The following is a 72089-nucleotide window of genomic DNA, read 5'->3' as shown; positions in this document are numbered from 1 at the left end:
TTCATCAGCAAGTAAATTTTAAGCAATGACTATATGACTTTTTCTGCACTAGACACTGGGAACATAGTCTTGAGTAAAGCAGAAAAGAAGTCTAGACATCTGAGAAACATAACCTGGATGTTCACAGGTTCATTCTGATTAAAGAAACATTGCTGCCATATCCACTTAATTCCTGAGAGCATCAAGAGAATAAAAGAACACAACTGAAATAATGACAATATCAGAGAGGATCTAAAGTTAAAAGGCAATTCATGTGAGGTTATGTTGGGGAGAGGGAGAGAGAGAGACAGTTTTCACAAATATTTTACATGATCAACAGCTGGCATGGGTGCTTCTGTTAATACTGAAATATACAAATGAGAAAATGACCCAAAGCTGAGTTTCTAAGGTACTAACTCTAAAACAATACCTCCCCAAGTCTCTGATGGTGGAGACAAAGGAAAGCAGAATGTATTGGGCTTTTATTTTAGCTCCTAAGTGCTATTAAAATGTTTATTTTTTGAAGACTCTAAAGCAAAAATGAGAAAAAAATCTATTCATTTTTCTCATTTCCATGGCTTTCAATATTTTTTTTTATTTTAATGTTATGTTCTTTTCTTTTTGACAGAATTTTTATATACATAAATAGTTTAAAGAAATCTCTCAGTGCCATACCAAAATAGATTTTTTTCTTTGATGATAATCCTCCAAGAAAAAAATGGGCTATGATTTTAAAAATTGATGGTAAAGATAAAGTGAAAGCAAAAAGCAAAAGATAACCTAAGTTGAATGACAGAAACATATTGTATTTAGAGCTATATGTTATCCTGGAATTTATACCAAAGCATGAAGGGTGATACATTTGAGAAAAAAGGACAAGATATTTGTGGGGCAATAGAATCTTGGATTATCTTATTGACAGTATGACAACTGAAACCAAACTCAAATTTGTAGACACTTACAAAGGCTTATGTGCATTATGTCTACCTCTTTGATGCACAATTCCTTTTTAACTCACTGACCAACCACACACATACTCACACATGCCAAGTTTGTACAGACTACTATGTGAAGCTGATTATCATATTATACTTTTCTTTTGAATTCTTCACATCTGATGACATGTAGTATCCACTTATTAGATGTGAAAAAATCACTAGATCAATGATGCTAAACCTTGCTTGTATACTGAAATCTCTTGGTGAAGTCTTAAAAACACTCTGTCTAGGATACAGTGCTAGATATTCCAGTCAGTGGCGCAGTCCAGCCACCAGGATGTTAAGAAGTTCCCAGGAAGCCAGATGCAGTGTTGCATGCCTATAATCCCAGTGGCTCAGGAGGCTGAGGCAGGAGGATCAAGAGTTCAAAGCCAGCCTCAGCAAAAGTGATGTGCTAAGCAACTCAGTGAGACCCTGTCTCTTAAATAAAATACAAAATAGGGCTGGTTATGTGGCTCAGTGGTTGAGTGCTCCTGAGTTCAATCCCCAGTATTCCCCAAATAAAAAGTTCCCAGGTGATACTGAAGTAATAAAGTTGCAAACTATCTGGGAACCAGGTTATAGCTTAGTCCAGAACTTCTTAAGTTTTAATATTCATATGAATCACCTGGACAAAACTGAAAATACAGATTCTGATTCACTGGGTGGGAAATGAGGTTCTGAATTTCTTACAAGCCCCTAAATGATGCAGCTATTGGTTGCTTAGGGTGATTATTGTTCCTCTATTCGTAGAAAATCACAACATATACATTGGTAAGACTCAATCCAGCATATAGGTAAGGATACCCTTAGCAAGAAACAGAAGCTCTAACTGCCCCAGGGATTTCAAGGTTCCTAGCTGCTCAAGGGCCTACCCAGTCACTCCAAGATCAAAGTGAATAATGTCTTGGCTCATCTGTGAACCCATTTCACTAAATACCAATGATAAACTAGTTGTATATTTTTGTATTAAGCCTATAATTTCAAGACAAATGTCCAATTATTATAAACTAGACAAATGCCAGAATTATGTACATAGGAAAAAGGTAAACCATATGTACACTACCAAAGGGAAAACAGGTTATCAGCAGGTAGGTCTGTCCATAAATAAGGAATATTTAAGAGCTAAAAAGGAAAGTCAATATTTTAAAAAGGAGAAAAGGCAAAGGTCAAAAGAAATTTGAAATCATTAATGAATTAAGATACGTGCTCCTTAAGCTGACTGCCTAATATCACTTTAGAATCATTTTGTGATTCTCCATTTGCAAACCTATCTTATTAAAATACCCAGTTATGTAGAGACCAGTATAATAGGAATAATCAGGACTTGACCATTTCATTAATTTCTACAATTATCTTCTTAAACTTAGCTGACATATATTAATTCGTGTTAAAATTGATAAAATTTGTTGCACTGAAAATTTCACTGAATGAGTTACCGTCATTTTGTTGACAATTTCTAATAGTATCAAATAGTGTTGCTCACTCTTGTCACATAGAAGAAACTTTTCATTGTAGGATTCTATTTTCTTCATTATTATCATTTAAAGAATGAGTTGCAATCCTCCAGAAATTTGAGTACATCCATGCGCACATTTTATTTCTCAGTACGACTTCCTCTAAGATATTTTATGGCATGTTTACATCTCTCTTTGAGCTCTAGAGATGTAAGTGGATGTACTACTGTTTATAGCATATATAACAATGAAATTCTTTTTATTAATTTCTAAAGCTCATTTTTTAAAATGTATTTAAACATGTTAGGGAAGGAAAATATAGTTAACTATATAGTTGACTATATAGTTAACTTTCTTCTGCTTAATTGCATATAAATCTTATGCTTAATTTATTTTTATGAAAGGTAAAATTAAATTATTGCTGCCACCAACAGGGTGTTTAAATTTCCATTTGAATAAAATGCACATGAAAGGTTAGGGGATAAAAATTTAAATAAATAGTGGCTGATTCTAGCAGTTGCTCAGCATACCACAAATGTTATGCTTATAAAATCTTCTGCATAGAAATATAGCTATAGAGAAGTATTGTATTTTCTGTGCATACCCAATTCTAATTCTATGGAATTAATTTGATCGGTGGAAGTTTTGCATCCCCAGAGTCCCATGGGGCATTTTTATCAAAAATAAAATCATATAATTTTGTCTTTATTTTTATTATTTTCTGTCTCACAATAAGTAAAAGAATTAGTATATTCAGAATGAAAAAGAATATTAAAGAGCTCAGCTCCCATGTTTTACACATGTGGAAACTGAAACTCAATAATTCTAAGTGGTTGACCCACGATTATATAGCTCAATAATAACATAACCACGACTAGAATCAAGTTCCTTCATTAATTGTTTAGTGCTCTCTGTAACACGAATTAATATATGTCAGCTAAGTTTAAGAAGATAATTGTAGAAATTAATGAAATGGTCAAGCAGACATGCTCTATGTCTAAGCTGTTCCCTGAGATAGTACAAATAGATTGCTGCCATTCTTTATCAGGAATCACACAAAAAGAGTCTTAAGCTTAGTAGTAAACTAAGAAGTGAATATTTGTAAGCTTATTTGACAAGAATTTCAAAATCCCTAAATGAGAATCATGGGTAACTTTTCTGGCATGAAATTATCCACTGGAATCATCTGTAAAATTGAAAAGCCTAAAGAGGGCTATCTGATGGGTGAGTGAAACAGATGTTGACCTAGGCTTTAATGAAAACATTTTCCTATTCTAGCTGATGATTCATGTGGTAAGAGTTCTCTTTTTCTGATTTCTCTGCCTTTCATTTAATTACTGCAAAGATCACCGATGAATGGGTTAACATCATTTTTTGACAATTTCTAATAGTATGAAATTGTGTTGCTCACATCTTGTCACATACGAGAAACTTTTCACTGTACAACTCTATTTTCTTCATTATTATCATTTAAAAATGAGTTGCAATCCTCCAGAAATTTGAGTATATCCATGTGCATATTTTATCTCAGTATCACTTCCTCTAAGATATTTTATGGCAGGTTTATGCTTTAAATTAAAATTTGTGTAATGGAATTTAGGAGGATATGTTTTTAGACTGGAATGTGGTAAAATTGTTCTTTAAAATTATCTCTACTAAAAAGCAAGTATACCCCCAATATTATCATGATGTTTCTTTTTCATAAAAAAGCAATCTGAAAATATTAAAGATAAATGACACATTTTAAGCCAACTGTTTCCTTACTGTACTTCATTTACATGTGAAAATTCAACACAAGTCAAAGTTCAAAGGATAATTGCAGAGTGACCAAAATTCCAGAATCAGCATTTCTTTGAACTATATAAGTATTTTAATGTATAAAAGATTCTATTTTCCTGATATTTTTCCAGATAGTAAGGTTAAAGTTGGATTCTGTTATTTGGGTTATTTTGTAAAATTGAATAGCAACAGCAACCATAAAATGTGTCATTCACTCAAACTTTTCATCTCATACCCTTGCATACTTTTGAGATGCCTAAGAGCTTCCCTGTTCAGGTTCTTAACAAGTTGAAAAATAAAACAAAGGAGAGGATGGTAAAGAACCAAAATATCACTTTTATTATTGATAGAGTATAATGAAAAATATATATTTAGTTCATCTAATGAGACAAACTATTAATAACAAACTTCAGAATTAGCCACTCTAACTCACTGAGTCACTGCAGCACTGAACTGGATAAGGCTACCCTCCCTACAGGAACAGAACACAATATGTCTCCCTTCAAGAAGTCCTATTCTCAAAATAAAAATATGGAACTAAGCCAATCCTGCTAGTTGTTTACCAGATAATTCACTCTAATTTGTCTCAGGCATAGTGATTAAAAGAGCATAGACCTAAGACCAAAAAAAAAAAAAACTACACCAGAAAATTCTAGAACTCATAAATGAATTCAGCAAAATGGGAGATATAAAATTAACACCTAAAATCAATTGCATTCCTATACATCAGTGATGAATCTAATGAAAGAGAAATTAGGAAAACTACTCCATTCAAGACCCCAAATGATAAATAAGAAAATAATAAAATATTTGGGAATCAATCTAACAAAAGAGGTGAGAGACTTCTGCAATGAAAACTACAGAACACTAAAGAAAGAAATTGAATAAGACCTTAGAAAATGGAAAGTTCTCCCATGTTCTTGGATAGGCAGAATTAATATTGTTAAAATGGCCATACTACCAAACACATTATACAGATTTAATGCAATTCATGTTTAAATCCCAATGATATCTTTCATAGAAATAGAAAAAGCAGTCATGAAATTCATTCAGAAAAAAATTAGAGATCCAGAATAGCCAAACCAATCCTTAGCAAGAAAAGGGAAGCAGGAGGCATCACAATACCAGAGCTTAAACTATACTTCGGAGTTACAGCAAGAGAAATGGCATGGTATTGGCACCAAAACAGTCACTGGCACCAAAACAGACACATATACCAATGGTACACAATAGAAGACACAGAGACAAAACCACATGAATACAGTTATCTCATACCAGAAAACAGTTCCAAAAACATAAATTGGAGAAAAGATGGCCTCTTCAACAAATGTTGATGGGAAAATTGGAAATCCATGCTTAGAAAAATGAAATTAAAACTCCTGTCTGTCACCATGCACAAAAATTAACTCAAATTTGGTCAAGGACTCAGGCATTAGATCATAGACCCTGCACCAAACTGAAGAAAATGTAGGCCCAAATCCATATCATGTTGGCTTAGTAATTGACTTCTTTAACAACACTCCTAACTCAAGAAGCAAAATTTTTAAAAACTCAGCAAATGGGATGGAATCAAACTCAAAACCTTCTTCCCATCAAAGGAAACAATCAAGAATGTGAAAAGAGAGCCTATAGAATGGGAAAAATTTTTTTTTGCCACCTACGCTTCAGATAGAGCATTAATCTCCAGGATATATAAAGAACTCAAAAAACTTAACATACACCCTCCCCCCTACACACACACAGACACACAAATAACCCAATTAATAAATGGGCAAAGAACTGAACAGGCATTTCACAGAAGAAATATGATAGGTCAACAAATATAAAAAAAATGTTCAACATGTTTAGGAGTTAGAGAAATATGAATTAAAACTACTCCAAGATTTCATCTCACTCCAGTCACAGTGGCAAATATCAAGAATGGGAGTAACAATAAATGCTGGTGAGTTTGTGAGGGAACAGGTACACTCATACATTGCTGGTGGGACTGCAAATTGGTGCAACCATTACTAGAAAGAAATATAGAGATTCCTCATAAACTTGGAATGGGACCACGATTTAACCCAGTTATCCCACTCCTTGGTTTATACCCAAAGGACTTAAAATTGGTATACAACAGTGACACAGTCACATCAATGTTTATAGCAGCTCAATTCACAATAGTTAAACTATGGAACCAAACTAGGGGCCCTTCAAAAGGTGAATGGATAAAGAAAATGTGATATGAAGACAAAATGTAATAGTACTCAGTCATAAAGAAAATGGAATTATAGCATTTGCAGGTAAATGGATGAAACTGAAGAATATCATGCTAAGTGAAATAAGCCATTCCTCCCCAAATAAAGGCTGAATGTTTTCTCTGATAAGCAGATGCCAATTCACAATAAGGGCAGGATATGCAAGAATAGAAGTATTTTGGGTTAGACAAAGGAGAATGAAGGGAAGGGAGTGGGAATGGGAATAGGAAGATAGTAGAAATAATCAGACATTACTATCCTATGTACATATATGATAGCACAACCAATGTAATTCTACATCATGTAAAACCAGAAGAATGAGAAGTTATGTCAAAATACATTCTACTGTCATGTATAACTAATAAGAACAAGTAAAAGTAAGTTATTTTCAAAAGAATAAAAAAGAGTGCAGAGTTGCCATGAGGGTGTTTTTAATATTCTCTCCTCATGGAATCCAGAGAAATTGGGAAAAGGCATCAGTCTTTATTGTGCAAACTACCCAACATTTGAACCAAGTCTTTTTAACAATGCTTTGCACATCCTTATTTACATTTCACTGTTATCATCCTATTTTACCAGGTCTCTGTTTTCACTATCAATTTGTCACTGGGACAAGTAGGGATCTGCTTATCTCTGGTTCAAATGGGTAAGAAGATAAACAAAACTTAATGGAGAGCTTTGAATAGCTAAACCCATTGATACTCTCCCCGTCCATTCTTTTAAAAAAAAAATACAGTCAGAATTGGGCACAATGACCCATGCCTGTAATCCTAGGAATTTGGGAGGCTGAGACAGGAGGATCACAAGTTTTAAGATAGCTTCAGCAACTTAGCAAGACACTGTCTCAAAATAAAAAGGGTTGGCAAAAGCCAAATGTTCTCTCTGATATGTGGATGCTAACACAATAAAGTAGGAGCTGGAGAATAGAAGTTCATTGGATTAGACAAAGGGGAATGAAGGGAAGGGAAGAGGATGGGAATAGGAAAGACAGTAGACTGAATTTGACATAATATTCCTATGTTTATATATGAGTACATTACTGGTGAAAATATATGACATCATGTACAACCACAAGAATGGAATCCTAGTTAAAGTAAGTTTTATTCCATGTATGTATGTAGAAATGCAATCTATTGTTATGTCTTGAAAAATTAAAAAGATTTGGGGATGTCAGTCAATGACAGAGCACCTCTGGGTTCATTCCCTAGTACCACACACACACACACACACACATACACACACACACACAAAGTCAGGGAATAGAATTGTAAATGTCATGAAAGCACACTGATGTGAGAAATGTAACATTTTTGTGATAAAAAGAAGCAGTTACATCCAGCAAGAGCCAGAACAGATAAGTGGGCATGTCTTTACAGTAGCACAAACATTTTATAACTCTAGAATTTACTACATGTGTAAAAAATATCTTGCCTGTGTCCCAGCATTGCTTAACTGCTATGACATGTGTTACACAATGTGGTCAATAAAAATTGTATGATTTTTCAGCCAAAAACACCTATAGCAGCAACAAACAAGTATAGACAAAAAGATACAGAATGGATATAAATATGTTGGTATATTTTCCACATATAAATGAATCAAATACAATAAATTGATCCTATATATCTCCTTTGCATCCATAAATATACTATCTTAGAGGTAAAAATCTTATGTTTTTGAACAACTGTAATTATTAAGAACATCTATGTAACAAAAGCTTTGCACTTTCAGAAGCAGACCCATAGTAATGATACTTTATTGATTTGAGTAAAATGTTTAATCTTACAGAGATGAAGAGACAGGGAAGAGAAAATTAAGCAGTAGTTCAACTTTTCAAAGCTCTATTTTTCTGTCATCAAGCTGCAATTATCTTTCAACAGTCCTTACCCTTCTGTGCCAGGGGACCTTTGAGAAACATTACCTTACAATCCACAGTTTCATGGTCATTTGCTATGTGGTAATCCACTCTTGATCTGGGAAAATAGATGTCTTGATATAGTGTCAGTAAGAAGGCTTTGTACATTGGTTATTTTGCATACAACTAACTTATTATTAAAGCCTCGAGAGGAAAAAAAATCAACATGGTCATAAAAATGTTAATGTGCTTTTCTAGGCTCTGAGAATATTTGAATGCTTTCTACCTCAAAATATTTCTCTAAGAGACCAGAGGTAGTCCACAGATCTGTACCATAATTGAGAAAAAAGGCTATTCTTCATGGTTATCACTATCAATTCCCTAAGACACAAGACAAAAGCAGATGACTTTGCTGCCTGGAAAGCAGTGACTAGGATGAATACACAGATGATCATTGTTTTCCCAGCCTATGTGAGGAGAGGGTACAGTGGGGATATATTCATTGTTTGAAATCCTGATTCAAAACTTTTCAAGAAGATAAATTAGAAGAAGAAAACAGTAATCATAACAGATATTACCAGAATAATATTTTCTATAATCGTAAGCAGAAAACTTAAGGGCTTTTTGGAAAAGTTTATTTGACTGATATTTGTTTCTTGACATTTTAATCTCACTCCGCCTTATAAATAAGAAAGTCAGGAAATTAGAGTTTGTCAAAGAGAAGTGAGTCTCCCCTCAAACATTCCTTCTCCAACTTGAATTTCTTACAGAATGTAACTCATTTAGTTGGCATATATCCCATTTTAACTTACATATATCTAACAGAATCTTCACAACTGCCGCGTGAAGTAAACAAAAAATTGTTCTTTTAACTCACTGATTTATTAAGTGATAAAGATGCTTCTACTGTATTACTTCTAGGTTTTACTTCTGGAAGTGTCACATATTATAATGGAATTGCACTGTAAAACCATTTGGACAGCCCCCAAATTTGCCCTATATATGTATTCTTTTAGATCTTTCTGTTCTTTTCTTTCATAAAACCATTAATAAAAAGAAATCCATAGTTAAATTGATATTCATTAAATGATTGTTTATTTTTTATGGTCTGTTACATTTTTATTAATGATTATTTGGAAGCTTATGTATTCTTAAAAGATTGTTCAAGACCCCATTCTGAATAGTTCTTTTATTGCTACAATATCTTCTTATTAAGGAATCTCTACATTTTGCTGACTCGCTTACTCTCAGTCCTAAACTTTGGATCTTTCAACATTCTCCAAATTGGATTGGTTTGCTAATGGTTACCTTACACTCCAGTAAACAAATGTGATATAATTTTAGTTTACATAAGTCTGTCCTCATTAAGTTTATGCAAGGAATGTACATTAAGTTACTGGGTTAAAAGATGCTAGCAATGGAGTCAAGCCAAAAAACATTAATGAAATCTAACTTAGCTTGACTTCACAATAACTCAGGCTACTTTTGTAGTTGCTTAACAAAATGGAGAGAATATTATTGAAGGAGCTTCTTAAATATATTTGGTTAAATATATCAAACAACTTGTTATAATCAATAAAAATGAATATAACTTTCTTTGTAAAATAACTACAAGAATATTTCCTGGTTATTTGCTTCTTATTCAAATTACTGCTCTCAAGAATAATCAGGTATTAAACTAGGCACTTAGATTTTCATCAAGCCCTCTTAACAACCCTAGAAGATAGGTATCAATGTCTTTGTATAACAAATGAAGAGAACAAAGTTCAAAGATAAGTGAATTATTCATGTATATAGGGTATGTAGCCAATTCAGTATTGCAATCCAACCCAGGCCTATTTGGTCACAAAACACATGCACCTTCCCACTCTACAATTTTGTTTCTTAGTTGGAAAGAAATTGTTATTGATATGGAAGAAAGAGTAACAAATATTAAGTAGACCAAATCCACAATTTTTCTTATAATTGACCTTACATTTCTATTTCTGGATGTGCTTTGGGGTAACATGAATACCTTTTATGCACCAATTAAGTTTATTTTCATTCCTGCTTCAGTTAGCAATGGGCCACTTGTACAACATCAGCTCTTTGCAACAGAAAAGAATTGGGTTTCATAAGGGGAGTACAGTTTTTCATCATTTACACATTAATTCATTAGAAAATATTGAGCTAATTCTATGGGTCCTGTGTTAGAATCTGAGGATAGAGAAGAAGAAGGAAAGGAAAGGAAAGGAAAGGAAAGGAAAGGAAAGGAAAGGAAAGGAAAGGAAAGGAAAGGAAAGGAAAGGAAAGGAAAGGAAAGGAAGAGGAAAAATTTTAAAAAATTAAAACTTACACAAAATAGCGTTTACCTTTCAAGAGCTATTTGCATTAAGACATGTCATGTGAGGAAGGAACAGGCAAAGGAAAGCTGTTTACACACAAGATACTTCTTTTTCTTTCTGGCTCCCAGAGAAGAATGGTACCTCTGGGAATTGGTACCATAAGATGTAGGGAACCAACTAAAACGGTCACCCCAGTTCACCTCAATTCAAGCTTCCAGAGGAGTAATGTCCCAAGACTCAGTGCCTGAAGGAATGGTAATATAAAACCATAGGAGGTCTTAACATTCTGACATGTGTTTCCAAAACTAGATGAAATGATCCCTTTCTAATAGTGCCATCATATAAGGAAATAGATTGCGTGCTATTTTTAGAAGTTTTAAGAGGTTGAATACTTAATTATTTAATTTAACTTATTTTTCGCTCATATCAATTTTTCCAAACATAAAAGAAAAAGAGAGCTATTTCAAAAGTCATAGCACAAAAGGGAGTAGGCTCTCTTGTAGCTATTATGTCATACCATAAGCAAAATTATGAAGTGATACTTTAAGCTAAGGCAACTTTGCATCAGTATTCCTCATAAATGAGGTGGTTTGGTATTAATAGTTATATCTAGCTGCCTGTATCTACAGCATGAGTATATTTTGTTGAGATTCTTGCAATTAAATGGCATCGTTGCTAACAATGTGGGCAAAAAATCAAATTTAAAAAAATATGCAGACCATTACACCTTATTGATTCCATATTTCTGTGAAATAGCCTGAACCATATCCACAAAGCTGGCTACTTAAACAATTACAAGTGAATAACAAATTTTTGAAGAAATAGGATATAGAATGTGGAAGGGGGGAAATCTGACTCCTTACGTTCAAAATTATGAAGGAAAGAAAATGTGTTCTACTGAAATAGATGACTAAATAAAATATTGTCTGCCTGTACATTTTAGCTTGTAAGTCATTTCTTCAAATGTCAAAACTGCCAAGGTCATCTTTGATATTGCATGATTATACATGAATGTAAATGTGTATGTGTGTTCATTTGATACATAATCTTATGTTTTCAAAAGAACATCATGTCCCAAATTTCTGATATTCCATGCAAAGCTCTAAATAATACAATCCTGGGTACAAAGTTAAATGATCTTTGGTGCAAAGGATTACATTACTGACTAGTAGTACTACTAATTTCTGAAAGAAAATGTACATGTTCTCAAATTTTAGAATGTTTATCTAGATAATTTTTGCCTTATCTAGCTAGGAAAATAATAAGATTTCAATACAGACTTCACTGTAATTCTGAATATCCCTTACTTAGGTAATTTTCCATAATTTTTTCCTTGTTCTCTGGCGGCTAATTCAACTTCCTTAGCTTATAGTGCCACCTATTGGTAAATAAGAAATATTGCAGAATCTAAAACTTGGAAACAAAGAAATATGCTCACCTCACTTCAGCAGTCAAGTTTTGATAGACAGCAGAGTGGAATCTATGCTTTTCCCCTTAGAATTATCTGTTCCTAGCAAAAAAAAAAAGCTCTATTGGACCATTTTCACTATTCTTTCATTCAGAATATTTTATGAAGGTGCTCTTGGTAGCAGTTATTTAGTAACACCATTTCCCTAGATCTGGGAAACTATAGTAAAAATAAAAATGGATACTTTGTGCTTCTATATTAGAGCTTTTTGATTTAGAGGGAGAAGGAGGCAAAACTTCTTTATGTCTTCTCATGAAAAGAATGCTTCCTTAGGGTAACCGTGTCCTTCCCAAGGAAACAGAAAGTCAGTACATATTTTTTTAAAGAGCTACATTTGATAAGTTTTATCATATAGTTGCAGTAAAGCTGAAAGATTGGAAGGAGGGGATATTAGTTGGTTATTTCAAATATTTTGTTTTAAAAGTCTCTACAGTCCTGATCTCTGTAGCAGAGATTTTTACTCTCCATCTTATTGTAAGGCTGGGATTCACTCCCAAGCATCTGGATAATTTCAGTAGGGATCTCTAAGGGTTTGCTTCCTCTAACTAGCATTGTGAGATGTGGTATTGAATAGGAATATGTAAGAGAACTATACCTTAATCATGAATGGGGAAAGGGGATTTCATTGATTGCCCTTTGTTGATTCCAAAGCAGTGAATAAATCCTGGATTGCCTGTTCTGAGAGAGAAAAGAGAGTTATCTGCATTAGAATTCTTTATATTTGTGCTAAACATTACATCTGAATTGAAAATAAGTTGGGAATGAGAACACACTGAAAATAGACAGAAATTGAGCTTTAGGAATATCCCACATAATTACATTTCTTTATGATGGATTAATAATGAAATACTGTAAAATAAGAAATTATTAAGTCCTTTAAAATATAGCTATGCTATAAATGTGTATAAATAAGTTCTCTTCTTCTCTAGTGTTGAACCCAATTATTACATTCAAAAAAGAAATCTTGGAGATAAACAAAAGAAATTATATGATGTGGTCTTTGGAGGGCTGAAAGCATAGGATGATGTTATAACTTTCTGACACTGTTAAACTTGTCACTGGGTACATGTGCTTACCATTTAGCAAAAGGAGTACATTTTAAAAGAATTCCCTTTCATTTTATATATCTAAAAGTAAGACAAACATCCTTGAATTTTTTAGAAACAGACTTTCCCTGAGTGTTTATGAATCAGATGGTCTCCAAAGGCCCAGTAAACAGAGTTTCTATGGGTTTACTTAAGCACAGAAACATTGTTTAAAGAACAGACAATCCAGGAAATACACCAAGACCATAACTCAGCATAGTATCCCACCACCCCTGCATAAGAAAAAGAATCAATCCCCTATTTAAATAGGATCTCTATAATTATGAGACAGAATGATATGGACCCCTGAAAAGGTTAAGAGTTGAATATAATATATTTGTAGGAAGTTTTATTTAAAGTTATTCTCATTAAGTTTCACTGAACATTTTCCCAAAGGAATTGAATGAAAACTCCTCCTGCATTAGGAAAAATCAGATTTTAACTCTATTAATTGTCCCTAAAAATGAGATTTCTTTCATTCATTTTGAAGAGGTGAATGTTACTAAAGAGGAGAAACTGTTTTCTTAGACCTTAACAGACTCTGGCAGTCTGTTAAGTGAGGCAACAATGGTAGCTAGCATTTACTTACTGTATTCCAAGTACTGTATTTAAAGCATTTGATGTTAATAGTAAAGGTAAGATACTATTATCGTTGTCATCTAATATTCCCCAGGATCATTCCTCCTACAAACTGGTGAGCAGATATTCTAACCCAGGATGATCTGATAAGAAATCAATATGTGACACTTCTTCATTATATGAAGGCAAACAAGAGGTACTATGGATAAATAATTTTAGAGAGGCCATCAAGGCTTCCCAGAAAGGTTGATCATCTAAGAAGAGACTTGAAAAACAAAAATGAATTACTCAAGTGAAGCAGGAATAACAGTGTTCCAGTCTAAGGGAAACATATAAGGCATAATAAAGAAAAAATAAGTTTTTCTTAAGAATCGTGAATAATTCAACATGAATAAAGCATAGTTGTGAGAGGGAGAAGGAGGATAAATCACCATGAAAATATTCTGAGACCATGGAAAACATTATTGGCCAAGTTCAAATTTTAAATTTATCAATGAGAGACCCATTTTAACCAGGGATGTGACATGATCAGATTTGCATTTGGAAAAGTCCATTCTGGATAAAGAGGACAAAGTATATTGCAGAGGGACAAGACTAGAAATAAGAACAGTTAGGAGGTTGCTTCAATTATCCATGAAAGAAATGATGGTGACCAGAACTAAAAGAGTTGCCGAGGATATGGAGAAGAAAATAGATCTGAGAGATATTGGGGGAGTAAAAAAAATGACAGAACATAGAAACTAAATGTTTGAAGTGAAGAAGAGAGAGAAGTCAAGTATGACTTTCAGGTATCTGGTTTGGACCTCTAGTATATAGGAAAATTGAGACTGAAATATTTTAGAACTTATAGACTTATATATACCTGATATAATAATATCTGATGAAATTTATTGTTCTTTGCAAAAGATTTCATTGGGAAACTAAAAAGTCTTTATAGATCCAGAATATTGAAATATCTCTTTCATTTGATTAATATCCACAGGATGCACTGAACTCATATTGCATTAGGCAGTGAGAAAATACAATAAAAGAAGTATAAGCTATGACAACTCCCCATCTAACAATTTGTTGGGAAGACAATAGAAACAAACCTCAAAATGCATGATAATAGAGAAGTGAGCATAAAAACATAAATATATGGCAAAATCAACTAATACATTTATAATATATTAGCATATTAGTTTATAGATACACTCACACACACACACATATATATATATATATGTGTGTATATATAAAAAATCTAGATAAGATAGTTGATGTAGTTTTAATCCAACGAAAGTTTACTGTAGCTTTAGTCAACTGTCCAGAGCAGATGTTCTCAACAGGTTTACCAGAATTACTGAATGTTTCAGTCTTAGAGTTACTTCCCTTTCCCTGGCAGAGCAAGTCAAGCGGTTGTTTTTGAGATAGTGGTGGTGTGAGAAACTACAGAGAAATCTAACTTTCTATATGTCCCAAAGTTGAAGAGAACCAAATATTGGTGAATAGTATCCAAGCCATAACAATATGATAAAGAAGAGGTCAATATAAGAAAGTATGTCTTAGCACTTGTGAATGAGTATGGTGTGTTTGAGGAACAGAGAATGACTTTCTTGAAACCCAGTGTCATATTGGGAAATAACGGAAGCTAGAATTAGCTAACATCTTATCCATTCAAAAATAATGCAGAACAATGCTGAAGTGGACATGGAGAACCTAAACACAGAGCTGGCCTCACTCACAAGCTCCAAGAGTTGCATATTGTACCCTTCCCAAACCAAATATGTGTGTCCATACACACGTATGCATTTCATTGAGTTGAAGACACAAAGCTACCATTACAAGTTTGCTTCATTATTCTTTGGACAATTAATCACTTAACAAATACTTATTTTACCCTTCTATGTACCACTCATTCTACTTATACTATGCTAATGACACCATGACAAATAAGTAAACAAAGAAACAAAAATACAGTCCTTTCCATTTGTAATATACCTTTATCCTCTGACAGTTATAATTATTGGCAATCACTCTGGGTAATTTAGGTCAAAGGAAATTTTTTGAAAGGAGAACAGGATCTCACAGAATCAAGAAGAGTCTAGAAACTCAGTTTTGGAAAGAAATGGGGAAAATACTCAAATATTGAAAATTTGGAAACAAACTGTAGAAACAATCTAGTCAAGGTCTCACCACAGTTAAGAGTGAATGAATGTTACCTTTTATTAAAAAAAAACCACAAATGCTTATAAATTATAAATACATAACATGGAATAGCTGTAAAGAACACAAATTTTAGATTCATTTGTTACCTTCTATTGAAAATTCAAATTTCCAGAAAGAAATTTCTGACTTGCCTAGCTTGGGGGGGTAATATGACTGCCCTTTAGTCAAAAAAAGAAAGAAAGAAAGAAAGAAAGAAAGAAAGAAAGAAAGAAAGAAAGAAAGAAAGAAAAGAAAAGAAAAAAAGAAAGCAGGGGCCCAATTAAGAATAGTAACAGATTGTATCCAATAAGGAAGAGATGATTCCTCAAAAGGAAATCAGGGTGCATTGAGGAAGAATGAACGGATGCTAGGTATCTAAAAATGAACTTTCCAATTTGTTAAATTTAAGATCTGTAAGTGGCAATTTTTTTTTCCATCAATACATCCTTAACAAAGAAAGTCAATGCTTATCCCCAGGAATCTAATGAGAATAGCGTAAAAAAGCCTATATGACTCACATACACATACATACATACCCCACTCTAATCTTTGAAATTCATACAAATTTTTAATTTTCAACATTTACGCACCAAATAATGGTGCTGCGACATTCACAAAACAAATTCTCCTCAAATTCAAGAATCAAATAGACCACAACACAATAATTATGGGAGACTTCAACACACCTCTCTCACCATTGGACAGATCCTCCAAACAAAAGTTAAATAAAGAAACTATAGAACTCAATACCACAATAAATAACCTAGACTTAACTGAATTATATAGAATATATCAGCCATCATCAAATGGATATACTTTCTTCTCAGCAGCACATGGATCTTTCTCAAAAATAGACCATATATTATGCCATAGGGCAACCCTCAGTAAATATAAAGGGGTGGAGATAATACCATGCATTTTATCTGATCATAATGGAATGAAACTGGAAATCAATAATGAAAGATGGAAGGAAAAATCCTACATCACATGGAAAATGAACAATATGTTACTGAATGATCAATGGGTTACAGAAGACATCAAGGAGAAAATCAAAAAATTCTTAGAGATAAATGAAAATACTGACACAACATATCGGAATCTATGGGACACAATGAAAGCAGTTTTAAGAGGAAAGTTCATCGCCTGGGGGTCATTCCTCAAAAAAAGAAGAAACCAACAAATAAATGAGCTCACACTTCATCTCAAAGCCCTAGAAAAGGAAGAACAAAACAACAGCAAATGTAGCAGAAGGCAAGAAATAATTAAAATCAGAGCGGAAATCAATGAAATTGAAACAAAAGAAACTATTGAAAAAATTAACAAAACTAAAAGTTGGTTCTTCGAAAAAATAAATAAGATTGACAGACCTTTAGCCATGGTAACGAAGAGAAGAAGAGAGAGAACTCAAATTACTAACATACGGGATGAAAAAGGCAATATCACAACAGATGCTACAGAAATACAGAAGACAATTAGAAATTATTTTGAAAACCTATATTCCAATAAAATAGAAGATAGTGAAGACATCGATAAATTTCTTAAGTCATATGATTTTCCTAAACTGAGTCAGGAGGATACACACAATCTGAACAGACCAATATCAATGGATGAAATTGAAGAAGCCATCAAAAGACTACCAACCAAGAAAAGCCCAGGACCGGATGGGTATACAGCGGAGTTTTACAAAACCTTTAAAGAAGAATTAATACCAATACTTTTCAAGTTATTTCAGGAAATAGAAAAAGAGGGAGCTCTTCAAAATTCATTCTATGAGGCCAACATCACCCTGATCCCGAAACCAGACAAAGACACCTCAAAGAAAGAAAACTACAGACCAATATCTCTAATGAACCTAGATGCAAAAATCCTCAATAAAATTCTGGCGAATCGAATACAAAAACACATCAAAAAAATAGTGCACCATGATCAAGTAGGATTCATCCCTGGGATGCAAGGATGGTTCAACATACGGAAATCAATAAATGTTATTCACCACATCAATAGACTTAAAGATAAGAACCATATGATCATCTCGATAGATGCAGAGAAAGCATTCGATAAAGTACAGCATGCCTTTATGTTCAAAACATTAGAAAAACTAGGGATAACAGGATCTTACCTTGACATTGTAAAAGCTATCTATGCCAAGCCTCAGGCTAGCATCATTCTGAATGGACAAAAGTTGAAGGCATTCCCTCTAAAATCCGGAACAAGACAGGGATGCCCTCTATCTCCACTTCTATTCAATATAGTTCTTGAAACACTGGCCAGAGCAATTAGACAGACGAAAGAAATTAAAGGCATAAAAATAGGAAAAGAAGAACTTAAATTATCACTATTTGCAGATGACATGATTCTATACCTAGAAGACCCAAAAGGGTCTACAAAGAAACTACTAGAACTAATAAATGAATTCAGCAAAGTGGCAGGATATAAAATCAACATGCATAAATCAAAGGCATTTCTGTATATCAGCGACAAAACTTCTGAAATGGAAATGAGGAAAAACACTCCATTCACAATATCCTCAAAAAAAATAAAATACTTGGGAATCAACCTAACAAAAGAGGTGAAAGATCTATACAATGAAAACTACAGAACCCTAAAGAGAGAAGTAGAAGAAGATCTCAGAAGATGGAAAAATATACCCTGTTCATGGGTAGGCAGAACTAACATCATCAAAATGGCGATATTACCAAAAGTTCTCTATAGATTTAATGCAATGCCAATCAAAATCCCAACGGCATTTCTTGTAGAAATAGATAAAGCAATCATGAAATTCATATGGAAAAATAAAAGACCCAGAATAGCAAAACCAATTCTAAGCAGAAAGTGTGAATCAGGCGGTATAGCGATACCAGATTTCAAACTATATTACAGAGCAATAGTGACAAAAACAGCATGGTACTGGTACCAAAACAGGCGGGTGGATCAATGGTATAAAATAGAGGACACAGAGACTAATCCACAAAGCTACAACTATCTTATATTTGATAAAGGGGCTATAAGCATGCAATGGAGGAAGGATAGCATCTTCAACAAATGGTGTTGGGAAAACTGGAAATCCATATGCAACAAAATGAAACTGAATCCCTTTCTCTCGCCATGCACAAAAGTTAACTCAAAATGGGTCAAGGAGCTTGATATCAAATCAGAAACTCTGTGCCTGATAGAAGATAAAGTTGGCTCCGATCTACAGATTGTGGGGTCGGGCTCCAAATTCCTTAATAGAACACCCATAGCACAAGAGTTAACAACTAGAATCAACAAATGGGACTTAATTAAACTTAAAAGTTTTTTCTCAGCAAAAGAAACAATAAGAGAGGTAAATAGGGAGCCTACATCCTGGGAACAAATTTTTACGCCTCACACTTCAGATAGAGCCCTAATATCCAGAGTATACAAAGAACTCAAAAAATTAGACAATAAGATAACAAATAACCCAATTAACAAATGGGCCAAGGACCTGAACAGACACTTCTCAAAGGAGGATATACAATCAATCAACAAGTACATGAAAAAATGCTCACCATCTCTAGCAGTCAGAGAAATGCAAATCAAAACCACCCTAAGATACCATCTCACTCCAGTAAGATTGGCAGCCACTATGAAGTCAAACAACAACAAGTGCTGGCGAGGATGTGGAGAAAAGGGTACACTTGTACATTGCTGGTGGGACTGCAAATTGTTGCGGCCAATTTGGAAAGCAGTTTGGAGATTCCTGGGAAAGCTGGGAATGGAACCACCATTTGACCCTGCTATTGCCCTTCTCGGACTATTCCCTGAAGACCTTAAAAGAGCATGCTACAGGGACACTGCCACATCTATGTTCATAGCAGCACAATTCACAATAGCTAGACTGTGGAACCAACCCAGATGCCCTTCAATAGATGAATGGATAAAAAAATGTGGCATCTATACACAATGGAGTACTATGCAGCAATAAAAAATGACAAAATCATAGAATTTTCAGGGAAAAGGATGGCACTAGAGCAGATTATGCTTAGTGAAGCTAGCCAATCCCTAAAAAAAACAAATACCAAATGTCTTCTTTGATATAATGAGAGCAACTATAAACAGAGCAGGGAGGAAGAGTAGGAAGAAAAGATTAACATTAAACAGAGACTTGAGATGGGAGGGAAAGGGAGAGAAAAGGGAAATTGCATGGAAATGAAGGGAGACCCTCATTGCTAAACAAAATTACATATAAGAGGTGTGAGGGGAATGGGAAAATAAACAAAGAGAGAAATGAATTACAGTAGATGGGGTAGAGAGAGAAGTTGGGAGGGGAGGGAGGGGAGGGGGGATAGTAGGGGATAGGAAAGGTAGCAGAATACAAAAATTACTATTAGGGCACTATGTAAAATTGTGGATGTGTAACTGACGTGATTCTGCAATCTGCATTTGGGGTAAAATTGGGGGTTCATAACCCACTTCAATCTAATGTATGAAATATAATATGTCAAGAGCTTTGTAATGTTGTGAACAACCAATAAAAAAAATAAAATAAATAAAAAAAAATAAAAAAAATAAAAATTAAAAATTCTATCTAATATAAAATTATTTGTTTAGATAATTATTAGGGTGTTAGTCTCTTCTTTCAATCATCTCATAATGATAAGAGTAACATTTAAGGTTGTCTATCAGTGGTAATGTACACAAAATTCTTGAGGAGAGTTACTAAATTCTTAAATCTTATTTCAATATATTTATGGAAAAATACACTTGAAAATATCTCTTTAAATTCACAAAAATAAATCAGAAAAATAACAATTCTGCTGAGTAGTGCTAATCTTAACTTGGCAATAAGAATCACCATAATAGTGAAAAGTGTGAATGGAAATGACATTGTGACAGTTGAGCACTCCAATATTTTGAATTCTAAAGAATTTATAAGAAAATGTCTCTTTCTCAGTCCAAATAAGTGCTTTTGAGTGAAGGGGGGGTAATGAAGCTATAAATAGTCTTATTTCTCCAGGAAAATACTTTGTGACTGTGTCTACGTGATGCCAATGCATGATTAATTTGATGATTTCAATAAGATTAAAGGAATTGCATGATTTAGTGAAAAAATGTGTTGGAATGACAATTTGGTTTAGTGGGGCTGTGTGGTTGCCTTTTAACCTTCAAATGCATATACAGATGAAACCTCAGTCATTCATCTCCTCTGAATTTATCTTTCAGTGTGTTCCCACTGTAATCCATGTCAACAACAACACCAATCACAACACGAGGCTATGAAACAATGTTAAATAATTATCACTATGATATTTTCTTTTCTGATACATTATAATAATAAAAACTAAAGTTGAAAAAAAAACTAGTACACTTTAGACAAAAATAAAGCCATATTTCAAAAAGATATATATCATATCACCTGAGATTTATGTTTTTAGCTACTCTTTCCAATAAAGATATTTGAAGCTGAAAAAAGTTATTCAACCAAACCAAAACAACATCATACATTAGGTGAAGGGACCAATTACATTTTTATTTTTGTAAAAAGTAGAAAATACCTATATTTCCCTAAATAAAACATCTACCAAAATTGGATGCAGTCATCCATTTTCTTAAATAAATAAGAGAGAAAACTATAATTAATATTATACAGACCAGTACACATTATCTGATTCTTTTGTTTATCAAAAGAAACATATTGATAAAGAGCATGAATTAAACATCACAAAGCAGTAGCTGAGTTTTGTAGCACTGTGGAAGATAAAAAAAGCAGCCACATGAAAGCAAAGAAAGAAAAACAAGCATAATAGGAAAGTTAGGTCAATGGGTCAGAACCTGTCAGCCACACCTGTTACAAATTACAATTTACAATGTATTTTTATCCAAATAGTGTGAAAGAGGACTCCTGCTATCTGAGAGATGAAGTCAGTAATCCTATTCTGCAGAAAGGCTATGATATTTAGTGTAAAACTCCCTAGCCACATTTTTTAAATAAGTAAATGCCATGCTAAATAAATGAACTAAGCAGATAATCACATTATTTCAAGAAAAATCATTTACTTTATGTATTCTTATCTATACATTCAGAGTTTGCATGCATGTGAAAGCTTTGTTCCTTCAATTTTGTAACCAACCAAACGTTGATTATAGAGCACCTTATACTGTGGCTTATATTGAGCTTTAAGTTGCATATATTTTCTTAAATTTTTCTTTGCAGCATTAATAAACATTTCTTTTTAAAAAATTATTTATTTATTTTACTTAGGTATATATGACAGAAGAATGCATTTTGATTCATTGTACACAATTGCAGCACAACTTTTAATTTCTCTGGTTGTACACAATGTAGTGTTGTTCCAAATGTGCGGTCATACATGTACCTAGGGTAATGATGTCCATCTCATTGCACCATCTTTCCCATCAATTAACATTTCTTGACCACTAAGTGTAACACAGAACCTGTCACTGTGTGGGAATACCAGCATTAATGATACTGGTGTATTCTTCAAGTATAATAATAATTGATCTTCTCCTTTTCAGATCCCAGAATCTGCAGCCAAATATTCTAAGGAGAGGATGAATGTGGGGTCACTGTATATGAATTTAATTGCTCAAAGAAACTCCTTTGAAATTAGCCTTCCTCTCTTCATTTTTTAATTTATTTTTTAGTTGTAGTTATATACACAATCTTTATTTCATTTTTATGTGGTGCTGAGGATCAAACCCAGTGCCTCATGTGTTCCAGGCGAGCATACTACCACAGAGCCAAAACCACAGGCCCTTACCTTCGTTTTTTACAGAAATTTTTATTGAGAGCCCACTCAATCCAAAACACTGTGCTATGCATTATTAGGGACTATTTACTGAAAAAAAATAACCTGGTGTTTTGGTAGTATGCAAGTCTTGTCTCTTCTTCATTTCACTAAAATATAGAAAAATCAGAAATATAAGTCATATTCCACAAGAAATTATTCATTACCAATATAGAATTCAAATGGAACTGAAGTGGGCCTCAAAGTATCTCATCTGATAGAATACCCTGATAAAAGTGTATCTCAGGGTTGTGCTACAACTGATATAAAACTGCAGAGCATCTCTTCTTATCTGCTCAGATTTCTGTCCTTTCTCTTACATTGTGGAAAATTACTAAAGTTGACTGATTCAATATCTGGTTTTCTTCTTAGATAAGTAATTGAGTACCAAAACCTCATTTCCCTTAATATCATGGCAAAGAAGTGGTTACTTCCAGCTAAATGGATGATAGAAGAAAGCAGAACCATTCTTTTTCTTGTTATTTCCTGGTCTGTGCCAAACTAAAATGAAATATATGGAATGGTTTTTACTATATGGAAGAAATTCCTATTCATCTATATTTCAAGTCCCAAGAGCTTGTAGTTTACTCCATCAAAATCTGCTAACTTATGAACTAGTTCTTTTATCCATTAGTGAGTATGCTTTACTGAGTTCTGGAGTACTCTAGTAAACCCACAATTAAAGGAATTACAGCAAGCAGTATAGAAGAAGTTGTTTCTAATAACCCAATTTCATTTTTTTTAATTATTTTATTGTTGGTTGTTCAAAACAGAATTACAGCAAGCAGTATAGAAGAAGTTGTTTCTAATAACCCAATTTCATTTTTTTTAATTATTTTATTGTTGGTTGTTCAAAACAGAATTACAGCAAGCAGTATAGAAGAAGTTGTTTCTAATAACCCAATTTCATTTTTTTTAATTATTTTATTGTTGGTTGTTCAAAACATTACATAGTTCTTAATATACCGTATTTCACAGATTGATTCAAGTGGGTTATGAACTCCCATTTTTACCCCGTATACAGATTGCTGTGTCACATCAGTTACATTTCCATTGATTTACAAATTGCCTTTCTAGTGACAAACATTGCAAACTTTTTATTAAAATTTTAAATTTTATAATTTAAAATAAACACAAAAATACTAAAACTGGAAAAAAATAACCCAATTTCAGTGATAAATCCCGAATTACAGTTTGTGATTTTCAAATAACAGTCTCACAAATTTATTTCTAATAACCATATCACTCATGTTGAATAAAAAAATGAAAAAAATAAGAAAAACCATAGTCTGTCTATAACACATACTGACAAGGCTACCAACATTATTTGAGTTCCTAGTGTGGGCCCAGTGCTTTACAACTCCAATTTAAGGTGAAAAAGTGAAACAAGAGTCAAATATATATTGATTTACTAAAGCTTCCATAACAAAGTACCTCAAACTGGATGGTTTAAGCAACAAAAATTTATTCTCTCACAATTCTGGAGGCAAGAAGTTTTAACATCAAGGTTTCAGTAGGATTGGTTTATTCTACAACATTTTCCCATAGCTTGCAGATGGATATCCTTTCTTGGTATTCATATGATCTTCCCTCTATATTTGTGTGGGTCTGTATTTCCTCTTCTTAAGAGGATACTAACTACACTGGGTTGGGGTCTACCATAATAACCTCCATTTAACTTTATTGCCACTTTAAAGACGTTAGTTCCAAATACAGTCACATTCTAAAGGACTGGGAGTTAGGAACTCAACATATTAATTGGGATGAAGAGGTCGTGATTCAGCCCCCAAGAGTCAAATAATCCACCCAGGATCACACAACTGGTATATGGGAAAGCTTGAACTTAAGGATTGACTTTCTAGCCTTTGCTATCTTTCCATTTAGCAAATCAGTGATTTATGAATAAACACAATCTTCATGTGAATTTACAGTAGCCAGTTGTTCTGTTTTTTTCAAAATAAGTGACAATAGTTGCTCTTTAAAATATATGAATTGAATTTTCTACTCCCCTAGAGGAATTATATCTCCCATATATCAGTTTTTACAAAATAATACACAGGCAGTATGCTGAAGAGCCACTTTGGTTGGAGATGTGAATCAGTACATTCTGTGTGAAATTAATAACTTTGGTTTTCATTTGTTTAAGTTGAATGCAATTTTCAGAAGATGGTAGCTGAATTATGTTTACCTACTTTGTAATTCTCTGTATGATTCAAACATTCAGAACAACAAACACCAACAAAATATCCTAACTTTGAAAGATTACGAATATAGCACAAATATAATTATGTATCATTGTAGCAAAACATTCTTGATCATCTTCTTAAGATAAATATTCAAAACATTAAATGACAGTAAAGGGTAACTAAAAACTACCAGGCTACAACACTCAGTAATAAATTTTTGTATTTCAAGAGCATGAGAAGAAGATCACCATTAAACAGGGTCGAGAGGGGGGAGGGAAAGAGAGCGAGAAGGGAAATTGTATGGTAAAGGAAGAAGACCCTCATTGTTATACAAAATTACATATAAGAGGAAGTGAGGGGAAATGGGAAACAAACAAGAGAGAGAAATGAATTACAGTAGATATGTTAGAGAGAGAAGATGGGAAGAGAGGGGAGGGGAGGAGAGGGGGATAGTAGAGGATAGGAAGGGCAGCAGAATACAACAGACACTAGTATGGCAATATGTAAAAAAGTGGATGTGGAACCGATGTGAATCTGCAATATGTATATGGGGTAAAAATGGGAGTTCATAATCTGCTTGAATTAAATGTATGAAATATGATATGTCAAGAGCTTTGTAATGTTTTGAACAACTAATAAAAAATAGAAGTAAAAAAAAGAAATATAAGTATGTTCTATAAAACATTGCTTTATTGAGTTTTCTTTTTTAATTTTCTTTCCTACAATATCCTGTTAGTTTATTTTTAAGGCTTTTCTCACATCCCTGAGTTAATAAAGCATCTCTGAAATAACTAAATATTCAAGATCAGCAATATTGTTTCTATTTGCATGTCACTGTCTTATTTCCAGGATTTATTTGGGAGAAAATAATTATTTAGTGTCTTTGTCTGATGCAACAGAATAGAACTTTACAAGAACCTCTGTTGCACACACATTCTATGGGTTTTGAAAAGTAGAAAGGTTAAACAGCAAAGAGGAAGGTCAAGCCATCAAAGAGAAAGTCCATATTTTATGAAATTACTTGATCTACTTATCACTTTCCTTGAGGTCTGATAGACATTCTGGTATTAAATTAACTCCTTCAACTAGATTTATATGCTCTAGACATGTTTATTTGACCTACTCTTGGAGATCATTTTTATATAAGGCCTTCATTGTTTAACAATCTGATGACTCCTAAAGGTCTTAAGTAATGATGAAGAGCAGAAATAAATATGAAACATTACACATGCAGGGATGAGTTAAACTCATGTGTGGAGCTGGGGTTTTCCAGGAATGGTGATAATGTTTCAAAAGGTTTCACTTGTTGCTTTATAACTGCTGAATCTCATAGTTTTCTAGGTTTACCCGAGAGGTATATCATCTGTACTTCACCCCAGACACATAGTTCTGTAGGTTTTCCTTTTTGGCATATTAGATTTGTCTTATTACATTTTTTAGTCTGCAGCCAAGCTCAGTAGAAATACCAGGTGTTTCAAAGTAGATAGCAAAATAAAATTCTAATGAAATTAGACTTTAGAATAATAGATATAAAAGCTTTACAAACAGAACACAGTGAATAGATGTTAAACTGAGTATAGACAATTTTTCCTAATATAGCCTATCAGTCAAATCTAGAACGCCTCCTGAAGAATACCTAATAAGGTGTTGCATCTCTCCCTGTATCTTATTAACTATTTGCCTTATTCATTGACTATATTAAAGGTTTCTCAAGTTTTGTTGGATAATATATTTTTGCAGTCTTCTTTTTTTTATTTATGTTTTATTTGAGGATGGACCCGATTTTATTGATTGATTGATTGATTGATTGATTGATTTTGAGAGAGAGAGAGAATTTTTTAATATTTATTTTTTTATTTTTTGGTAGACACAACATCTTTATTTTATTTTATGTGGTGCTGAGGATCAAACCCAGTGCCCCGCGCATGCCAGGCAAGCACGTTACCGCTTGAGCCACATCCCCAGCCCCTATTTTATTTATTTTTATGTGGTGCTGAGGATAAACCCAGGGCCTTGCCCGTGCAATGTGAGCACTCTACCAATGAGCCATAACCCCAGCTCTCTTGCAGTCTTCTTGAGTGGTGTTAAACAGTTTTACCTAAAAATATAAAAAGGTCAATATTCTTGTCTGAGAAATGGGTGAGACCTCCATATCATCCCCTAAGCCACTGACTTTAATAATCAAGGCTTTGGCTGATATAAAAATTTACTTTTATATAGTCCTTCCCTCCCATTGTGCCCTCCATAAAAGTGATAAATTTCAGCTTAAAATTATACTTCTATTCATATAGTCTCTATTTTTCTGACATCACATATCCAAGCTACCTTTTTAGAGACCACATCCAGAGAGTGAGCCTTTAAAAGATCTAATTTGTTTTACAGTTCTCAAACTATCTTAGTAAAAGCAAAATTATATGTGTGTATATGGTGGTAGGGAATTGCTACATGGATAAAAGCTCATTTTCTAAGGTGTATTTAAGGGGTATAGCCAAGTTAGAAGCTTTAAAGGTAAGTGAAATAATATTTCCAATTTTTCAAATACATACTTCTTACAATATAAAAGGTGATGATTTGAAATGTTTTGAGTACATGAGATTAGTAGTTTCAACAATATACTTGTCTAGATATAATTTAGGTCAGAGCACTCCATGCCATACACTAATATGAAGGAGTATGAAATACTGAAGGGGCTCTCCAAAATCTCAATTTCAGGATATGCTTAAGCAAGGGATCATTACCCCAATTTTTTTAATTAGACAGGATATGATATTCATGATACAGGTTGAGTATACTTCATTCAAAATAATTGGAACAAGATGTGTTTCAGAATTTGGAGTTCAACTGACTTGGAAATATTTGCATGTTGAGATTCCCTAATCCAAAATACTGAAGTGCTCCGAAATCCAAACCTTTTCAAATGACATGTCAGAACACTGGATATCTGGATAGGAACTATCAGCCTGCACTAAAGTTATATTGATAAGCCAGCTAATCAGGTACTGCCTAAAATGTTCATTTTCTTTGTGTTCTTTGAACACATCATGTTCTTTTCTGTCTTAGAACCTTTACAAGTATGCAGTTCCCAATCTCAGAGTATGCCTCATCACCACCACCCCAGCCCACAGGGCACATGTACATACACACACACACACACACACACACACACACACACACACACACCCTCTTTGCCTAATTCCTATTCATCCTTCAGTTTTCAATTTAAATTGCACTCCTCAGAAAGGACTTGCTCACCATAATAATATAATATAAATCAACTCTTGTTTTATTATTCTTTCTCATATACTTTTTCCTTCATATAATTTCATAAAATGTGTTCTCACATATAAACACGTACATCTATATTTTAATATCCACTTTCTGCAATGTACTATATGGATATTAACACATTGATGCATATGTTTACTTCTCTATATACCACTAATACATACATGGTCTGAAACTTACAATCCTTTTAAAATAATTTGTTGAATATATCAATTCATAGATGACCTGTTTTAGTTCACATTTTAGCACCTAAAATTCAGGATACTTGCCATGGAATGGTGGAAGTATCATTTTATGAAACAATGACCAAGGGACTATGGTCATTTAAGGTACTGCTAACTAATTCTCAAACATAAAAAATACAGGCTACTACTTTGAAAAAGTTTTCCCCTAAATATAGATGTATTTAGGAAACTAACTAAATACTAATTACACAGGTTACCAATGCTGAAATAAAAGAGTCAAGAAAACTGTCTTGGAGGGGCCAGGGTTGTGGATCAGCGGTACAGCGCTTACCTAGCATGGGTGAGGCACTGGGTTCAATCATTGGCACCACATAAAATAAAAAATAAAATAAAGGTATTTTTTAAAAATGTCTTGGAGCCCTCCTCTTAAAATTTCACCAGTTTTGCTTTGTTTGCTTCTGAATCCCTAGAACTCAGAACAGTGCATACCACTGTTTGAGTAAGATCTCAAAAAATACTTGTTGAATTAATAAATATATTATAGAAAAGTGATTTAGCTTAACAAGTAGCTTCTCTGCTCTACATATTCTCACCTTTCCTCTTTGCTTCCAAGAAAGAATCTCCTGATAATATATTTTCTATAATCTATTTGTTTTCTTCATCCTACTTTCCATTACTTCCCAAATAATTTTACCATTAATTGATCATTTACTATGTGAAAAAAAGTTTATATTCATTAGCCCTAATCCTGAAGAAAATAATGTGTTGTAGGCATTATTACCTCCACTTTACAGATGAGGCACTACATTCAAGAGTGGTTTAACAACCTGTCCATAATTATAGATTATCTATCCAAGCCAGATATCAAATACAGATCTGTTTTCCTCAAAAGCCCATATAACTTTGCTCTTTCATGCTCTCTGCCTTAATTCTCTTTTATTTTTATTTTTTATTAGTTACACATGACAGTACAATGATCTTGACATATTATACATTTGAATCAAATGGGGTATAATTTCTCATTTTTCTTAGTGTACATGTTGTAGAGTCACATTGGTCATGCAGTCACATATATACATACAACAATACTAGTGTCTATTTTATTCTGCTGTCCTTCCTATCCCGGCTTTCCCTCCCCTCCCATCACTTCTTTCTACCCAATCTAACATGATACACTTCTTTTTTTTTCTCCTCACAACATCATACATGTTTTTTGTATAACGATGAGGGTCTCCTTCCATCTTCCGTGCAATTCCCCTTCTCCCTCCCTTTCCCTCCCACCTCTCTTCCCTATTTAGTGGTAATCTTCTTCTCATGCTCTTCCTCCCTATCCCATTTTGAGTCACCCCCCTTATATCAGAGAAGACATTCGGCATTTGTTTTTTAGGGATTGGCTAACTTCACTTAGCATAATCTGCTCTAATGACATCTATTTCTCTGAAAATGCCATGATCTTGTTATTTTTTAGTGCTGAGTAATATTCCATTGTGTATAAATGCCACCTTTTTTTATCCATTCATCTATTGAAGGGCATCTATCTCAGTTCCACAGTCTAGCTATTGTGAATTATGCTGCTATAAACATTGATGTGGCTGTGTCCCTGTAGTATGCTCTTTTTAGGTCTTTTGGGTAGTCAAAGAAAGGGAATAGCTGGGTCAAATGGTGGTTCCATTCCCAGATTTCCAAGGAATCTCCATACTGCTTTCCAAATTGGCTACACCAATTTGCAGTACCACCAGCAATGTATGAGTGTACCTTTTCCCCATATCCTTGCCAGCACTTGTTCTTAACTCTCTTTTAACTGATCCCTGAAGTTACAGAAGAGTATTCATCATAAAAACACTGAAGATGTTTCCATTGTTTGCCAAATGTTTAGTACAGAGCATTGTTAAATAATTGTTATAATATTATTATAATATATGGAATAGATTTATCCCCAACAAATAAAATTTTCTTTTTATTTAATAGCCCCTCAAAATATATTTCTTGCTTTAACACATTGATTCTAGTATTTAGTCACTATCAGCGAACCTTTCACATCTTAACTTTCATACTAATATTTAAAGCTAGTTTTCTTGAAAATGCTTATTTCCCCAATAAAATATGAGAACGGACTACTGTTTTTCAGGTTAATAAATTTTGAGATTACAGGACAGATGATTAAGCATCTTTCAACATTCTCTTCTAAAAATAAACCAATGATCTTTAAAATTTTTCTTTGCAATTCCTCAGAAATGTATTGATATTATAAACCATATATATATATATATATATATATATATATATATATATATATATATATATATATAGTTATATGTTTTGGGGTGTACTGAGTATTGAATTCAGGGGCACTTGACCACTGGGCTACATCCCTAGCCCTATTTTGTATTTTATTTAAAGACAGGATCTCAATGAGTTGCTTAAAGCCTCATCATTGCTGAGGCTGGCTTTGTACTCACAATCTTCCTGCTTCAGCCTCCGGAGCTGCTCATATTACAGGTGTGTACCACAGCACCCGGGTACATATACGTTTTAAGACTGTAAGTTCTCAATAATGTTACCTTTGTATTTTAAACACCTCTATTAATAAAAGTCCACATGTAATATGCTTAAAAATAAAAAAGAGGGCTGGGGATGCGCGCTCGCCTGGCATGCGTGCGGCCCGGGTTCGATCCTCAGCACCACATACCAACAAAGATGTTGTGTCCGCCGAGAACTAAAAAATAAATATTAAAAAAATTCTCTCTCTCTCTCTCTCTCTCTCTCTCTCTCTCTCTCTCCTCTCTCACTCTCTCTTTAAAAAAAAATAAAAAGAAGCTTATAAAATAAAAACAAGCATAAAGAAAAGTTTCAGTGAAGAAAAGTTTATTCTATGGCTGCTTGTGTAAGATCAAGGAGTTATGTGACTCAGTAAAAGATACTTTTCTTACTTTGTATTTTCTAATCTACAAAGTAGTGGTGGGAAAATAATAGTAAAAGGCTTTTAAGTTCATTTGAGCTTTAAAATACATAAATCTCTAATTCATAACTTAAATATTCACAATATTTTTTCACCATGGTTTGAAAATCACAAAATACATAATTAGAATATGCAGTCTTCAGCAGAACATATGCCATAATGCTTTTATAAATGTCTCTAAGAAGTTGTCATTCATTTCACAGTGAATAGATTATAATAAGATGAGAAAGAAAATGTTTTTGTGTTAGTACAGTTTACTGCTTTAATCACACTGTTTAAGAAAACAACAATAACTATCTCATAGTCATCAAAGGATTAGGTTGCAGTGTTGCTTAAATTCAAATCATCTGTTTCCATTTAAACACATTGTGTAGCCTCCCTACCTCTAACAAGGCATAATTTAGGGCACCAAGCCTCTAATAAACCTATTACCCAGCTCTCTGTCCCTCAATTATTCACTCCAGTGGCAGACAATTTCATTAACCCCCTCCTGTGTAATAATTTGTTCTGCCACATGTTCAAGAAAAATTATTTTCTAGATGCAAAATTATGTGACCACAGTAAACAACAAGTGTTTTCTGAAATTCACCAAGGATATAAACTATGACACCTGACCTATTTGAGCTAATTTTAAAATAATGAGAGTTTCTTTTTGCCCATTTGCTTGAGAAGTTTAGAATTTTAGATTTCCATTAAAATGTAGTGGTATTTAAGGACTTGGCACATCAGTGCATCTCATGACATTTGCATTTCACAAATAGATCTGATAACACTGTATTGAAGATAATGAGAAATTCATTTGGAGTACAGTGCAGAATCCAAACATCCAGTACCTTAGTCTCTGCATTACTGATTTTATCTGAAGGATTCAGCAGTTCTCTCTATAATTGGGTTGTGTCCTTACCAACTGAAGAGTTTAACTGCCTCCACAGGGTTGAAAACAATTACTAAGGGCTTTTCGGTGTTGGTAGGCATTGGAGGGAAAATTACCCAGTGATTTGGGGCTTAGTGAAGATAGACCAAACACAGGTACTCTGTGGGACAGCTGTCACCCACAGAAGAATGTCCTTGTAATCTTAGCTAACAACTATAGGGGCTATCATGGGATTTTTTTTCCAGCTGCATAATCACTAAATGGGACATATAGACAGATATATTTACAAAGGTGAGATTCTGGCTGTTTCCTTTTCAAAATAAGCCAAATCATAAAAATCGTCAAAGAAGTTTTATCAGTGTGTTGAGATCATCTGAAGCTTTGGACATTTAAGCCTCTGAACAATATATTCATACAATTCTTTCATTAATTCATTCAATTAGATACCTCTTACAAAAAGATACCATGAAGGGTGCTGGGGCACAACAATGAGTAAAGATTACATACTTTCTTCCATAAATTGCATAAAATGTAGTAAGGAGACAGACATCTGAATAGATTTAAGGTAGTGTATGCCAATAGAGATGGGGAAAACGTACGGAAGTACTTGGGCAAGCATCCAACCCAGCCTGGATGTGGTTCATAAAGATTTCCTGAGAGATGATAATTTGACCTAAATCTTAAAAAAACATTAGTAGCTTGCCAATCTATAGATTGAGAAAGTAGTACATTCTAAGCACACTAATAGCACGTGCAAAGCTCAGGGATAACAAGAACAACGGATTGAGGGTGATACGCACAAGGCCATAGAGCCATAGAAAATAACTTTTAAGAAATAAATCGTTGAACTTAGCTTTTTTTTTTCTTCTTAACTGCCATTTCCCCTGAAAAATCAAATGAAGAACAATGCTAGCTGAAGAGTCTGGGTAATTAAAATTTTAACACAATAACAATGAACAGCAAGGAAGACAGAGGAGTGAATATAACTTCAGTATAAGAAACAATGACTGAGATTTTATTTTTAAGAACTTACAACTGACGGAGGAGCTAGGCTGGAGAGCAATGGCCCTGATTCAGGGTTTTGCATGTGTGTGTGTGTGTGTGTGTGTGTGTGCGCGCGCGCACACACACATGTTTTTACTGTAATTTGCACCATGGGTCTTATCAGTGATCTGAATTCACCATGGTGATAATTAAAGTGTACTGATTAAACCCAAAACCTCTCTCTCTCCCGCTCTCTCTATTCCCTCTCTTCCTCCTCCTCCTCCTCTCTTCACACTTTTTTCTCTCTCCCTCTTATTTTTTCATGTTCCAAAAAAATGTTATAAGGTAAAATTATCAGTTTACCAAACGCATCCAAACTCAATAAAACATCATAAATTGAAAACAAGAGACAGCCAGACATGATGGCACATGCCTGTGTAACTCCAGCATCTTGGGAGGCTGAGGCAGGAGGATCAAATGTTCAATGCCAGCGTCTGCAAAAGTGAGGTGCTAAGCTACCCAGTGAGACCCTATCTCTAAATAAAATACAAAATAGGGCTGGGATGTGGCTCAGTGGTTGGATATCCCTGAATTTAATCCCGGTACCAGTCCCCCAGGGGACAAAAAGAGATAATATGAGATAGTAAGGAGAAATAAAAGCAATAAAGAGAAAAAGAAGGAAGAGCTTCAAGCTACCAGATAAAAAGCATCCCACCATGTCTGATGTGATAAGAAAAGGTAGGCCACAATATTGTCTTTAAGACTTCTGTAATGCACATGAGAAAGCATACATAGTTATATTATTCTACTTGGCAAGGACAAACCATTGTTCCATAGAAGTACTGCTTGTCCTATCCTAGATATTGTACACAGTTTATTAAAAGTTCTTCAGAACTGTGGACAAATATACAAACTATCTTAAATTTCCACTGAATTTATTACCATCTTAAACTTCTTTCAAAGTGTTCTAAGTAGGTGATCCTTTCTTTTCATGGTGTGGATCCAGTTTTACTTTATTTACTTCCAAGAATTTGGTGAATTTCTATGAGGCCTTTAAGAAAGAAAAAAAAATGGTTATCATTACTGCAGAATTATATTCCAGTAGCAACATATGCACATGCTTTTATGCTTTGGAATACTTCCTCCAAGATAACTTATCTCTCACATTACCTAGCAACTATCAGCCTGCTGCACAGTAACTCAATATTTAGTATGTGCGATTATATTGTAGAACAAAAAAGGATTAAATATACTCATGTGGTATTTGTACTTTATCAAGTACTTTTCCCATACAATGGAAAGAATTTTAAGTTAATGAATAAAAAAGATGTTTGGTCAAGCACTTCTGTTTTTGGCTTAAACTGGTAAGTGGCACTTCATCAGTACATCAGTAGCAGGTATCAAATTTGTTAATTCCTATGAAAGTGAAGAGAAATGGCTAGATTGTACAGAATAAAGTTATATCTATATAGTGCAGAAGCACTTTTTCATTGCAACAATCACAGTGTTTTATAAGCATACTATCTCCACTCAAGACAGAGTAATTTATAAAATCAAAATTATTACCCCCAATTTTTCCCTCTTCTTTGAGGTTTCTATTTGAAGAAGATATTTTGATTCAAAAGTTAAAAGATATCTACCAAACTACTTCCAACCTCCCACAGGGCAGGCTTTAGGCAACAATCTAACTGTCACAAATAGATATTTTATATTAAAATAAGTGTATTTCAATTCTCAACTTTGTTCTGTGCTTCCTGTGGAGAGAAGGCCATATGGTCAGTGAGTCTTCAATCCTAAATCTTTACCTGTGAAAATGAACCTTAGCTAATTAAGAAGGACACAACATGAATCATAAACGGAAACAGTCATTTATGCCCTAAGCTTTAAAACCAGTTATAGCCCTATGTGTCAGGGACATAGTAGTGTCTTTGTAGCAAGCATTTGAAAGACAAGTTATGAGGAAAATATAAGAACAGGCACATTGATGGCTGAAATAACCCCAAGAAGGCTGAATGTGCTTCATTTGGAAGAGCCCACAAGGAATATTTTCATCCACTGCTTATATAAATTTCCTCACTAGATAGCATAGTTGCAATATTCTGAATATACCTATTTACTATATTTTAATATAGAAAACAACTTCTAAATAGCCTTTTGAACAACTGATATATTTCTGTGTCTAAAGAATATTAAATATGAAATTTTAAAGGCAACTTTTTCCTATATAGCAAACAGAAGTTACAATGAATAAAGACAAGCAGCAATCAAATCCAAAATCATAATTCTCAAACAAATCCTTTGATAGATGTTCAAGGTGATGGGTACATTTCTTGTTCAGAATATTAACTATTTATTACTAGTCTGGAAAAGACCATTAATTATATGGTGGGATTATCTAAGATTTTTTTTCTTCCATGATCTACTAAAAGTTCCATATCCTTTCTGGTAGCAAGTTACATATTTAGGGATGCAATACTTTTAGTGAACTATTGCCAAGATGTAACCTACCTTTTATTCCTATGACACTACCTAAATTCAAACAGAACTAAGAGGTCCCTGAATTTACATCTATTGTAAGCACCTGAACACCTTGAGGAAGTTAGCAGAATGTACCTGGATGACTACTATTTCCTCTGTTGATTCTACATAATAAGAATTTCAAATACTTCTCTTAAACTAGAATTTCTAGCCCTGACATGAATTACAGATACACTCTCTATTTTCTAAACAGATGAATAAATTTCCCACTGTGAGTTGCAACCTTTTGACTTACATTAACAACACTGAGACTGGCTGGCATTAAGTAAACCTGGATACTTGTCTTGTTTCAGTATCATGTTGAAAGCAACCAGCTTGTCTAGGGAAAAAGGTAGGCAGCAGATGGGCTTTTCAGAAAACTCATGATCATTTCTTTCATGAGGATTCCCCTTGGGACAAAGGATAAAAAGTAATCCAGAAGAAAGCAAGAGTTGTAGTGAAATAAAACTTCCTATTTCCAGTTAGAATGAGTATATCGTTTCTGAAATTGATGCATTGCCAACGAAGTCTCTGCAGGTACTAGGCTTAGCAATGAATCATGTAATGTGGATATTGATTTAGACTCTGATAATTAAATCCAACTTGCTTTCCCCAGTAGACACATCTTTTTTTTTTCTTTTTTTTTACTCTGAAGGTAATCTCTGCTGTGATAGATCGGGATTTAGGCCTCTAGGCAGTAAAAGGGCTCTCTAGACCTAATAACTTATCTAAGTAGTTGCTTATATTTCTTATAATTTTAGACTTACCTCCTTTTTTCAAAACTCATGAAAGTGGACTCTGGTCTAGCTGAATGAGTGACCTCTTCCACCTCATCTAACTCCTTTTCCCATGAACAGCTGGGCAATTTCTTTACAAGGCCACTAGGAGGCGGCTCATGCATAACAAAGTCTCCACTGAACTTTATTTATTTATTTTTATTGATTTAAAAAATAAATAAATGACAGCGGAATGCATTACAATTCTTATTACAGGTATACAGCACAGTTTTTTTATATATATCTGGTTGTATATAAAGTATTTATTTATTTATTTTTAATTTTAAAATTCACATATCCACATTTTTTATTTTTTAATTTTTTTGCAGTTTTTTTTTATATATGACAGCAGAATGCATTACAATTCTATTACACATATAGAGCACAATTTTCATATCTCTGGTTGTATACACAGTATATTCACACCAATTTGTGCCTTCATACATGTACTTTGAATAATAATGATCATCACATTCCACCATTATTAATAACCCATGTCCCCTCCCTTCCCTTCCAACTCCTCTGCGCTATTTAGTTTGTCTATTCCTCCCATGTTTCCACTCCCTATCCCACTATGAATCAGCCTCCTTATATCGAAGAAAACATTCGGCAATTGGTTTGGGGGGATTGGCTAACTTCACCTAGCATTGTCTTCTCTAACTCCATCCATTTACCTGCAAATGCCAAGATTTTATTCTCTCTTATTCCTGAGTAATAGTCCATTGTGTATATATGACACTTTTTTTATCTATTCATCCACTGAAGGGCATCTAGGTTGGCTCCACAGTTTAGCTATTGTGAATTGTGCTGCTATAAACATTGATGTGGTTTTTCTACTGAGCTTTAGAACAGCTCAAATAGCTTGGGAATTGTCTCAGATGTCTTGAGGAAGTACTCTTTACAGAACTGCCCAAGGCTCTCTGGAACCACACTAAAGCTTTAAAGCAAGTCTTTAAAATACGAAAGTCTTTAACTGACACTGTCCTAAACTTCCTTTTGACGACCCCAAGATAGGGCTCCTTCTTCCACTTCTTCCTGAAGTAGCTTTGAATTAAGGCAATATAGGGTATATAATCCCTACCTGGTAGGGAACCAACTCATAGAACCATGAATCTAACAACCCTACAGTAGTTTTGCACAATTTGCCCTGCAGCTTTAAGGAATGAAAAATGTGTCTAGGATAAGGTTTGTTGGCACCAGATCACATAAATTTAAGTGTTTATGTAAGATCATGCAAGAGGGGGGTTACCATATGTATAGAATAAATGACACTATCACCACCCATTCGTGTAAGTCAAAACCCTAGAAAGCAAGCTTAACAATTTGTACAATCCATAGCCACATCGCATCGTCAATTCCCATTGATTTTACCTTTCAAATAAATCTTAATTCTGTCTACTTCTTCTACTTCTCTCTGTTTCCCCTTCCAACACCCTAGTCAGAATAACATTATAAGACTATAAGACAGATTCTTCTTGAATCCACAGTTGTCCATTAGAATCTGTTCCCCACATGGCAACAAGAGTGTTATTTTAGAAATATAAACACTTTAATAGCTTCCAGTTGCTTTTAGGATAAAGACCAAAATCCTTAATCTGGCTTACGGAGACCTTGTATAACCCTGCTTGGCACAAAAGATTAAAGCCCTTATTCTCCCCATAGTTCTCTGCACACCATCCACACAGTGCTTCTGATAGGTTTTGTACTCTCAATGCTCCTCTATGTCTTAAGGCTTTTGCATGTACTGTAATTTCCAACTAGATTGCACTCTGCACCTGTCCTCTGCTTCACTTACTTAATTTCTACTCATCCTTCAAATTTCATCTGCAATGCCAAATATTCAGGGAAGTCTATCTGTAACTCCCTCACCCCACAACTACAAGAAAAGATCATGTCCCCTTGGTATGTATTATAACTACTCCTGGTGTTTTTCCTTGTTGTCAGCTCTGTTTGTAATTATATGTTTATGTAATTATTTAGATTGATGTCTACCTCTCTCACTAAACACAGGGAATGAGCTAGATTTATTCATCATTTTGTGTCCAAAGACCCATAGTAATTATTCAATGGGGATCTATAAATGGATGAACAGAAAAATAAATGAATGAGCAATGAATACAGATATCCAAAAGTGGCCCACAGATGTTGTGTGATCACTGATTTATGAATGAGTAATCTTCTAAATATATGGGTGTTATATACAAACTTCCAATAAGTTCACCAGGAGGCACCGATTTTTAAAACAAAGACAGAATGAAATCAAATATTATTGTTATTGTTATTATTATTATTAAAAATGAAAGCTGAGAAGAAATAAGTTTGTCATATCTAGGGTATTAAAAGGGACCAGGAAAAATGTTTTTTGTATGGAAAATAAAACACAAGTAATATAGGTTCACATTTTGGAAAGTTTTAAGTGTTATTTAGAGAGAGCCTAACCTACTGACATCCAAATGCCAGGTATGAGCATGTAAGGAAGTCACCAAATACAACTATGAATTTTACTGGAAATAGCAGATGGGGCTAGTTGGTCTGAATGGCTGAACAAATTGTTATTTGCATATACTAGAATACTTTTGAGCAATAAAAATTGACCAATTACTGAAACCAAAAAGCATCTGATGAAATTCAAAACCCTTTCCTGGTAAAAACACAATACAAAGTAGAAATAAATGGAAATTACCTCAATATAATAAAGACCATCTATGGAATTCCCATGGGTAACATCATACTCGATGGTAAAAGAATTAAAGCATTTTTCTAAGATCAGAAATAAGACAAGGATGCCTTCTACTCAACAAAGTACTGGAAGTTCTATTCAGACCAATTAGGCAATAAAAAGAAATAAGTCATCCATCCATATTAGAAAAGGATATATACCACAGAGTAGATAACTGGATCAAATAGTGGTTCCATTTCTAGTTTTTCAAATCAGCATACTACAGTGACATAGCCACATCAATGTTTATAGCAGCACAATTCACAATAGCTAAGGTATTGAACCAACCTAGGCACCCTTCAACAGATAAATGAATAAAGAAAATGTGTATAAAATGTGTATATATACACAATGGAATATTACTTAGCCATAAAGAAGAATGAAAGTATGACATTTGCCAGTAAATGGATATAAGTAGAGACTAACATGTTAAGTGAAATAAGCCAGTCCCAAAAACACCATAGGCTGAATGTTTTTGCTGATATGTGGAAGCTAAATCACAATAAAGTGGGGTGAGGGGAGAGAAGAGAAATTCAGTGGATTAGACAAAGGTTAATGAAAAGAAGGGAGGGTAATAGGAATAAGAAAGAGAGTAGAATAAATGTGACATAAATTTCCTATGTACACTTATGAAAATACCTAAATGAATTGTACTATCATTTATAGTCATAAGAACATGGTCCTAATAGAATAAGATATATTCCATACTTGTATAATTTTATCAAAATGAAATCTACTGTCATGTATAACTAAGAAAATCAATAAAATAATAAAAATTTAGAAAAAGAAAGTTATAATTAACTTTGTTCACAGATGGAATGATCTTATATATAGAAATCCCTAAGAATTCCACACACAAAAATGTATATTAAATTAATAAAAGAATTCACAAAGTTGCAGGAAAAAACCAACAAACAAACTCACTTGCATTTGTGCGCATTGATAACAAAAAACTGTAATAGAAAACTAAGAAAATAGTTCTATTTATAGTAGCATGAAAAAATAATAATCTACTTGCAGGGTGCAGAGATACCTGCTATAATCTCAGTGGCTCAGTAGGCTGAGGCAGGAGGATCATGAGTTCAACGCCAGCCTCAGCAACAGTGAGGTACAAAGCAACTCAATGAAACACTGTCTCTAAGTAAAATATAAAATAGGGCTGAGGATGTGGCTCACTGGTCAACTGCCCCTGAGTTCAATCCTTGGTATCCCAAAATCATCATCATCATCATCATCATCATCATCATCATCATCATTTACTTAAAAATAAGCTTAATCAAAGAGGCAAATGACTAATACACTGAAAGCTATAAGGATCCTTAATTGCTGAAGAAATTAAAGAAGTCACAAATAAATGACAAGTTATTTGTGTTCATTGATTGGAAGACTTAATGTTGCTGTGATGTCACTATTTCCCAAAGCAATCTACAGAGATTCAACACACTTCATATCAAAATACCAATAGCAATTTCTTCCAAAATATAAAAATTCACCCTAAAATTCATGTGAAAACCCAAAGGATCCCTAAAAGAAAAAAAATAAGAAAAAGAACAGAATTTGGAGGTCTCACCCTTTTTGATTTCAAAATTTATCATAAACTGATAGTAATCAAAACAGAGTAATAATGGCATAAATACAGACATATAAACCAAAAGAATAGGGAACCCCACAATAAATTCTTATGCATATGGTCAAATGATATTTTATAAGGGTACTATGACTATTCAATGGGGAAAGTCTCTTCAAATAATGGTAATCTATATCCACATGCAGAAGAATGAAATTAGATTCTTACCTTAAACAATAGGGGAAAAAATCCTTAATTCCAAATAGATCCAAGATCTATAAAACTTCTAGAAGAAATCATATTAGAAAAGCTTTACAACACTGAATTTGGAGACTGTTTCTTGGATATGACATAAAAGTACTGTTGTTAATCAGCTTTCTATTACTTTAACAAATAACTGAGATAATCAACTTATGAAGAGAAAAGGGTTATTTTGACTCTTCTTTTTTTTTTTAGAGAGAGAGAATTTTAATATTTATTTTTAGTTTTTCGGCAGCACAACATCTTTGCTGGTATGTGGTGCTGAAGATCGAACCCGGGCCTCATGCGTGCCAGGCGAGAACACTACCGCTTTAGCCACATCCCCAGCCCCCTGGCTCTTTATTTTGTTGGTTTCAATCCAGAATAGTTTAGCCTTTTTGTTTTAGGCCTGTGGTAAGGCAGTATATCATGGCAACAGCATATAGTAGAGAGAAAAAAAAAAACCTCATCTGATGTCCAGGGTGTGAAAAAGAGAAAGAGGAAAGGGTTGGGGTGTCACTATCTCTTTCAGTGCTGTGTCCCTGATTACTTGAACATTTTCCACTTGACCCTATCAAAGTTTCCACTGCTTCCCAAGAGTACTGAGCTGGAGATCAGGGTTAATATAGAAGTCTTTGGGAGATACTCAAGATGAAACAATGGAAGCACAGAAAACAAACAAATAAATAAATAAAAACAGATAACTGGGAATAAAATAAACTAAAATCTTCTGTGAAAAAAAGACATAATAAACAGAAGCAGCCTATTAAATAGGAGAAAATATTTGCAAACCACATGCTAAAATTTGTGTCTCTCAACATTTATGTGTTACAAACTTAATACTCAATGCAACAGTACTAAGAGCTTTACAATTTTTAATGCTATTTTCATGAGAATAGATTAATAATTGTGGGAGTGCATTCTTGATATAAGGATGTACTCAGTCCCCCACTACCTTGTACTGTCCTTTTACCTTCCTTTGGGAGGTGATGCAACAAAAAGTCTCTCACAAAATGCAGGACTCAAGATGGTAAGTCTCTAGAATTGTCAGAAATAAATTTCTGGTCTTTATAAACTACGCAGTCTTGGGTATTCTGGTATAACAGCACAAAAAAGATTAGAAGTTAATATACAGAATATTTTAAAAATTCCTACAACTTAAAAAAACACAAATTGTCTGTTTTTAAAGTGGACTTGAATAAACATTTTTCCCAACAAGATATGTACAATGGCCAAAAAGAAAATGAAAAGATGCTTTTGACATCACTAATCACCAGGTAAATGCAGATCAAAATCCCAATAAAATATCACCTCTTACCTAATAGGATGAATCCTAACAACCAGAAAAAGGAAAATAATAGATGTTGGCAAAGATGTGGAGAAACTGGAACCATTGTGCATTGTTGGTGGCAATATAAAATGTTATAGCCACTATGGAAAACTACATGTAGCACATGTAGTTTTGGAACTTCCATAAAATTAAGCAGTCCTACATTCAGGTATATATGATCTGGAGATCATGGAACCTAGGGCCTCCCACATACAATATTTGGACATCCATGTTAATAGCAGTCCTAGTTATAATGGCCAAAAGATATAAGCAATTCAAGTATCTATCAACTGATGAATGAATAAATAAATGGTGGTATATACATGCAGTAGGAATATTATATTATTGTATGATTCAGCCTTAAAAAAAAGAAGAAAAATCTCACAGGGTTGAACCTTGAAGATATTATGCAAAGTAAAATTAGTCAGTCACAAATATTGTATGATTCCACATATGTGAGTTTTCCAAATTAATCCAATTTATAGAAACAAAGTAAAATAGTGATTTCTCAGGGGTAAAAGTAGAAGAAAATGGAGCGTTATTAAATAAGTTCTGGATATCCACAGCATGGCAATGTGAATGTACTTAAAACAACCAAACTGTAAATTTAAGAATGGTTAAGATGTTAAATGGTTTATATATTTTACAATTAAAAACTGAACAGACTAATTATACATTAAGCCACTTGGTTGAATCTCAAAAACCAAGGCTCTATCTCAAAAACATTACTCTGAATGAAAGAAGTTTTATATAAGAGACTCATCTACTCTAAATTGAAAAAAATGACAGGGTTTAGAACACACTAGCACGAAACATGACATTTTGGTATACTAAGTATTTTTTGTTTGTTTCTTTTTTTGTTTGTTGGACTTAGAAAATTACTAGGCTGTGTTGTACAAACCATAAATTTTATCTCCTTTTGTTTTTCTAGTGCTAGAATTGAACTCAGGGCATCACGTATACTAGAACTCCACCAAGCTACATCCCGGCCTGAAATTCACCTATTTTAAGTGTAGAGTTAGATGATTTTTAACAAATACATACAATGCAGTTTTAGAACTAAAATCTAGTTTTAGAACATGTCCATTGCCCTACAAATTTTTAAATTTCTTTTATCCCTTATTTCTTTGTTTGAGATCAGGGGATCATCGAACCCAGGGCCTCCTGCATGCAGTCAAGTGCTCTACAACTGAGCTACAATGCCATTCCCTATCATTTACTTTTTATGATTTTTATTTGTATACTATAATTACATATAATAGTGGGATTTGTTATGATATATATTTTACATACACTTAATGTAATTTTATCAATCCCATTCCCTGGTATCTCTCTTAACCCTCCCTCTTCCCTATCCATGATACCCTTTCACTACTGTAGTGGTCTGCCTTCAATTATTATTTTTTTTAATTAGTTCATTATAGTCATATAAAAGTGGAATTTATCATGGCATATTCATACATGAACATACCATAATTTGGTGAATTTTGTTCCTTGGTATTTTAAGGTGATAAAAATTGAAATACATGCAAAAGTAAGGTTTCTCTGATCTTCTCCTACTCACATTCTCCTGAAAACAGGCCAATGAACGTAGCATTCCCCTTGCTTCCTTTCCCCTGGAGTGAGTTACAAGATCCTTATTCCAGAGAGTTCCAGCCTATATCTGAGGAAATTAATGGAGACCAGAGATGGACAAGAATATGAACAGAGTCCTTTCTAGTTTTCTCCACAATCTATTTCCATTCCATCAAACCCTTTTGTTCTCCAAATATACAATTATATAATTATATAATATAATATACTTTATATTATAAAATCTATAAAATTACAGATTTTCCTATTCCTTTGGGTCTTCACTTCTAATGGCTCTCATGTCATGTAAAACTTGTTTGAGTAAGTTTTTTTTTTCACTCCTGTGACTAAAAGTCCCAAAAAGAACAATTGTAGAGGAGGAAAAATTTATTTGAGAGCTCAAAGTTTCAGGGGTCTTAGTCCATGCAGCTGGCTCCATTCCTCAGGGCTCAAAGTGAGGCAGAACATCATGGCAGAAGAGTGTGGTGGAGGGAAGCAGCTCACATGATGATCAGAAACCAGAGAGAGAGACTCCATTCGCCAGATACCAAATATGTACCCCAAAGGCATGCCCCCAATGCCCACTTCCTCCAGCCACAACCTACTCACCTTCAGTTACCATTCATTTAACCTTGTCAAGAGATTAATCCGCTCATTGAGTTAAGGCTCTCATAATCTTTTCTTCTCTAAACCTTCTTGCATTGTCTCATACAGGAGTTTTGGGGTGGTACCTCTCATCCAAACCATAACATTTATTATATAAATTTCTATGTTTTTCTCTTGTTAATCTTCTGTTGTTGTTATAGGAGTCTCAAACACAAACCTTATGATGGATTACAAAAATATTTTACTTTTATTCTCGTACAAAAATAAAAAGCATATTTAGGATTAGGGGATAAAGGGTTAGGGTTATAGAAAAGAAATGACTGGAAAGAAACTTAGATAAATGTAGGTCATTGTAACATTCTAGATATTGAGAGTGATTGGTTTATATAGATATTATATTTTGTCAAAATTCCTCTCAGGCACTATACTTCAGATGTGTGTATTTCACTACACAAATTTTTATCTCATAAGAGAGAACATAAAAATATTAAACTTTAATAAATTATACACATTATGTGGAGAAGGGTGTACTGATTGCTGCAGTTTACTATAATATAGAAGATTTTGTGGATGAACAGTTGAATGAAAAGATGTTCAAATATGATAAAGAAAAAACAGAAAAAATTAATAGTAGGGTATAAGAGGCCAGTGTGTAGATACTCATGTATAATGCTTTGATTTTTTTCTCTATGCTTGAAATATTTGTTAATGAAATATTGAAAAAATGGTGACCATACACTGAGGGCTAACTATTGGCACCTTATACAGACCTTAAACACAGTACTTATCAAATGTTATGACTTTTAGTTATTTTACCTTACTAATTCTTCCACTCTACTAGAAGTCCTTTGAGGAATGACAATGTGTCTGTGGAGAGCAGGCTGTTTTCTACTCTGAGTTACTCCATGATATATAGAACAGCCGTTCTCAGGCTATGCATAAACTGTTACTCCATTCTATAAAGCAGTCATTTGCCATAAACTACTGCTTTTTGAGTTTAAGGGCTGAGGTGGAATGACTATACACCTTGTTTGTACAAGTTCACAACCACAATCTGCCTGGCACAACCATAAGATGTAAAATGATAAATAAATTAATCATGCTAGTAAGAATCACTACCTGTAAACTTATAAAATTAATCAGAAGTACATGGATGCATGAGTATATCAAACTCATATCAGACAAACCAAGCTCACAAGCTTATCGAACACAGCAGACCACCAATAAAGTAACCCCCTGACTAGAGATCCATTAACAGAGAGAACTCCGAGACTGGAGGAAACACAACCTTGACCCGAACACTTGGTCACTTGTCACAAATCTTGCCCAGGAAAATCACCACAGTGAAGAACCTCTGAAGCCCCAATCTCTGTTCTCAGGCTTTAGCAGAATGCAGTTTCTCCTGCCTGTGATGACCACAGAAGTCCCACTCCAAGCTCATATCTCAAGGTGACACTCCATGCTGACAGTGTAAAATTTCCATGGTCTGGATCATGCTCTAGAATAAGTTTCTGTGCTTTGATAGCTCTGCACCCTGAACAAGTTCTTCAGCTGGTTTATAATGTTATCTGACCACTTACAATCTGCATTCCTATCTGCTCTCCATCTTTGCTCTCAGTTCAGCCTCCTGAACTCCTGTGACTGCCTTAACTCTTTCTTAACCTTCCTGTGACATATTTATATTTATATGTATGATATATAGAATATATATTTTTGTGTAAAGTGTTATGTGTGACCTAAGTGTAACGACAGATATTAGACATTAAGATTGGAATAAAAAAAAAAAAAAAAACCTGTTTGCCAGGCTAATGACTACCAGGTGATCCACAAGTATTCAGTGAACTGCCATTGCTGAAAATGATGTAGTCTGTGAATTTATTGCTATTCAATAAACTGTCATAGTACAAATACACACATATGTTTTGTCAATGTTACTGACATAGCAGATTCACTGCAGTGTCTTCTTTCTGTATTCCTGTTGTCAAACACACTATCACATAGTAGATATTTTTCAATTGTTTAAATAAGTAAATCCTCAAGAGAAGTGATCAGTACTCTAACATGCATCCATTCAATGGAGAAACATTACCTTGGTTCCTATAGCTGTCATTCTATGAATGTTTACTACATGCCAAACACCATGTTGCATACTTTATGCACATTACCTCACTTAAGGTTTAAAACAAGTTATATTTTATAAGTTATTACTTATATTTTAAGAGTAAAATGACTTGTACCCTGGAAGTTATATAATTTACCCAAGATCACACAGCCAATAAGTGGTGGGATTCGAATTTTACTGATAAGTAAATTCAATCCATATTCAGAGCCACTTTAAATACCATAATATTGTTAGGCAGTAATTTATGTTTTCTGCTTTCTTAGTGCACTGTGCTTGGCATTGGAGAAGCCAAGATAAATAAAATGTAAAATAAAATAAACTGACTCATGAACAAAAAGGAGATACACAACACACAACACATAAAACCTTTCTTTAGCGCCTGGGGGCGTAGCTCAGTGGTAAAGAACTAGCCTAGTATGCATGAGTCCCTGGGTTCTATCCCTAGCACTGCCAAGAATATACAAATAAACCTTTCTTGAAAGCTTAAGGGTTGTGTATAGGAAGGAATGAATCAGGTGTTCCCTCCACCTCCTATTACACCACACACACACACACATACACACACATACATACCACGTGCACTTCCCAACTAACTGCTTTCATCAGCCAAGAAAATCAAAGAAAAAACAGCCTTTTTCCCTCTAGCTGTTCTGGAGCACTTGGGGGCAGGAACTTGAGTGCATTCTTTTGTAAATGATTGCTTTGCCTCAGGAGAGAGATTAATTGGTTTCCATGGTCAGCTACCTTCTTAGAGAAATATCTGTCAAAAGCTGAGAATAGGGAAAGCAAAACCCTGTGTGTGTGTCTTTTTTTAAGTAGTATTGAGTATTTTGGATGAAAAATTCTGTGCACATATGTGGCAAACTTCTTATTCAGCTTATCCTCCAAAAAAAAAAAAAAAAGGATTTCAAAATTGGAATCCTGGCTGTTACATTTTAAAATATCTAAAGGTATAGTATTCTCTGATTATATTAACTTGTATCTTATGATAAATTATAATAGCTAAAATTCATTGAGCATTGACTATGGGCCAGGACATATACTATAGGTTTACATGATTCGGTAATGTAATATTCACAACTTTATAAAAAAGGCTCTATTATTATTAATCCTATTTAACAAAAGAAAATGTGTGATGTTAAGTAAATGAACTTCCCTAATATTACAGGGGAAGTGGTTGAATCCACAGTCTACCCAGTTCTGAATGACTGCAGAGTCCATGTGTTTAATTTTTCTACAATAAAAGAAACTGATGCTGGGCACAGTGGATGGATTCCTGTAATCCTATGGACTCAGGAAGCTGAGAGATGAGGACCACAAGTTCAAAGCCAGCCTGGCTCTGCAACTTAGCAAGGCACTAAGCAACTCAGTGAGACCCTGTCTCTAAATGAAATACAAAAACAGGCTGTGGATGTGGCTCAGTGGTTGAGTGCCCCTGGGTTCGATACCCAATACCGAAAAGAAGAAACTGATTCGCTCCCATCCTACAATAGAGAAGAAAGCAGAGTTATACTAATAGAACATTCAATAATAACAAGCAGAACAGGAGAAAACACTTCAAAATCATATTTCTGATAATGTACTTTTATCCATGATATTTAAGAATTCTTATAATTCAAAAATAAAATGGCAAGTAATTCAAGTAAAAAATTATCTTAGTAGCTAAATAACTATGTCTTCAAAAAATTGTGAATTTTTTTTTGAGGATATTGTGAATGGAGTGTTTTTCCTCATTTCCGTTTCAGAAGTTTTGTCGCTGATATACAGAAATGCCTTTGATTTATGCGTGTTGATTTTATATCCTGCCACTTTGCTGAATTCATTTATTAGTTCTAGTAGTTTTTTTGTAGACCCTTTTGGGTCTGCTAGGTATAGAATCATGTCATCCACAAATAGTGATAATTTAAGTTCTTCTTTTCCTATTTTTATGCCTTTAATTCCTTTTGTCTAATTGCTCTGGCCAGTGTTTTGAGAATTATATTGAATAGAAGTGGTGATAGAGGGCATCCCTGTCTTGTTCCAGATTTTGGAGGGAATTCCTCCAGTTTTTCTCCATTTAGAATGATGCTAGCCTGAGGCTTAGCATAGATAGCTTTTACAATGTTGAGGTAAGTTCCTGTTATCCCTAGTTTTTCTAGTGTTTTGAACATAAAGGGATGCTGTACTTTGTTGAATGCTTTTTCTGTGTCTATCGAGATGATCATATGGTTCTTATCTTTAAGTCTGTTGATGTGTGAATAACATTTATTGATTTCTGTACATTGAACCATCCTTGCATCCCAGGGATGAATCCTACTTGATCATGGTGCACAATTTTTTTGATGTGCCTTTGTATCCGATTCGCCAGAATTTTATTAAGGATTTTTGCATCTAGGTTCATCAGAGATATTGGTCTATAGTTTTCTTTCTTTGAGGTGTCTTTGTCTGGTTTCGGAATCAGGGTGATGTTGGTCTCATAGAATGAATTTGGCAGAGCTCCCTCTTTTTCTATTTCCTGAAATAACTTGAAAAGCATTGGTATTAATTCTTCTTTAAAGGTTTTGTAAAACTCCGTGAAAGATTTATACAATGAAAACTACAGAACCCTAAAAAGAGAAGTAGAAGAAGATCTTAGAAGATGGAAAAATATACCCTGTTCATGGATAAGCAGAACTAACATCATCAAAATGGCGATATTACCAAAAGCTCTCTATAGGTTTAATGCAATGCCAACCAAAATCCCAACAGTATTTCTTGTAGAAATAGATAAAGCAATCATGAAATTCATATGGAAAAATAAAAGACCCAGAATAGCAAAAGCAATTCTAAGCAGGAAGTGTGAATCAGGCGGTATAGCGATACCAGATTTCAAACTATATTACAGAGCAATAGTAACAAAAACAGCATGGTACTGGTACCAAAACAGGCGGGTGGACCAATGGTACAGAATAAAGGACACAGAGACTAATCCTCAAAGCTACAACTATCTTATATTTGATAAAGGAGCTAAAAGCATGCAATGGAGGAAGGATAGCATGTTCAACAAATGGTGTTGGGAAAACTGGAAATCCATATGCAACAAAATGAAACTGAATCCCCTCCTCTCGCCATGCACAAAAGTTAACTCAAAATGGATCAAGGAGCTAGATATCAAATCAGAGACTCTGTGTCTGATAGAAGAAAAAGTTGAATCCGATCTACATATTGTGGGGTCAGGCTCCAAATTCCTTAATAGCACACCCATAGCACAAGAGTTAATAACAAGAATCAACAAATGGGACTTATTTAAACTGAAATGTTTTTTCTCAGCAAGAGAAACAATAAGAGAGGTAAATAGGGAGCCTACATCATGGGAACAAATTTTTACTCCTCACACTTCAGATAGAGCCCTAATATCCAGAGTATACAAAGAACTCAAAAAAATTAGACAATAAATAACAAATAACCCAATAAACAAATGGGCCAAGGACCTGAACAGACACTTCTCAGAGGAGGACATACAATCAATCAAGAAGTACATGAAAAAATGCTCACTATCTCTAGCAGTCAGAGAAATGCAAATCAAAACCACCCTAAGATACCATCTCACTCCAGTAAGATTGGCAGCCATTATGAAGTCAAACAACAACAAGTGCTGGCGAGGATGTGGGGAAAAGGGTACTCTTGTACATTGCTTGTGGGACTGCAAACTGGTGCCGCCAATTTGGAAAGCAGTATGGAGATTCCTGGGAAAGCTGGGAATGGAACCACCATTTGACCCAGCTATTGCCCTTCTCAGATTATTCCCGAAGACCTTAAAAGAGCACACTACAGGGATACTGCCACATCGATGTTCATAGCAGCACAATTCACAATTGCTAGACTGTCTAACCAACCCAGATGCCCTTAAATAGATGAATGGATAAAAAAATGTGGCATTTATACACCATGGAGTATTACGCAGCACTAAAAAATGGCAAAATCATGGAATTTGCAGGGAAATGGATGGCACTAGAGCAGATTATGCTTAGTGAAGCTAGCCAATCCCTAAAAAACAAATACCAAATATCTTCTTTGATATAATGAGAACAACTAACAACAGAGCAGGGAGGAAGACCAGGAAGAAAAGATTAACATTAAACAGAGACATTAGGTGGGAGGGAAAGGGAGAGAAAAGGGAAATTGCATGGAAATGGAGGGAGACCCTCATTGTTATACAAAATTACATATATGAGGTTGTGAGGGGAATGGGAAAATAAACAAGGAGAGAAATGAATTACAGTAGATGGGGTAGAGAGAGAAGAAGATGGGAGGGGAGGGGAGGGAGGATAGTAGACGAGAGGAAAGGTAGCAGAATACAACAGTTACTAATAGGGCATTATGTGAAAATGTGGATGTGTAACCGATGTGATATAAAATAAGAATAAAAATAAAAATAAATAAAAAAACTGCCAATAAAAAAGGAAAAAAAATTATGAAAATGCCAAAAGTTAAAAAATAACATGAATCACCACCCAGTTTTCAAAAATAAATATGCCACACTGCATTTCTAAAAAAAAAAAAATCATGAATAAGCACATGAGAAGATGCTCAACATCATTAGTCATCCGGGAAATACAAATCAAAAGCAAAATGAGATATTACTGTAACAGTGGTCCATTTTATGCTTTGAATATAACCCTTGTTGCTCTGCCATAGCAACTTATTTTTTAAATGGACATGTTTCTTTCTCTCCCTGCTCCTCCCTAATCTCAGGGGAAACAGGATTACCTCTCTTTCACACCCACCATAGAAAGGAAGTAATAGGGACTTTGGGGATGATACCAGAAGATCTCAGAAATGACTATCTCCAAAATTAACAAGAGAATTACAACTCCAACAAAGAACATGTGAAATGTAGCCTTTTTCTCAAAACCATATCCTCATTAATAGATTGGCATCGGGCACAAGGACTGAGCTTTTGTCAACATTATTTCACACCCTCTAGGATAGCTAGAATTAAGACAGATAACAATAAATGTTGAGAAGGATATGAAGAAATCAATTCCTCATACATTCCTGACAAGATTGTAAAATGATGAAGTTACTTTGAAAAAATGTTTGGTACTTCTTCAAAATGTTAGACATAAATTACTGTATGACACAGCAACTCTAAGTTGTATATCTGAGAGGAAAAAAGGAAAAAATATATATATATATATACTCAAAAACTTGTTCAATAATTTTAGTAGCATTTTTAATAATGGACAAAAAGTGAAAAGAATCTTAGTGTCCATCAATTGATAAATGGATAAATAACATGTGGATGTGTAGTATATGCATACAAAGGAATATTATTTGGAAGTAAAAATAAATCAAAGTACTGTTGCATTCTCCATTGAAACATTATGCAAACTTCAAGAAGCCAGTGACAAAAAACCACATTTATATAACATTTATAATGATATGCCCAGAATGGGTAAATTTAAACATGACACAAGTTAGTGAGTGATGGCTAAGGGGTATGGAGTTCTTTTTCAGGTATTAAAATGTTCTAATATTAGATATCTGAGTGATAGGTGCACAATTTCTTAAATACATTAAAAAACACTAAATGGTACTCTTTAAATGAGTGAATTTTATGGTATGTAAAATATATCTCAAAGTGGTAGAGGAAAAGAAAATAAAAGAATATAAATAAAAAACCTTAAAGTTTTCTGTAATTCACTTTTTCATTGGTCAGTTAATCTTTAATAAATTAGACCTGAACTCAATTTTTAAAAAATTTCATACTATTATATATTTAGTTGGTTTGTCTTTTAAAGTAACAGGCATATTAATAAAGAGAATGCTAAGATGAGGTTTTAAAAAAAGAAAAACTATGGTTACTAAACTAATAATTGTTTATACATTGTAGAAATGTAAACAGAACATACCTTCAATTTAACAAGTATATTTTAGTTAAATTTAAATGCAGTTGACTGAAAATGAACAATATTTGAAAGTTATATTATAAAGAATATATGTATACCTTTGGAATTTATAGCCCTGAATATCCTTAAAACTTTTCCTGTAGGAGGAGTTTGTTACCTATATTTATGGTGTTCTACAACCTTAATTAAAATAGCCTTAATAGTAGAATTTACCCCTTTTTTTTCTCCCAATTTTCCTTGTTTTTCTTCACATTCATTGCCATTTATGGAATGCTGTCTATGTGCCAAACACTATCCTAAGTGATTTAACAACAGCATCGCATCATCTTATTCTGCATCACCTCCATAAGATATCTACCATTATTATCACTGATTTATGGATGAGGTGTGATTCACGTCATTGCCTAAGTTCACACAGCCAATAAGCAATGAAACTGAGAATTTTTCCCAGGCCAACTGACTTCAAAATAAATGTTTTCAGTCATTGCCTTTCCTGTTTGAGGAAATAAGTCTTTTTGACAAAGTTACTAGATTTTGGGTCATTACAAATATCTATACTGAATATTTCATATGTGGGAACATAATCTGATCAAACTTTTTCAAGTTCATTCACTCGTATAGGTCCAAAAAAATCTTGGTTACATCTTGCACTTAGCCCTTTTGCTTCACTTTTACTAATTTGTACAACTTTTTTTTTATATACATAGAGAATCTCTCTGTGTCTGGACCACCAAAGCACATCCTTTCCTTTCTTTTCTCCTTTCTTCAACTCATACCTCAAAAAAAAAAAAAACCTTCCAAGAAGATTTTGTTAGATAAACATATCTTCCTATTCTTCTAGCACTTTCTCACAACACGTATCTACCCTCATATTGAATTTATTAAATACCACAGTGGTTAGGAAAATGGGCAAAAGGGATCCACCACCTGGATTTTAATCCTGATTCTAAAATTTAATATCTTTGCTTCTTTCTGATGAGTTACCTAAAGCTCTATCCCTTGGTTCTCTCATCTGTAAAATGGGTATGAGAGAAGCATGTACCTTGTTGGACTGGTTGTGGTAATGATGAAATAAGTGATTCATACAAAACATGCAAGAAAATGCCTGGCATACTGTAAGGCCTCCTTATGTTTTATCTGTTATTAACTTACTCAGAAAAGATTTTGTCACCCTATGTTCTGCATCTTTCCATTCCCTTGAGATTCAATTTCTTAGCATTCCCAGGAACCATGCAACCAAGTGTAAATGCAGCCACAACTGTATTACAGGGGTTCACTTGATGCTTTCACTATATCCAGTGCAGCTTTGAAACTTACATGTTTTTTTTTTTTTTAAATTTTTCCCAACCTTCTTCTTCCTGGTCTTCTCCTCCCTGATCTTCTTTTCCCTGATCTCTCTTCCCTAATCTCATTTTCTCTGAATCACCTGTATAAAAGCCCCCTGTTCCTGCTAATGGACAGAATCTTAGCCTCTGGGACAGAAGTCTCCTGTGTTTTTCCCTTGCTAGCAAAGCAATAAACCTTCCTTTTCGTTTTTCTCAAAACCATGTCCTCGTTAATGGTTTGGCACTGGGGACAAGTACCAAGCTTTTGGCAACAACTGAAGAACAAAAATAGGACTACTCCCTCTGTGTTCAGGTAAGTACACTGGGAATATTCACCCATGCTTTATGAAGATGCTGACCACAAAGATTTCCACTAAGCCAAAGTATTGACCTGCACCTGTTGCTACTGAGAAAAACATTTGGATTATTTGATAAGCACAGGGCATTAAATAGAGAATAAAAAAGACAGTGATGACTTGCAACATTAAGACCAAGAAACAATTTCTTCCCAAGTTTTCTCTTGGCCCTTACAATTTTCCTGTATTGAGGTAATTGATTCTAGAGTAAAATATACTTCAAAGTACCATTCCTACTCCCACTCTTAGAAAACCTTATCTACTATAGACTGATGAGCCTTCCTGTACTTTTGATAAATCCCCTAGTCAGCAGAAATAATGTTAAAGAAACATGAAGAGTCAACATTAATTAGAGTTAATGAAAAATTAAAACTCTCTTCTAATTACTATGTGTGTTTGACATTTTACCCTCACTGAAATACACAAGAAAACTAATTAATGAGTTTAATGCTGCACTTTTCTTTTTCTACATTCCTGAAATGGATTCAACATAGATAGTAAAAAAGTCCAAATTGAACATTCTCTTGAGGGTAATTTCCAGTATAGGATCTCTGCCTGGGACATATCCATTCCTACCTAAATAATACCCATTGAGAGGTGTTGGCACATGTGTGGTAGGCTATCTGTGGTTTAGAACAGTAAAGAGACATAGTTTTCTATCTTCTCTACAATTATTGTATCTTTTCTTCCATTCCATTTACAGTCTAGTCTTCAAGATACTAAATTAAATAATTACATAAAATTTAAATTTAAATTATTTTTAGTTTGAGAAATCAAAATATTTTGCTCTGTGAAGTAAAAAGTAAAAGATTTTCTCTAATTTTCATTTTAAGTGTAGAATGTGAATAGTAGAATGGTTTCTGTCGTGATTATTAAAGAAATTCCACTTTCATTCCTTTGAGCTTATAAAGATTAAGTTATCTACCAGTAGGTTAATGAGTTTATTACCATGTTTCTATTATAAAGAGAGTTATGAATATATTCAGGTAATCCAAGAATAATTCTCTAAATACAAACCAAACACATATTCCCTTTGGGCAAGCCCTCACTTAACACATGCAATGCTTATTTACAGGATGAAAAGTATACTTAACCAAGAAATAACTATCATTTATATATTATCTTTTTCTTCTGGTATACCTTAAATTTATTTATATTCTCATCTGCAGTGATTTTTTTCCTGACCTTTTGTTCATAGTGTTTGTTGTTTATTTGTATTTGTTCTAATTGCACCTAGTCTCATCTGATTTTAGATACTAATCTTCCTATTCTTCTTTCTTGGTTTACTTTTGTTAAATAAAAACAAATACAGATTTAGATAAGATGATTTTTTTAAAAAATATTATTACATTTGGAAATATTTTTTTCAAAAATATTTTTACACTCTGGCCTTTGAATCAGCACGTGTGTCCAAATCAAAGACAAAAGGGCTTTCCTGTTATAGGGAAATATAAATATGGGTAGAAGACCTTTTAAGGGGAAATTAGTCAAATGAGTGAGCACAAGAAAAAGCAGACAGCAAATTCAGGGTGATCTGACAGGAAATGTTTTTCACTGTGATCATCCCATTTCAATACTCATGATGCACTGTGTTTTCATCAGGGTTAAAGTTCAAAAACAGTCTGTTGGCAAAATTGCTTCCTTCTCTGGGGAAGTCACTCTGTTCTACTGATATCATCAAAAAATTAGAGATCCACACACATTATAGGGAATAATATGCTATATTCAAAGTATATTAATTTAAATGTTAATCTGATCCCCCCAAAAAAAGTTTTCACAGAAACATCCAGACTATTTGACCAAATATCTGGGTTCAGTGACCCAGGCAAGTTGACACTTAAATTATGCTTCATACAATGTTATGGGGAAATGTTCTGCATTTTAGTACTTTTTCTGACCTGTGGCAAGCCAAAGTTCAAGGACCTCTGTGGAGGAGAGACACCTTATTAAAACTTAAGACAAAGCAGAGGGTTAGAAACATGCAATTGCAAAGACTCCATCATTTGTTGTTTTCAAACTTCAGTTTCCTGATATTTGTCAAATTCAATGTAAACTAAGTATTTGAAAAGATTATGTGTTTTCTATCAGAATTAGCAGGACTCATAATTTCTAGCCTCATTTTCTGACATATTACATGAGATATGAACACTGGAAGAGCTCACTGAGGAGTTATTTTTGAAGGGAAGGATTTTGGCAGGTTTGAAAAGGAAATTAAAACGCAAAGCAGATATTTTTAAAATTCAATTTAAGAATAAGGCTCAGAGAGCTTTGAGGATCCCATAAATTAACAGGAACATTAGATGACATGTTTCATTAAGGATCACAACTGTTTATTCATTCAACAGTTATGTTTAATATGAGCCTGCACTGTGCAAAGCAGTGGCAACTCAAAATATCAAAAAATATGGGAACACTTAAACATTGTAGTGCAGAAGGGAGAGAGACATGAATAAAATACTCACATATCTCCATGTCACTTGGGTGTCACAGGAAAATAATTAGTTAACTTTGGCCTATATGGGTATAAGTATGCATACAAAGGTGTGATGCCCGTTGAGTACCCCTGATCAAAAATGCTTGGAACCAATTTTTTTTGGATTTTGGATTTTGCAGATTTTTGAATATACATAATGAGATATCTTGGGTATGGGACTCAAGTCTAAACATGAATTTCATACACACACACACACACACACACACACACACACCTTATACTCATAGCCTGAAGGTAACTTTATACAATATTTTTAGTGAGTCTGTATTTTGACAGAATATATCACATGAGGTCTGCTACCAATATTTTATGCTTGTGGTTTCATGTTGGCACTCAAAAAGTTTCAGATTTTGCAGCATTTTTGGATTTTATGGTTTTGGATTAGGAATGCATGACCTATATGTATATAAAATAAATGTCACCAAGTATTTTGTCTTGCAAATTAGTCAAAGTATCAATATAATTTCTAGCTGTAAATTATAAAACTATTCACATGTCTAGAAGGAAAAAAACCTTATATAATTTCTTTTAATTACATGATTTTTCATATCTTTCAGAAAAGAGATCTCCCTTGCATAAGAATTCTTTCTCAGCTATGTATACCTGGCACTTTCTACTTATCTTTTAAGACATAATTCAAATGTCATATCCTCTGAGAAGATTTCCTTTTTTCCTGCTTAGGAAGTAGGCTGTTCTACAATGTGCTCTTGCATAGCACTTTGCATGCAGAGCCTTTTATTTCTTTTCATTGTACTTTTTATTTATTTATATGTAGTCTCTACCACCAAACGATTGATAATAACTTGATAATAGCTTGATAATAGCAACCATGTCTTTTTAGGCTTTGCAATGTTAAATTCTAGCATAGCACTGGCTACTACTTATATTTTGAATGAATGAATAAATGAATCAACATATCTTGAAACTGAAACGCATGTTGCTTGGATGATTGCAATGTTTATCATTCAAAATCAACTAGATGACAATGCAGAAACACAGGCTTACAATGAAGACTAATTTATCTTTCACACTACAGGTCTATCATGAGTCTGCGCAGCGGATCTTCTCACCATAATCACTAAGGAACTAAAATTTACAGAGCAGCTACTATCTTGAATTAAAAAGAAATATTTAAAGTTTCACATAATTAAATGTTGTGGCACAGAAGGGAGACTTGATGCATCCACCACAATCCGTTGGCAAAGCTGTTCTTCCAGCTTCAATCAATCTTTATGGGCCAAGAAAACTGCAATCTTACCATTTTCCTGGAAGGAAAGTGTCAGAAATACTCAGTAAGTAGAACTAGTAACTTCTGTTCTCACCAGCCAGTAATAAATATATTTCTTGGATACAGGAAGCATCTTCTGCATCACTGCAAAACATGTTTAAAAGTCATAAGAGAAAGTATGGACAGTGAAAATATATGGAATATTATATTCAAATTCAACCTAAAAGCACTGTTTTTTTTCATAATATTGTAAAGTATCATGTTAATGTTTTCATTCTTAGAATCTCTTTTGCTTTTTTACTCCAGTTCATGTCAATTGGGGGGAGCACTAACTTTGCTGAAGTTTTCAAGTCAGTAAAGATCTAAAAATATTGTAGGACTATCACAAAAAAATCAAAACATTAATACTATAGTTTGAAAATGCACCAAAAAGTAGTTAATCCATTTGTTTTTCATCAAGTGCATATTTAACTTCTCTAACTTAATCAATTATAACTTGATTTTTACAATGCAGTGTTGGAGTCTGACCTATTTAAATAGGCTTCCTATACAGAACTGTTGTCAGAGTAGGCAAGAATTGGTAGATGAGATTATAGAAACAAAATACTGAAGAACACAATATCTACTCTTCTCCCAAATAGATGCTTCCATAGCAACTAATGGAAAAAAAAAGAATGGAAACATCTCTCAAAATATTTTACAAATATGACCATACAATAAAAGAGTATGATACAGTGTAAAGACACCTAATCATGGTTCTAGAAGACCTGATTTTTGTCTCAATCTCTATGATTACCAACTGTAAAAATAGTAAAACTTTCTCTAACTTCTTTAAGCCTCTTCTATGAACTCAACATATTAATACATGTTCTATCTTCTTTTTACTTATGCCTTGAGTATCATTTGAGACAATGTATACTATTCATTTGTCAAGATTTAAAGCAGAAAGCATATACTTTAATATATGCAAAATTTAAAATACCGTTTAGGAAATCAACAAATTCCAGGATGAAATGCAGAATGTGACAAAACAGTCTAAATAAATGTATTAGCAAATACATGAAACAACCCCACTGAGAAAGGGGTGGGGAAACGTGCTGACCTCACTGAGTGAGCTTATAAATGAATGGAGACTATAAAGTTAAAGCAAAAAGTCAGCATTGCACCCTAGTTGTTAAACATGTTAATAAAAAACTAGGTGTTAACAATTCATTATGTGTACGCTAGAATTGCACACACATGAAAAAAACAGTAAATGGTGCAACTCAGATTCTTCATTGTTGGAGTGGGAGGTTACAATAAGCCAGAATGAATCATAGGACCCTGGAATACACAGCAACATCAATTTTATATTTAGCTTAATAGAAACATTGATCAATGAATATGAAAGTAATTACATATGCATGTAATTACATGAGTTACTATAACCAGATAAATTTTTAAGCTCTGTCCACAAATAAGGCCTAAAAAGAATGACACCCCAATAGCAATGAGCACACCTGGTACCCAGATATTGATATGTAATGCCATTTTTCAATAAAACAACATAGGTTCCTTAGAGAAATAACTGCTTCTAAGACTGGCAAAGGGAATATAAAGAATAGCTGATAGCATCTGAAACTGCTATCAAGAAAGGGAATACTCAAAAAATAGAATAAAAATGGACTTTCTGTCACTGTGACAAAATAACTGAGATAATTAATTTGAAAGAGTACACTTTTATTTTACCTTATGGTTTTAGCGGCTTCAGTCTATGTTGTGTTGGTTCTATTGCTTTGGGCCCCTGGTAAGGCAAGACTCACCCTATGGAAGCCAGGAAACAAAGAGAGCCAAGAGGGAAAAGGATTAGAGATAAACTATGACCTTCAAAGCTATGCTCCCTGTAACCTGGGAGCTTCCTTCAACTAGACCCACTTCCTAAAGTTTCCATTACCTACCAATAATGCCATCAGCTAAGGACTAAGCCTTCAACACATGAGCTTTTGAGGGACATTTTATATCCAAACCATAACATGAAAACCAATACAGGAGTAATGGCCAAATCTTGATCAATTTGAACAATGTAAAGAATAATTGAACTATAACCCCAGATACAAAATAAAATTCAAAAGCAATAGCGATATAAATGATAAAATAGATACCTGGAGATTATGGGAACAGAAAAATTTCCCATACAGAAGAATTCTAAATCACAAATATAGCTATTTCTGTCATAAAATTAAACAAGTATAACTCCTGACTTCTTAAATGTGGGTGGCACACCCTCTTTTATAGAAATAACATCATTCACATAGCCAAAAGCTGGAAGCAACCCAAATGTCCATCAACAGATACACTGAAAAACAAACTGTGGTATATATATACAGTAGAATTTTACTCACTCTTTAAAAAAGAAATAAATTTCAATACATGCTACACCACAAAAGAAACTTTAAGTATTATATAGATGAAATAAGCCAGCCATACCTTGGATTTTATCACAGTTTTTTTTTCCTTTGGTACCAGATATTGAACTCAGGGGCAATTGGCAACTGAGTCACATCCCCAGCCCTATTTTGTATTTTATTTAGAGACAGGGTCTTACTTAATTGCTTAGAACCTCGCTTTTGCTGAGGCTGTCTGAACTTGCAATCCTCCTGCCTCAGCCTCCCGAGCCTTTAGGATTATAGGCACGGGCCACTGTGCCTGGCTTTTATCACAATTTTTAAAAATGTAAGCAGCATACACTGACTTCCTTCCAAATAGTGCACTATGAGAAGGAGAAAGAATAAAAGAGTTACTTTAAGCAGGGGAGAAGTACAACAAACACTGATCTAGGTGATCAAAATCAATATCATCAGAAATAAATAATGTTGATGGCTATACTACTGAGAAGATTAGAATGACATTTTACCTCTATGATCCTCCTCTCCCAAAACACTGCAAACACAGCTTAATCATGAGAAAAAAATCAGTCCCAAAATTGAAGATGTTCTACAAAATACCTGACTGATACTCCTGAAAATTGTCAAGATAATCAAAACAAAGAAAGTCTAAGAACTTTCACAGTCGAAAGAAATCTGAGGAGGTATGAAAACTAATGTCATGTGGTAAGCTGTAATAGGGTATTAGCGAAACCTAAGAAAACATAAAGGAAGTAGAGACTCTAAGTAATAACAATGCATTTAAATAATTTTATTAGTTCTGAAAAATTTATCAGAGCAGTGTACAATGTTCATAATAAAGGGAACTGGGTACTGGATACATGGGGACACTTTGTACTGTTATTTGTAAAATTTAAAATTTTATATATTTTTAAACAAATAATACACATTCAAGGCTTCACACCCTATGGGATATATATTTGTCAATAGTGTTTTTTAGTTTATATTAATCATCATTTTTTTCTCCATAGAATTTTCCTTGCTTCTTTTTTAGTTATACACAACATTTGAAACCATTTTGACATAATTATTAACACATGGAAAGCTGTCATTCAGTTCCCAGCACGGCCCCTTACTCTCCCTTCTTCCTCTTTACCCCTCTTCCCTTCCTTCTACTGATCTTTCTGCTATTTACTTTTAGTTGTTTTTATCAGGAAGAAAAACATGTCTTCATATGTTATACTCATTGTTATCAATATTAGCAACTGAATTGATCATTTAGGGGAGAAAAGGGGACTTTGTTCAGGGCTTTAACAGATAACGAACCAATACTATTTGCACTGCTTCCTCTACCTTTTTCTAGCTCCTATACTTATGTTCAGTCATAATGAATATATACACTCGAGTGTGAAATTCTCCACTTTAAAAATTGTCTGGAAATTAGGCTTTGTTCTAGAAAAAAAAAAAATATATATATATATATGTGTGTGTGTGTGTGTGTGTGTGTGTGTGTGTGTGTGTGTGTGTATCTCCAGGAAACTTACATAAATTGATAAAGTGTTACATTCTTTTGATCTTCCCCTTGAACCTATGAGGTTAGTGCTATTACTATCATCACTATTGTAGAGAAGAAGAAAGTGAAGTCCCAGGAAAGTGCCCCTGCCTAGAGATGCCAGATTCTAATCCCTGAAATTTGTAAATATTATCTCATATAGAAACAGGATCTTTGTAGATGTGATTAGAGTCTCAAAGATCTTGATAAGTGGAGATCACACTATTAGCAAGGTGGACTCTCTATTTGCAAGAGATCTTGTAAGAAAGAATCAGAGATACTTGAAACATACACAGGAGAAAACAATGTAATCACAGAAGCAGACATTTGAGTTACACAGTCACAAGCCATGGAAAGATGGCTGTTATCAGAAGATGGAAGAGTCAAAAAATGAGTTCTCCCCTAGGAACTTCATAAAGGAACAGAATTCTAACAATAACTTGATTTAAGCCCAGTGACACTGATTTGGGACTTCCCGTTTCCAGAACTATGACACAATAAATTGCTTGTTTTAAGCCATTCAATTTTTAGCCGTTCATTACAGCAGCCCTAGGAAACATACAAGAACCTGGGCCAAAATTCATACACTGATTAGGTTATAGAAGAGGTTCCCCAACCAGGTTTTCCACAACCAGAGCCTACATGTTTACCCACAGTGCTACATGTTTTATTTTCATATCTAAAAGCATAAATGTAAACTGGAAAACCACTTGACTCATTAAATTTAGAGACCATGTGATAATATTGCTAATCTCAGGGCCTACATACTGTTTAACAAACAGGTGTCATTTTATTTTCAAAGTACAAAGAAAAGACATTGCCAAGAAAATGAAAGCCTCTCTGGGAATCTCCAGAAGAAAGAAATCGATCTCAATTACAGGTACAAAAGAGGAATTGTTCTTCTCTCATGTCTATAGGTGAATAAAGCACTTAATTCAAAATTCTAACTTATCTCCTATTAGAAATCCAACTTGGGGGGCTGGCATTGTGGCTCAGTGGTAAAGCACTTCCCTGGTACCTCTGAGGCACTGGGTTCGATGCTCAGCATTACATACAACTTGGAATTATAATTTTTTTATATTATACATCATATTTGCTCCCAATAAAATGCAGGTTACGTTTGAATATTGTTTTTATTTCAAAAGAATGGTTAATTGAATATAACTGTTAGTAGGCTGACTCTGATGAGTTTATATAAACAAAATGAAAAGCAAATGCCACAGAGGACTTTTTGAAACTGTTAATCATTACCACTTTATCATTACATAATATTTTCTAAGTTATACAGACTTTTTACACATACCTAAAACACTGATTAGCCAGACTTGATTATTTATAATCCTTATTAATCATGCCTTTCTTCCTCTCTGGATAATGGAGCAAAGAGTCACTTTCTAGATGTTGATTCTTTGATCATGCACTTCCCAGTCTCCAGAAGTATGAGAAAATAAATTTGTGTTCTTTATAAATTACCCAATCTCAAAAAGTATGTTCTAGCAGATAAAAAATGGACTTAAAAGTATACATTACTGGGGGTTGGGGTTGTGACTCAGCAGTAGAGCGCTTGCCTAACACGGGCAAGGCCCTGGGTTCGATTCTCAGCACCACATAAAAATAAATAAAACAAAGGTACTGTGTCCAACTACAACTAAAAAATAAATATTAAAAAAATACATTACTGTATTTGATCCATAAACTACTTTTTTAGGTAAGCAGTGAAGATTAATACATTTTTTTCTCCATCTTTCAGATATGTTTACATGTTATAGATGATATTACTCTAATCAAATTTAAGCAAAATATCCAGGTCACATGGTCAGTAAGATATAAAATTTGGACTATAGCCAGGCATGGTGGCACATGCCCATAATCCCAGTGACTCAGGAAGCTGAGGCAGGAGGATCACAAGTTCAAAGGCAGCCTCAGCAAAAGTGAGGCACTAAACAACTCAGTGAGACCCTGTCTCTAAATAAAATATAAAATAGGGCTTGAGATGTGGCTAAGCAGTCAAGCACCTCAGAGTTCCATCTCCCGTGCCCACCCCAAAAGAATTTGGGGCTGTAACTCTGGTGTTCTAAATTCTACACCAGTTTTTCTGTGACCACAGTGGAAACAGAAACATACCTAAAACACTGATTAGCCAGACTTGATTAATTATAATCCTTATTAATCACATTTTCATTTTGTTGTACCCTGTTTTCAGAAGAAAGAGGTGTCATGATTACTAGCACATAAAAATTTATAAAATACATTACAGTAATACTGGGATGTAAAAGTTATATGTTCTGACAAAATCTCTTAAAAATTTTTACTTACAGGTACAGTCATGTCTACAAATGATTTATGTTATTAATGATGGTCAATGGCCCTGGTAAGATATTTAATCATCAAGAATCAATTACCTTCACTATACTCCCATTACTGAGGCAGAAAAGTAGACTAACAAAACTATGTTTAAACTGTTTTCACTAGTAAGAAAAAAAATATTTCTTTTAAAATACTTATTTAGGCAAAAACTTTGTTAACCTGAATACACATCCCCAAGAATTTTAATATACTGAAGAAAATTTTTGGTACTGGGGGAATGAACCCAGGGGTGCTTTACCACAGAGTTATGTTCCCCCTCCTATTTATCTTTTATCTGGGATAGGACTTCACTAAGTTGCTAAGGGCCTCATTGAATTGCTGAGGCTGGCCTTGAACTTGTGATCCTCCTGCCTCAGCCTTCCAAGCCACTGGGATTACAGGTGTGTGGTACCACACCTGGCAATATATTGAAATTTTACTATTTTACTTTCCTACAGTATTCTAAGTTCATCAAAATCTTATTTTGCAAATGACTGCTAATTTCTTTAAAGGAGAATCTATAATCTCTGAATATATCCACTTTCTGAGATGCCAAGGATTAGAATTTCAACATATAAACTTTTAGAGCGATGCAATTCAACTCATAATGGCCCTCAAACTTTTAAATAAAATTAAATAACAAGATTAAAAATGTGTTTGAATATACTTGGCCTATTATGATCTGAGGTCTTAGATATTTACGTTATAGTCACAAATTATTAACACTAATTATAATTTAAAATTTTCTATTCCAAGGGGAAATTATTCTTCAAGCGGAAAATATGACATAATATGTTGATGGATTGGGCTAATTATTTATGGGTGAAAGGATCTCTAGTGATGTATCAACATCTTTTGAATTTTATCTTTCAGCATACTTCTGCCATTTGGAAATAAGGTCTAACTGTTGCAAATTGATGTTGAGAGTCAAATGCATGGGGAAACTATGTTGAAAACCTACTAACTAACTATACCCCATTTTCTATCCTCTAAATATTTGGTACATTCACATTGGTATTATTGCTGTATCTCTGAATCAAATGCTACTGCATATGTAGATGATCATTTTTCTATAAGGTGATTATGGCTAAAGACCTTGGGTGCCCTGTGGCATAGAATGTATTCATTGTGAGGGAAAAATATACCATGATTATATTTCTATTCCAACTAGTACTACACCACTCTTTGTTTCATATATTTGAAACTTTTGGTTTGAAATAAATTTAGATTTATGAAAATGTTGCAAAACAGTCTACAGTGTTCCTATATACCTTGCACCCAGCTTCCTACATTATCATCTCACATAATCATAATACAATTATCTAAACAGGGAAATTAATACAAAATCAACACTATTAACTGAACTATATCTTTATTCACATTTCATTATTTTTTTCTTCTGATGTCATTTATCTGCTTCAGAATTAATCTAAAGTCCCATATTGTATTTAGTTTTCATTTCTCCTTGGTGATCTCATCTGGCACAGTTCTTCGTCTTTCTTTTTCATGACCTTGACTCTTAGAATACTAACCATTTATTTTGAAAAATATTTCCTATTTTAGATTTATCTGCTTTTTCACTGATTCATTTCAGATTATTCATCTTTTTAAAAAAATTATTTTTTAGTTGTTGATGGACCTTTATTTTTATTTGTATGTGGTGCTGAGAATTGAACCTAGTGCCTCACACATGCTAGGCAAGCGCTCTGCCACTGAGCCACAACCCCAGCCCCAGAATATGTATTTTTTTTTTGTATGAGAATATACTTTAAATGATCTGTGCCATGTTCAATGCACCCTATGTCTCATCACTTGTGTTTTTAACTATGATCTCTTGGTTAAGAGCTTACTATTTTCCAGGGACTAGAATAAACATTTTGTATGAATCACATTGTTTAGTCCCCACAACCCTGTATATTACACTTTATTATTATTATCCATAGCTCAGATTTAAAGAAACTATGCTTTCTAGGGATTAAATAACATGTTCACATATACAGTTTGTAAATAGTGGAGGCAGAATTTGAAACTGAGTGATCTACTTCTTGAACTTCCACTCTGAATCCCTGTGCATACTGTCTTCTTACCCTGCAAAGCTGAGTTTTTCCATCTTTAAAGTTTTTATCATTTGGTCCCTGTTGGTATTTCTCCTCATTCCTTCACTATATAGACCATTGAGAGTCGATCATAATTTATGATATCTGAAACTCACCCCCTCTCAATCCCAAGGGGCATTAATAGGTTGCAACTGGGTTTTGAGATTGTTTCACAACAGATTCTGAAGTGAATTCAAACATTCATTTATATATGTTTGTGTATTCCAATGCAAAGCATCCCTGAATTCATGTATATGTGTTTGTGCATGTATACATACATCACAATGACATTTCAGCCATCAATGAACAGCATAAATGATGGTAGTCCTATAAAATTATAATGGAACTAAATGTGTTATGCCATAATGATGTCATAATTGCTATAACATTATGATTCAATGCATTATACACATATTTTATTGATACTAATGTAAATAAACCCATTATTATTATTGTTATTATTATTATTATTATTATTATTATTATTATTTACAGGATACACAATTAGGTATAGTATATGCATAAAACTTGAAAATTATGATAAATGACTATGCTATTGATTTATGTATTTATTACTCCACAGTTTTTATTATTAAAATAGTATACTGTGTTATACCAGCAGCAGTCACATACATCTGTGTATACCACATCTCTTAATCATATAAGAGGTCACAGGGAATAATTGATTTATACCATCTAGGTTTGTGGAGATCCATTCTGTTATGTTCACATGATGAAATTAACCAATGACACATTTCTAAAGCCATGTCCTTGTTGTTAAGCAACACATATTGTAAGTGTGTATGTGGGTGCATTCCCACACAATTCCAAAGGTGGATTTAAGAAAATGTCAGATACTAACTGTAGAACCTATGTTCTTATTCACTGAAGACTGTAAGGTAGATTTGACATTGTGCTAATGTTAAGGTATCTAGCCAGGATCTATGTTTTCATAGATGGCTGACTTACTTCAGCACCTGGGATGAGAATGACATACTTGAAAACAACAATAGAGTTTTTTTAAGGGTATAGATATGTTTCAACACAAAGATAAAATGTCAATCAAAACCCTTGAATGTTACACCATAGAGATGGATGCAGTGTTTTTATCATGTATATTTTAGAAAAATAGATATTTTTACTTATTCAAGAGAGTTATAGAAAATAATCTAAATCAGAACTCATTTAATACTTAATTTTAGGTACTAATTTCTCCATAACACTAGTTTCCTATGGCACCTTTAACAAAATAATAAGAATTATTTTCTTAAAATAGCAAAAATATTATTTTTCAGTTTTTAGAGATCAGAAATGAAACCTCAGTTGAAGACAACATGTTCACAGGTATTTCTATCATTTCTATCTAGAGTTCAAGCAAACAATGTATCTCCTTAGCTTTTGCAGATCTTGAAGCTACCCATAGTCTTTTACTCTGGCCCTTTCTACATCTCCATTTACATTCTGACCTCTCTTTTTATCATCTTAGCTCTTCTGATACCTCTACCTCCCTCTTTGATCTTCTAAGATTACTTATGATTGCCTCCAGCACCTACCTTGACAGTCCACAATAATATCCCCACGTCAGTGTCCTTAACCTAATCACCTCTTCAAAACCTCTTTTGTCAGGTAGGGTAACAAAATAACAAATTATGGGGCTTAGAACTTTGACATTTTGAGAGGATTGTTATTCTACCTTTCACATATCCCAGTGATTAGCAGCTATCCCCAAACAATATAAAATGAGAGACAAGTGATTTGATTTAATGAACCCTATGAGGTTACTGTTTTTTAGGAAGCAACACTGGATATGTATCAAATCTAGATTTTTTTTTTCTGTGAACAAAAGGCATGTTACATTTCAGTAAATTTTCTCAGCAGACTCTAAATTAGTCTGAATTTTTAAAAAGGCCAAGTCTCAATTACTAGCTCTATGACATTCTAAGTACATTAACATTAACCAACCTTCCCTGTGAGAACATCTGAAAGTGATGGATAATTTATTAAATATATTTTATCTATGAAAAGAGTATGTAGGATGTAAAGAATGCCATATCCTAAAAAATCTTTAACACAGTTATCAAACAAATCTATTCTTAAAGCCACATGACATGAACACAATGTAAAAAATTAATAAATTACATAGAGTAAAAGAAAATATGAATTAGAGTGATTAGAGAAATTAAAAAGCAAAATCAGGTCTGCAAAGGATTTAGAAACTGCAAACAAAAAACAATTAGGTTAAACATATTTAAATAAATGAAAAAGATGAAAAATATGAAAGACCAAAAAACCATAAAAAGACAAGAATATTTGAAAAAAGACCAATTTTAACTTTAAAATGAAAACAATCAAATAAGAATTTTCATTAACAGCAGACCACATAATCTCATTTAACCTTCTTGCTGAAATATTTGTATTAAATATTCTGGGATATTATTTTCTAAACTATTTTTAAATGTTATATATAAAGAGGTAATGGACAAAATTATTTAGGCCTAATTATACCTGCTTATCCCTCTTTTAGTACAAGTAAAAACTGTACATATACAACAATTATGGGAAGACTGAAAGGTGGAAAAACAAGGAGACACTGACTACGAACCTTAGGACTTAACGAATGACATAACAATAGGTTCTCTGGGTTCTCTTTTAATCTTTCATATATCTTGGCTAGGTGTTAGAGCATCCTGCAATCCAGAACACAATCAGGTTCAGACAAAAATAAGCCTTTCAAAAAAGCCTGCCCTAACCAGAGGACTGGGAAGAAAACAGCTCAACAGGAAAGAAACCTTTCTGACTTGACAATAAGTGCCCTACTTCAGTCAAACACCATACATTATCACCTTCTCTTGTCTGGTAGACAAAACCAACAAGAAAGTCAGATTCTACTGTCCCAAGTGGTAAAAGAGCCCACCCAAGAAAGTGCTTTTTTCCACCAATGAGCAGTGTTGTAGAAACAAGGCAGGAAATGTAGGCTAGAGGCCTCTCACCTGGTGGTAGTAAATGACTCAAAGTGGCATTTTTCAACCCCAATAGCAATGAGAGTGGATAGGGAGCAAGAGGCAATAGCAGGATTTTGTCTGCCCTACCAGTAGTGCTGTTTGGCCTGGGGAGGCCCTCCCCTCCCCTACTGGATGGAGCAGGACATTTGGTATCACAAATCCCACATGGCTATAATAATAGTGAGGAGAGGTGCTTTTTGTCTCCCAGAGGAGTAGTGTCTGCAGAGACAGAGTGGGAAGTCTGGTTTGAGCCCCTCATAAGGTAGCAGCAAGGAACCCAGAAATGTATTTTCCTCTTCCACTGACAACAATGGTGAAGGCTAAGACAGAAGTCTGGACTCTACTCCCCAAACAACAGAAGCAGTTAACCTAGGGTTTTATTCCTATGTTGGTATATAATAAGAAAAATCAAGTAGAAGGTCTGGAGGAGCACCCAATAATATCAAACAGTGCTTATCTTCTTCCTGAATAGACAGTAAAAGAAGTCTATCATAGAGAAGAAAATGAGAGAAAGAGATTCTTTATATCTGCATAAGAAGTCCTGGGAATACCGCAGAATGACTCACATCTGAAAATAACTAGTTTCAAAACACTGAAAGGTCTTAAAACAGAACTATAACAGAAAATCACCCTACTTTTCAGAATGCCTTCCAAGTGGTGCACAAACAAAGAAGACAAGAAACTATTGCAAAGGTTCTGGATAGTAAATTGTCATTGGAAACAGTCTAAACAACAGCCAGGATTCACACCTAAAATACCCTAAAATAGGGTAAATCTCTGGAAAAAACTGAAGATTCATTTACACTTTGAAATCCCATATAATAACATGTAAGATGTAAACAATTCAATTGAAAATTACTTATACCAAAAACAAGGGAGAAAGAAGTCTAGAAAAAAACAAGCAATAAAGGCATGAACTCATAAAAATATTTTCATGATAAATTATAATTATTCTTTGAACAATGAAAAAATAGAAAATATTGGCAAATAAATACAAGAAATCAAAAAGAGGCAAGTAGAATTTGTGGAATAAAAAATACATTAGCTAATGTGAAAATGCAGTGCCTGAGCCCAACAGTAGATTAAAGATGAAAGAGAGAAGAATAAATGAGTTTGAAAATAAAGCAAGAAATTCTAGATAGGGAAGATGGGTGGGAGGGAAAGGGAGGGGGAAGAGGATTAGCAAGGATGGTAGAATGTGATGGTCATCATTATGCAAAATACATGTATGAAGATTTGAATTGGGGGCCAACATACCTATATACAAACAGAGATATGAAAAATTGTGGTATATATGTGTATTAGGAATTGTAATGCAAAAAAAGAGTACACGTATAAGCATAAGTTGGCGTAAACATACTTTATATACAGACATACAAAAAATTGTGCTCTATATTTGTAATGCGGATTCTAATGCATTCCACTGTTGTGTGTATTTAAAAAATAAATTAAAAACAAGAAAATAAAACAAAGAATGTGTCTAATATGAACAACAGACAGGATATAGACTGAAAAGATGAAAAAAACATAGGATTCAATGAGGCAATAATAAATGATTCTGCCATTATTGTTGCAGAACAAGAGGAGAGAGTGGAACTAAATGAGTATTCAAAGAAATAATGGCTAAAAACCTCCCACATGATGAAATGCATAAACCTAAATAGTCAAGAAGCTCTATGGACCCGAAACTCTTTCTAAACTCTTTCTAAAGAAATTCTTGCTAAGATAACATAATCAAACTTCTCAAAATTAAAGACAAAAACAGCTTGAAAGCAACATTACTTACAGGTAAATAATAAATGGATAATAGTAGGTTCCCTATCTATAAATAGGAAGTACAGAAAAAGTGGAATGTATTCTTCAAATGATGAAAAAAAAAAAAAGAAGTGTCATCCAAGAATTCTAAATCCAGCAAAAATATCCTTCAGGAATGAAAATGCAAAAAAAAAAAAAAAAAAAAAAAGCTTTTAAAACTCAAAGAAAAACTACAAGAATTTATCACCAGCAAGCACATCCATTCAGAATGGCTAAAGAGAGTTATCCAAAAAAGAAAGAAAAGAAAAACCTAAACAAAATAAAAATACAAGGGCTGGGGATGTGGCTCAAGCGGTAGCACGCTCTCCTGGCATGCGTGCGGCCCGGGTTCGATCCTCAGCACCACATACCAACGAAGATGTTGTGTCTGCCAAGAACTAAAAAAAAAAAAAAATAAATATTAAAAAAAAATTCTCTCTCTCTCTCTCTCTCTCTCTCTCTCTCTCTCTCTCTCTCTCTCCTCTCTCACTCTCTCTTTAAAAAAAAAAAACAAAATAAAAATACAAGACTTGAAACTTCTGAATAAAGATATAATAAATGAATTGGCAAATATATGTGTGAGTATAATAGACTGTCTTCATAAGTTTTCAAAAACATGATTAATTTAATGGTTGAAGAAAAATGTATAATGCTCTGTGATGTAACCATTTTGTTGTATGCATAATAAATATTTAAGAAAATTATATTTAACAAGCAAAGCCAACTTACAAAGTCATATATTGTAAAACATTGTACATAAATAAAGATGGGATTTTAAAGCTTTTTCCAATTACCCACAGGGAAATAAAAGTAGAGAAATTGAATAATGAAGAAAAGAGGAAAACAAGTGTAAAATATATAGTAAAATTATAAGAGGTGAAACTTTATAAACAACAGAATAAAGGCGTTACAGGTTGGATATGAGGTACACTTCTAAGGCTCCTCTGTTAATGAAAGAATATTTGAAGGTGAAATGACTGGATTGTGGGGTTTGTAACCTAATTGGTCCATCCTAGTGGTGATAACTGTGGGCAAACGGCATGT

The sequence above is a fragment of the Spermophilus citellus genome, assembly GCF_964194105.1.
Source record: "Spermophilus citellus genome assembly, chromosome: X".
Lineage (NCBI taxonomy): Eukaryota > Metazoa > Chordata > Mammalia > Rodentia > Sciuridae > Spermophilus > Spermophilus citellus.
Note: the sequence above shows the minus strand (reverse complement) of the source record.